The sequence below is a fragment of the Apium graveolens genome, chromosome 4, assembly GCF_009905375.1.
Source record: "Apium graveolens cultivar Ventura chromosome 4, ASM990537v1, whole genome shotgun sequence".
NCBI classification, from domain to species: Eukaryota; Viridiplantae; Streptophyta; class Magnoliopsida; order Apiales; family Apiaceae; genus Apium; species Apium graveolens.
In genome coordinates, this window is record NC_133650.1 from 52,863,063 (window position 1) to 52,935,151 (window position 72,089).

Here is a 72,089-nt window from a genome sequence, read left to right on the forward strand (position 1 = left end):
AGAAACGACCATTTCAAGTAACGGCGTTTCACGAACGAAACTTTTTCCCTCGCCTTACTTTGAAACATAGGTTAAAGACCAAAAAGGGTTAATTAATGTATGAAACATTTATGGTAAGTGTGTTAGGCAGTTGGTAAGACACTCGCAAAGGAATCGCTTTAAAACTCGTAAAGGTTAAATTATTAAAACTAGTGGAGCCGAGGGTACCCGAGTGACTTAAGCGAATCGGTGAGCGCAAAACAAGCGTTAGAGTCTAAGTTAGTTAAAGTATAGATTTACCAGTGACTTTGGTTTAATTCCAACTTACTTGTTGTTTATAGGTTACCACACTCGTCCCGAGCCATTCGTAACCCCAGTCGCTCAGGCAAGTATTCTATCCGTTATACTGTTGTTGTGATGAATATATGTATTTGCATTATCTTGCGATAGATGCATGTTGGATAATTAGCAAATGATGCGATATATTGTAGCATGTGATATAGTATGTATGCATACCTGTTTCATATTCTTGGAATATATATCTGTTGGTTCAGTTGATAATACCTATGCTAGAGGATAGCGGTAACTTGTGTATACCCTTAGTATAGGGACCCAAAGGTGAACATATTTCTAAACCGGGAGTCGATGTTCCCGAGTATATTATATATATATATATTTATATATATATATATGGATATAGTTTTTTTAAAAACTATGGATCGAATAAGGTTTATTCGATACCTATATTTTATTATTTGAATATTATTTGAATATTCATTCGAGGGCTTATGACTCAATTTATATTATTTATCTGAATATTATTTGAATATGTTTATGACTCAGTTTATATTATTTAATGAATATTATTTGAATATTCATTTGAGGATCTATGACTCCGATTATTTGCTGAAATATATTCTTTATTTTATTAAAGAATAAGGTACTTTCATATAAGTATATCTTTGGTTATTTAATACTCGTTTCAAGTATAAGTTTTAAAACTTCTACTTCAATTATTTTTATAAAAGATTATTCTTTATGGGAATATTATTTAAATAATAATATTCAGTCATTTTCTAAATATTCTGGGGACTGATTTACTTCATTAAATCAGCTTTACTCCAAACACTCTTTAAAGTGTTTTCGAGTCTTCAAAATGATTTTTAAAAGTTAGAGCGGATCCCAAAACTCATTTTTATATTTAAGATCTTCCTTTTAAAGGGGATTTAAATACTCGTTCAAAACCTGGGGAATCCGGCTCTGTGGTGTATTTTATATTCGCAACAAGGTTGCAGTTTTGGTAAATGAATTGATTACTTACCCAACGTTCGGGAAGTAAGTCCATCTATTGAGTCGGCATAAGCAACATGGGCGCAGTGGGCGTCCATGATAGTGTAAGTGGCTCAGTGGGAGTCCATCAAATGCATAAGTGGCTGAGTGGCAGTCCAGCATAAGGTCTTAATTACGACCAGGGTGATGACCAGTGGGGAATTCGTCCATCTACTAGTAGAAAAGGTTACTTATGGGTATATTTGCCTGATCAGCAAGATATCTGGTTTATGCCAAAGGTTTTCTTTTCCTTTCCAAAATTCATTGGATGTTTCAAACTCTGTTAATACTTTACATAACAGAGGTTCCAGGAAATGTTTAAGAGATATATATATGTGGATATATATATATCGGGACTAAATAAAGTATCTCATAACTTTTTCATTCAATAATATTTCAAAGATTGAATCTATTCAAATCTTGTCTTGTAGTCTCATCTATGTGATGAACTTTGAAACTAATTATAACTTGAACGGTGGTAGTTCAAGTAGTATTGGGAAAGATATAAGTATATTGGGGTATTTGGTAACCTCATCTTTTAAACTTATATCTAGTTAATAATTGTCTTATGTATGACAAAGATTTTCAGAAAAACGTTAAGACAAGGTTAGATATATGAGATCACCTTGCAACGATATTTTTTTTATACAGTTATACACTGGGACTTTGTGTATATTATGCATGGAAGAGGACTTCCAATATTTTGAAAAGTATATATGTATATATACTGAATATTTTGCGACTTCATCGCATTAAGATATCAAACTTGGTTCATTTCTTTTGACCAAGACTTTCATGAGTATTATGAGTAGGCTCATATATTGTAAATCATTATACATATTATTTTGGTGGGCTTGCTGCTCACCCTTGCTTTATTTCTTCATCACACAACAACAGTTAGGAAAGATGGCCAGACTCCAGCAGACCCAGCGCAAGCGCGTGGGAAGCGTCCCGCGTCTTCCCGTTGATGTTGTAGCTGCTATAGCTGCAGAGGTAGATCTATTGTAGATCAGACCATCTACTTTTGAGAATCAATTATGTATAATTATAACTTGTGGCAGATAATGGCAATTAACTGTAAATTTATCAAGTAATCATTTTGGGTTGTAATAACTTTTAAATTGTGGATTCAAAGACTTGTACTTATTTAAATTTCATCTCTGAGACTATAACGGGTTGTGGTGTGTGTTAGTGTGGGGTCACAGCATAAGGTTATTATTATTAATTAAGTGAAGTGATATTGTGGAAAGAAAGACCGTGACGACCCGGATCCTCGACCCCGGATCTGGGGGTGTTACAGAAAGGAAGCAAGAGACAAATCAGGATTGGGTAGTTCTAAAGAGAAGAGAGTAAACAATACTACCAATGATCCAACTTCCTTAAGTGAACCAGGAGTAGGAGCAACTTCTGAGAGATTGAATCAACTTGAATCTGTACAAATAGTTTACCACTCTATTTTGAAAGAAGATATCATGTTATACTTTATGACAGATGGGAGGGTATTCCAGATCAGGGAGAATGCTATTCCATTGAAGTATTTTGAAGAACTGGAACATGTTCTATTTCTACTTCAAGTGAAAAATAGATCAACAGATAGTGTTACAGGTTATTTAAAATCAAATATTCAAAGACAGAAGAAACTTTACTGTGTAAAGTCTGACAGCCCATACTGTCCTAAGTACAGATCTCACAGTGGAGATATTGTTGAAATGAACCCGAATATTGCAAAGATCATCACTACATTTTCTGGTATTAAGGGACTTGAATTCAATCTAGAGTCTGATAAAGCCTATATCATCAGACTAGATCAGGATATAAGGAAAGCTAAAATAAATGATCTCAGAGCTGCTATCTTTCAAATTGGTGAAGATACAGTTGAACTGGAAAATGCTAAAAGGAGGATGGTCAATGAACTTGAATATGCTGAGAGAACACTTTTGAAGAACTATCTCAGAATAACTCCTGACATCAAAGAGATCATTCACTGAAGCCAAGTCAAAGATCTACAACTACTTAAATTCTGAAGGATATACAGACTGAAGCTGTTATCAAACTTTAAGGATGGTTAAGCTACAAGGACTATAAGTTGTAGTTATCTAGTCAAATTCTCATGCATTTGTACTTAATGTTTTTGACATCATCAAATATCTGTTAAACTTGTATATTATGCTAATTTACAAGTTGGGGGAGATTTTTAGATATATTTGTGATGTCATGTCTAATAATGATTTGTGTTTAGTTTTCAGATCTTAACTAACAGGAAAAATCAGGACTTACCTGGAAATCAGTACTTATACTGAAGTCAGGAGTTAAGATATCAGGACTTAAGTTATCAGAACTTAAGATATCAGGAGATATTTATCAGGAGATAATATCAGGACTTAAGGAGACGTTCAGATAAGGAATGCGGGTGATTGAAAGGAAAGAAGATCAAGACAAACATAAGAAGAGATATGCATGAAGAAGAATTCTATGAAGACTAGAATACTTGGAAGAAAAGATAACTGATTAATATATATTAGGAAGCAGAATCATATTCGATATCAATTAGAACTTATCTTATAACTATATAGTATATAAACACAGACATAGGGTTTATACTATATGTGTTATCTTAATCGAGATTATTATTCATTGTAACCCTAACAGCTCTCGTGATAATTTGTTCATCACTGAGAGAGAACAGTTCTTTGTAACAGAGTTTATTGTGTTGAATAAAATCTGTGTTCTGTTACTTGAGTTCTTATATTCGATTTGATTGTAGTAAACACTGTATTCAGCCCCCTTCTACAGTGTGTGTGACCTCATAGGTACCTTCACTCTACTTGGAAGCAACTTAATGGACACACTTTCAACCACAGAATTCAAAAGAGTGATTAGCTTGATGAAGGATAATGATACTATTACAAGGGCTTGTAAGGCTGTATTATGTGTATGGGTGAGATAAAGGGATGAAAGAAATGCATGAGAAAAGGCTGAAAAGGAAGAAAAAGATAGAAAATATGTAAAAGAACTTGCAAGACTTGAACAAAGATCAAATGAGCTCAAGGCAAAGGGGATGAGAAGACTTTCTAAGGATGGACACTTTTTAAATATAAAGGTTGGCGGGTTTTCAAGATTTATAGCTGGTTTTCCAAATGGTTATTCATCAGATGAGTGGCTCAAGCTTGTGGAAGCTTTAGGAGGTACTGAAATTATAGTATAACTTCAAGTGCTAGTAAATCTTAAGGACCTTTTTAGAAAGGAGCCAGTCTATGAGGATTTCATATAATGAATGTACCTATCAAACTCATGTAATCAATTAATGTATAAAAGTTTTACTTGTATCTCTGTCACTTTTTATGTAATCTTTATTATTTCATTATAACTTGAGGTTAGTCTTGTTACCAGGCATGAATTTGTGATAAACAATCTTCTCACAAATTGGGGGAGATTGTTGTGCAAGACATGCCTGTATCATAACAAGACCAAGTCAAATTGACATCCCTTAGAATTAGTTGTATATAATCTAAATTTGTATTTTGTATTTTATTACTTGAGTCTGTAAAAATGTCAAAGATTAGACTAGAGTATTTTTCTATAAACAGTCTCAAGCCTAAGAATAAACTGTGGAAGAAGATCAAGAAGATCATGCCTCAGAGAAATTGTAAAGAAACTTGGAGTTGAATAAATCTGTTTTAGGAACAATGTTCTAAGTCAAGATATCTATAAGTCACAGATCAAGTCATATAGAGAAGTCATTCGAGAACTCCTGAATGACTTATCGAGAAGTCCAAGATGCTTAGAGAGAAGTCTCAGAGATATCGACAAGCCAAATGAAGACATGAAGATTAGAGATATCGACAAGTAAAATTATCATTAGAGATCTCAGAGATATCCACAAGTTAAAATGTATATAGAGATCTTTGAGATATCGACAAGTCAAAAATGAAGATATGAAGATTGGAGATATCGTAAAGTCAATTTTCTCATTAGAGATCTAAGAGATATCGACAAGTCAAAATGCTTATAGAGATTACAGAGAAATCGACAAGTCATTTCTACATGCGGAAATTTGGAGACCTCGACAAGCCAAGTTCACTTATAGAGAACTCAAAGACCTCGACAAGTCAAAGACACTTATAGAGAACTCAGAGATCTTGATAAGTCATTATACTTATCGAGATGTCAGTTCTCTATATTAACTCTTAACGATGAAGCTGAGTTCTTTACTTACGAAGAACCCAGGATTTGTAGCAAAACACTAGCTTGATTTTAATACAAAATTAAGTGAGTTTTGAAATATTGTGTGCACTGTTTTATTCCCGTTAACATAATATTACTGCATTTCTAATCTTCTTTATTAACCAAGCAACAAACATTCAAAAAGCCATAAAAATATCTAAAACACATTAACCCCCCCTTGTGTTGTATTCATTACCTAATACTAATGAATGCAGAAAGCCCAATTCCGAGAAAAGAAGTTTGAGCCAGTTGACTATAAGAAGATATACATTGAATTGCTCAAACAGAAGGAAAAGGCTTTCCTAACTCAAGAAAATGACTGGGAAGTAGATGGGAAAGATGAAGATGAAGAACCAAGATATGTCAACCTAGCCCTAATGGCCAAATCAGATGAAACAGAAGTCAGTTCTTCAAGCAATCAGGGAATCACTACTAATTTAGCACACCTTTTTAAAGATGAGTGTAATGATGTTATAAATGACATGTCATCAGAATTATATTATTTACGTGTTACACTTAAATCACTCACTAAAGAAAACACAAGAATTAAAGATAACAATCTATTTTTAAGTGAGAGAAATGTTGTGTTTGAAACTTAATTTATTGAGTTTGAGAAACTAAAGATAGAGTGTAAGATTGCAAAAGATAAATTGACTGAATCTTTGAAGAAAGAGGAAATTTTGAGAAGGTAGCTTGAACAAGAGCAAGAGGTAATCAAAGCTTGGAAGTCATCAAGAGATGTACATACCTAGATTGCTAAGGTTTAAGGAATAGAGTCTTTTTATGAAGAAGCCTGGAAAAAGAGCAAGGAGAAACTAGATCCTGAGTTGGTAGAAGGTGTATCAACGGATGTGGAGTCGACGGATGATGAAGCTTATCCGTCTACAATAAAAAAAGATTATCCGTCGAAAGACAAGGAACTACATCCGTTGATTGAAAGAAAACCAATTAGAAAATCCAAGCTAGCTAAACTCAATGAGAAATATGGATCAGTGTCCAAACACTTTGTTACTGGGGAATTAAGTCAGGCCAAGCAGAACAAAAGAGTAAATGTGGGGTATCTGTAAATGAAGCAATTGAGTGACAGATTAGAGAAAATTGAGGTCAGGGCAGATTCTAAAAGGAAGAACAACAAGAATGGGAAAGTAGGAATTAAAAAACATAACAACTACACACCTGACAAATATGCACCAAGAAAAATATGTGTTAAGTGTGGTAGTGTTAACCATTTTTTTGTTAATTGCAAATCGGCTATGCCTGTACCCATGTCTACACCTCCCTCATTTCCCAACATGTCCACATTGCAAATGAATGTCATGCCTATTATTCTTGCACATAATTTGAATGCACAATTTTCTAATATGCCATTTGCCCAAAATCCTTATTATGCTGCATTCAATATGCCATAAATGCCATTTAACATGCCTTACTGGAATAACATGTTTGCATATTCTATGCCATATCATGTTGATCAAACTGTACATAATAATTCTAGAATTGATTATGGGATTCATAGTCAATCCCCTAAGACTAAGGTTGATTGCCAGTCACCTAAGTCTGATAGTGGAAATCCTACGAAACCTAAGAAAAAGGCTAATAAGGCAGAACTCAAGAAAACTTGGGTACCAAAATCAACTTGATTTGATTTTGATATGTGCAGGGAAACAGAAAGAATCTTTGGTATCTAGATAGTGGTTTCTCAAGGCACATGACTGGAGATTCTACCATGCTCACTGAATTTAAAGGGAGAGATGGCCCAAGTATCACTTTTGAAGATGATAACAAAGGGTATACTATGAGATATGGCTTGATTTCTAAACAGTCATCATTGAAGAAGTTGCCTTCGTTGATGGACTCAAGCACAATCTACTGAGTGTTAGTCAGCTATGTGACAAAGGCAACTCAGTAACATTTAATTCAGAAGCATTTGTTGTTACAAACAAGAAGAACAACAATGTGGTTCTCACTGGAGTGAGAAAAGGTAATATGTAACTAGCCGACTTTAACTCATCAAATTCAGAATCTGTCACTTGTTTTTCAACAAAGAAATTCAAGATGAAAGTTGGTTATGGCATAAGAAGATGTTTCATCTGAACTTCAAGACTATGAATAAATTAGTCAGGAAAGACCTAGTCAGAGGCATTCCTCCAATTGAGTTCTCAAAAGATGGACCGTGTGATGCTTGTCAGAAAGGAAAATAAATCAAGGCATCATTCAAAAAGAAGCTTGAAACTACAATTGTAGAACCAATGCAGCTATTACACATGGACTTATTTGGACCAGTCAATGTGTTGTCAATCTCAAAGTTCAATTGGACATATTTCATTAAATCTGAAGATGAAGGTAGTGAAATCATTATCAATCATATAAGGCAAGTCAACAATCATCCTAGTCTCAAGGTTAGAAGAATCATAAGTGACAACGGAATTGAGTTCAAGAATTCTGTAATGAGGTTGCTTTGTGAATAAAATGGAATCATGCATGAGTTTTCAATAGCAAGGACTCCACAACAAAATGGAGTGGTGAAAAGGAAGAATAAATCTCTTATTGTAGCTGCAAGAACTATGTTGGAGGAATCAAAGTTACCAACTTATTTCAGGGCAGAAGTTGTAAATACTGCATGCTACACTTAGAATATCTCTTTGGTCAATCAACAAAAATGCATGACTCCTTATCAACTGTTCAAGAACAGGAAGCCAACACTGAACTTTCTTCATGTCTTTGGCTACAAATGCTATATTCTAAGGAATCAAATTATTATGGAATCTGTACATGTTATGTTTGATGATAAGAAGATTGAAGGACTGCGAGATGAAGGTTTCCATGAAAGCCTCAAGTTTGACAATGTTGATATGAACTGTGATGATAGTAATGGTGAAAGTGATCAAGAAATAATTTTTTAGGAAAATGTAGAAAAGTCAGCAACAAATGAAGCACATATTTCTACATCCGTCGAAAGACAAGGTGCATCATCCTTTGAGAGACAAACTACATCTCCATCGAAAGGCAAAACTCAACATCCATTGAACCATCAATAGGAGTTGAAAGTCAGTATAGATCACACATAGAAAGGACCCCAACTTCAAGTCAAAGATCCACAAACTCAGGGAGAGTTTCTTATAATCAAAACTTAGTCACACATCAAGACAACTTTGAGGCCTCTTCATCTAGAGCTAATCTACCATAAAAAAGAAATGGACTAGAGATCACCCATTTGAACTAAGTATTGGTGATGCATCTTCAAGAGTGCAAACAAGGAAAACAAGTCAAGAAGAATGTCTATATAGCAGCTTCCTATCTCAGAAAGAGCTAAAGAAGGTAGAAGAAGCTTTGTTGGATCCTGATTGGACTTTAGCCATACAGGAAGAGCTAAACCAATTTAAAAAGAATAAAGTATGGAATCTGGTATCCAAACCTAAAGGCAAGAATTCTATTGACACCAAATGGGTATTTAGAAACAAGAGGGATGAAAATGGCATAGTCGTAAGGAATAAAGCTAGATTGGTTGCCAAGAGCTACTGTCAACAAGAAGGAATAGATTTTGATAAGACTTTTTCTCCTGTTGCAAGACTTGAAGCCATCAAAATCTTTCTAGCCTATGTAGCCCATGCCAAATTCAAAGTCTATCAAATTGATGTCAAAAGTGCATTTTTGAATGGAGATTTGGAGTAGGAAGTCTATGTAAGTCAGCCTCCTGGTTTTGAAGACCCCAACTTTCCATACTACGTCTACTATCTTTTGAAAGCACTCTATGGATTGAAGAAAACACCTAGAGCCCGGTATGATACTTTGTCAACGTCCCTTTTATATAATCATTTCACAAGAAGTACTGTTGACAAAACTCTTTTCTTTAAAAATGTTAATGGCTCTAGTATATTTGTTCAGATTTATGTAGATGATATTATATTTAGCTCTACAGATGAAAAACTTTGTAAAAAGTTTTCCAAACTGATGCAAAGTAAATATAAAATGAGCATGATGGGAGAACTAACTTATTTTCTTGGTTTACAAGTTAAGCTAGTTAGTGATGGGATATTCATTAGTCAAACCAACTATATTCCTGATCTTTTAAAGAAGTTTGACTTAATGGATTGCACATCTGCAAAACCTCCCATGGCCACTGCTACTATGCTTGAATTGAACACTAATGAGAAGTCTGTGGACATTTCAAGTTATAGAGGCATGGTTGGCTCACTTTTGTATTTAACATCCGGTAAGACAGATATAATATTTGCTACTTGTTTTTATGCTAGATTTCAGGTTGATCCTTGAGAATCCCATTTAGTAGCTACTAAGAGAATTTTCAGATATCTAAGGAACAGCAAAACTTGATATTTGGTATTCTAGAGATTCTGGTTTTGATCTAATTGGTTATTTAGATGCAGATTATGCAGGTTGTAAAATAGACAGGAAAAGCACAACTGGCACATGTCAGTTTCTAGGAAACAAGCTTGTGTCCCGGTTTAATAAGAAAAAAAAACTCAGTTTCTACTTCTACAGCTGAAGCTGAATATATTATTGCTTGTAGCTGTTGTGCACATATTTTGTGGATGAAGAATCAGTTGTTAGATTATGGTCTACATATGGACAAGATCCCAATTTTCTATGACAACAGAAATGCCATTGCCATCACAAAAAATCGTGTGCAACACTCAAGGACAAAGCACATAGACATGAAGTACCACTTAATCAGAGAACATGTTATGAATGGTATAGTGGAAATCATTCTGTTCCAAGTGAGCAGCAACTTGCATACATCTTTACCAAGCCACTTGATGAGTCCACCTTAACTAGGTTGGTAAGGGAGTTAGGTATTCTTAATTATTCCTAAAGTTATTTTGATGTCTAAGCAATTTGTAATGCATCGAGAAATAAGTTTGACTTTATTAAAGATACAAATCATGATTTGCAAGTTATCAGATCCTGACATTGGAATCAGGATTTGCAAGTGGTCAGACCCTGACACCAAAATCAGGATTTGTTATAGGTAGATACTGATAGCATTTATCAAATAAGGATTATCCGTTTAAAGTCAAAATATTTTTGGGTACTTTATCTTTCAACGGATAAAGGCACATTATGTATCCGTTGAGTTGATTCAATCTTAACCGTTAATTCCAAACCGTTAATTACAGCGTGTATGTATCTGTCGATGGATCAATTTTGGAATTTCTACAGTCTGCTTTATTTTTAAACGGTTATTTTTGGCAAATTTCATTGGATACTTTATTTTATTTTTTAATTATTTATTCATCTTTTTCAGAGTTAGTATAAAAGACCAATTCATTTCTGTATTTCACTTTTATTTCTCCCTGAATCGCTTAAAAACTTCTACTTTCTTCTTCTCCATAAACCCCCTTTCTCCATAACTGCTTTCCAATCACAACAATGGCACCCGTAGTCAATATTATATCTCAGTCTGGATTTGTCTATGAGAATAACAACTTCGTGGCACTGGTGGAAAAGAAAATTGCTTCTTCTAAGGACTATCACAAGATGATGGACTTCATTCACAACTGCAAACTAAGCTATGCTATGCTTAAGTCTCCAGTAATCTATTGTAAAGTTTTGGAGCAAATCTAGACCACAGCGGTGTACAACTCCAAAGACAAAACCATGTCTTTTTCTTTGAAAGGTAATGATTACTGTATTATTATGATGAAATACAAGCATGCTTTCATTTGCCTAAAAACAACACTAATGTTCTACACACAAACATAGATGTGAGCACCATGCTTAGTTCTATGGGTCATTCTCTCATTCCCACCAAGTTAGGTCAGGTTAGGAGATTGGGCCTTAGAAAAGAATAGAGCTTTCTTTGTGATTTTTTTATCAAAGTATTTTATGGCAAAATTAGCAATTTTGATACAGTTACTTATTCCATGGTTAACATGCTATACATGCTTTTGAATGACAAGTACTTTAAGTTTAGTAACTCTATCATGATGGAATTAGGGTATAAATTAGGAGATATTAAGAAAAGGTCAAAGAACACATATTATGCTAGATTCTTTATGATGCTGGCTAACTTTGTTTCTGAGAACCTTGTAATTGAGAACCCAAACAACAAGCTTGATTGTTGGGTCCAAGAAAAGAGAGTACTTGCAGATCTGAGCAGGAACAACCTCAATAATGAAGTGCCTCATAACAATCTTCCACTCTTTGAGGCACATTAGATAACTGAGGTAACAACTTCTGCTCCAATCTCTTCTACACCCATTACTTCTTCAACTTCGACTGTGGCAATGGAATCTGTGATAGTGACCAAATAGATGCCTACCCAAACCACAAAACCAAAATCTAAATCCAAGTCTAAGAAGCCAACCTCTGTTGTCTCTCAAAAAAATTTAATTGTAACAACTACTACTTCACTTGGGGGGACTACTTAGGTTAGTCAGATGGGTGAGGGAATGGGTGAACATCAAATAAGCCCCAAGGATAAGGAGGGTGAGGTATGTGTGACCCAAACTAGCCACACTACAGTCTCTCAACAGACTAGTTGCATCCTCTCAAAAGGATATAACTATTGAAACAAGCTCTCAACCAAGAGCACAGGCCAAAAGGGGAAGGGACACAGGCAAAACCCAAACTTATATCAGAAAGAAGAAATTAAAACCAACGGGGAAGTCTGTTATGCAAGACATGCCCGTATCATAACAAGACTAAGTCAAATTGACAGCCCCAAGAATTAGTTGTCATAATCTAAATTTGTATTTTGTATTGTATTACTTGAGTCTGTAAAACTGTCAAAGATTAGACTGAAATATTTTTCTATAAGCAGTCTCAAGCCTAAGAATAAACTCTGGAAGAAGATCATGCCTCAGAGAAATTATGAAGAAGATCGGAGTTAAATAAATCCGTTTTAGGAAAAATGTATTAAATTAAGATATCTACAAGTCACAGATCAAGTCATATAGAGAAGTCATTCGACCACTCCAGAAGACTTATCAGAAGTTCAAAATGCTTATAGAGAAGTCTCAGAGATATCGACAAGCCAAATGAAGATATGAAGATTGGAGATATCGACAAGTAAAATTATCATTATAGATCTCAGAGATGTTACGACCGTCATTTTATGTAATATTATCTGTGGATTTTGTGTGATATTAAAGCCGTAAGTGAATATACTTAATGGTTGTACCTTGTGTGAATGAAAAATTTCTGCATTTTAAATTTGCTTTATGTAGTATATGATTTTTCAAAGCAAGAGTTTATTTATTTCCCTTATTTTTGATTTAAAAGGAATATTCTAAACCTTGGAGAAATTTTCTTTTAAAAGTTATTTTGTTCACAAATTTCAAAAGTGATTTTATAAAATTTCTAAAAATCCAAGTTATTTTATGGTATAAATTTTATAATTTTTGAACGTGTATTTTATTTTATAAAAATGAATCTTTACAAATTTTATTTGTTATAATTATCAAATTACATAAGAGACATTGCATGCAAATCACCCTTCTACTCTCTCAAATGGCAAATGAGACTTTTCCAACCCCACTAACTCTTTTGTTAATTACCAAATTACTACATTAGCCTTGCATGCAAAATGGCCTAACTTTAGCTAAAGGACATTTTTTGTAAGTTCTCATTTTCACTCATTATTTTGTCAACCAAAAAGCATAAAACAAAAATCAAAGTGGGAGAAGTCATTCCACTCATTCCACACTCCAACACACCATAATTTTTCTCTCATCCCCCTCCCACCATTGCTCTCGGCCGAAGCATCAATACCCCACCCCCTTCCATTTTTCATTTCATTCTTTATCTTCCCAAGTGTAAATCTTCTACCTACATTCATCTTATAGACTTTCCAAGAGTTTTGTGACTTGGAAGTTGAAGTTCCATGGATGCATGTGTAGTTCTTATATGATCTCCAAAGAGAAACTCTAGATTCTTGTGAATTCAAGAGCTCTCTATGAGATATATTATATATATGTGCTAACTAAGTGTTTTATGGAGATATCATACTTTAAAATCCTTTGCATGCTACTTAAATTTCATTATATATTTATGTTTAGCCATGCATGTTAATTTTAAGACATTAAAATGAAGATCAACCATGTTTTGCATGCTACTCTTTTTGAAATCATGTTGTTATGTCTAAAAATCTATAAATTCGAAATATGTGTGCTTAAAATACATTATTTCCATGATAAATTTCTTATTAATAGTTAAAAGAAGTTATATTTCATGTTTATTAAGGATGAGTAATAGGTGCAAGCTGAATTTGTAAGCATTTAAACTTTATGCCTAGCCGAAATCTTGTTATGTGTTTTTCATGAGTTGCATGTTATATTTTTTAGTTGCATGTTGTTAATTCTTGGGCATGGATGATCTCCCCTTCTGTTGAGGCACTATTTTAGGACATTAAGACACTAGGTTTTCTTTGGAAAGAGTTGGGTGCTTGGTTATTAAGTGGGAGTTAAGGTGGAAAGGGATTAGTTGGTGTTTGCATTTTTCAAGATTTGATGCACTAGTTTATGGGGAAGTTTTGAATGAGCATTTGTTGTGCACTTTGAGGCCCAAACCACCAGAAGCTAGAACTAGGATTATATAAAAGGTTTTAGGTGTTTTTTGGAGGTTTATAAGGCGTTTGGTTAGGTGCACAAGTGAAATCACAAAATCTGTCCAGCAGGGGACAATTTTGTTGCAACTTAGAAATAGAAAGTTTTGACCATGTCATGGGTAGGCCCTCATTAGGCCCTATTGGGCCTTAGTTAGAGGGAGTGTCATAGGATTTTTTCCAGCCATAGTTCATAAGATATGAGTTAGAACCATGTGTCACAAGTTAGTTCAAGTCAGGGCATTTTTTGCCCAGAAAAACAGGGGAACCATGGACTTTAAGCTTAGGCCCAAGGAGGCCCAGTCTAGGCCCTTGAGCCACATCAAGTTTGGAAAATGCCTTATGGTCAGAAGAGTCTAGTGTAGAAGTTTTGGAGGTAAACTTGTAGTTTAAGAGTGTCTAATGCACTCAAGAAACCATAGATGTAATTCTGAAATTTACTCCACTAAGCACTTTCACTTAACACATAGGTTTAGAACACTTAGGAGTGAGATCTAGGTTGACTACTATGGTTGCAAGATAGCATAAAGCTATTAGAATTAAAGGCCCAAGTGAGGGTCAATAGGTTTTGGATAGTTAAGTAAAGGCACATTGAGCAAGAAAGCCAAAATTTGGGAACTTTGTCTAGTTTAGCGACCAAGTGACTTAAGTTGGGGATCGAGATCATCCAAGCTTAGTGTTGCATTTTGGTGTGTGTGATATTATTTGGTATTAAAATATGATATGTGAGTATATGTGGCTATGTGTATAATTATATTTATAAGGTGAATATAAATTGCATGCATATAGGCCTAAGTGCCATTTGTGTTATAAATAGGTTGAGTTGGTGAGAGTATAATATAATGAGGTTATTATTAATTGTGTAGGATCTCGAGACGAGGGTAAACTTTCCATAAAGGTCGAGTGAAGCTTCCAGTTGCTCCTACCAGCCAGACCAGACCAGCCTTTCTCAAGGCAAGTGATTCAACCTGTCTTCGTATTCACTGCAAATGTGTAACAATTAGTTCATATATATATTGATGCGATTATCCTGAGTCATTTTGATATACTTGAAACAAGCGATTCTTAAGTCTATCTTTGAATTATATAGAAATGCCTTAAACCCTCAAGTACGTATTGCAAGTAGATCAGAGCTCTTATCACGTTAGTATATTAAAGTAATTGCAATGCCAAGATAAAATAAAGAGTTGTTATAATATTTGATTGATCCTCCTGATTAACATGCTAATGATTCCTAAAGTATTGATATCTCACCCTGATGCTTGAACCCCTATAGAAACTTTACCTTGATACCTAAAAGCCATATATTCATCAAAGTTGTCCATAATTGATTGATACCCCTCTTTCTTACCCTAAAGTTTGACAATCCTGATATACCTTGAGCTAAAGATCATTTCTTCATACCCTGACACCCTTAGTATTCATGAAGCTTATCTTCTTGATGTTCTAGCACTTGTACCTCGTCGAAAACCATTGCTTTAAGCCTAGTTTGGCATTACTCTTTCATAATATCCAATAGCCTTGCTAAATTTCCTTGTCCAAGTTCTTGTATATGGAAACCTTTCAGTTACCCTAATAGAGTAAAGTCTAGTGGATCATGGCCTTGAGATTTTGTGACATATTTCTAGTGTTTCAAGTTGATCTATAATCCCTTGATAAAAATGTTTACTACTTAACAGATTTTGTTATAAATTGGCATCGGTTTTTGAAATGATTAAAATGTGGATTTTCAGTCCCAAAGGGGGATAAATGTTTTCTTGAATAGTGGATCTGGACTGAGACGCGAGTCCTTTCCACACTTATATTGTAGGCTTAAAAGTTGCCTAGGGATCCCATTAATGTTTTAGAACCCAGCGAGGTTTGGGATTACTTCGCGGCTGATCATCGGCTGTAATTCGTAGCGTCATAAAATGATTTTGATTAAGATATGATTTTGAAAATGTTTTGATACAAGCAAATGATGCCATCACCCAAAGTTTTATCTCTTGTTATTATTGGTTATGTCTTTACATTATCATTCTTTAATATATATCTCGATTTATGTTTTGTATCGTATTGTCTAGCACTTGTTGAGCATTTGGCTCACTCCTTGCTTTACCCTGATATTACAGCTAGCAGCTATGGTTAGATTCAAGCAGAGAGCATGTAAGACCTGTGACGCTGATGCGTATGTCCGAGCTCAGGTAGAATAAGAGATAGTTTTGTGTGAGTACTCGATATTGAAATCTGTTGTAATAGATGGTAGTGTTGGGCTGTTCCAAACCCTAAACTGTAAGATCTTAGATTCAGTTATGTTTACTTTCTTCTAAATATTATAATAGTTATATTTATTTTGTTTTTTAAGTTGGGGGTGTGACAGGTTTTGGTATCAGAGCTACGGTTTAGAGTCCCTGGATAGCCCAAATAGGTTATAGGATATATGTATAGGTTATAGATAATATGCGAGAGAGTAGTTTAAGTAAATTTATTATTAATACTCCTCTTATTGGTTTGTCAGCAAAGGATGCATTCCTCGACACCCTCTGGGTCGGACGACACTATTGCTTTCTCCGTGTATGCTGAGTTGAGGCGCGAGTTTGACATGCTTCAAGGCAAGTATGACCGACTGATAGACCGAATGAAGAATGTGTACCCGGACAGCCGAAACTATGAAGGGAAGCCCAAGGAGCAGATGACTGCGAGACTTGAGACTTTGATTCAGTATGTCAATACTAAGCTTGAGGAGATGCCATCGCACCGAGACCGCACCAGCCAGTATATCATCCAGATGGTGGCAGATGAGCTCCAGAGTATTGTGAAGACGCTTCGAGAGGAGAAGACTACCAAGCCCCGTTCTGATGGAGTGGAGCCTTAGTTCTTTCCATTATTTACCTTTTCATGTTGTTGTACTATCAGACTTCGTAGAATTCCCAGTTGTTTCCCTTAAATAAGCATGTTGTTCCTAGAATCAGACTTTGTCCTAATCCTATGTATTGTGACCTTTAAATTTCAAATATTATGCACTATCATTCCATTTGCTCTCCACTGTTATTTTACGCCTTCATATGTATCACCATATCTGTTTAATTTGAAACTTGACCTCATATGTAAATAAGAATGCAATGCGATACCCTCGAATTATTTCATCATTCATATATGTTTTGGACATAACTCTTATTTCAGGATCATGCCTCCCAAAAAGAAGAACCCAACAACCACATCTACCACAAACCTAAATATTCTTCGAGTACTAGATACTTTACAACAGCAAACCAATGTTATAGCTCAACAACAACTAACTCTTCAACAACGAATTGAAAACCAAGATAACCGTGAACCACACCAACCACCCGAGCCACCAGTACCACCTCGACAAATTGTCACTTTCAAGGCTTTTCAGAATGTGAATCCACCTGCATTTCATGATACCACTGATCCAGTAATAGCTAACACATGGATTAAGGAAATGGAAAGAGCTTTTGAGTTGGTACAGTTAGGAGACGATCAGAAGACGCCATATGCTACTTACTTCTTGAAGGGCGAAGTCATCTATTGGTGGGAATCAGTAAAATCTATGGAAGCAACTCAGCAAGTTTCTTGGGAGAGATTTAAGAAGTTATTTCTGGAAAAGTATTACCCTAAGTACATGCAGAATCAGATGGAGCTTAAATTTCTTGAGTTGAAGCAAGGGAACATGACTGTACTGGAGTATGAGAAGAAGTTCACTGAGTTATGAAGGTTTGTGACAAAGTATACCAGCACTGAGGAGGAAAAAGCGAAGAAATTTCAGCAAGGATTGGAGCCTTGGATCAGAGATAGAGTGGCTATGTTTGAGCTTGAAACCTATGCGGGAGTAGTACATAAAGCTGCTCTGATTGAGAATAATAGGATGCAGTCAAGGAAGGAAAGGGATAACAAGAAAAGAAAGGTTTCATATTATGGAGAGAAGTCTGAAGCCGCAAATTCACAAGATCGGAATGTTAAGAGGATTGGATTTCATAAGGGTGGAAATTTTCACAAGAAGGGAAATTTGGGCAAAAGATAAGAATCGAAGGGGAACGACCAGACAAGCCAAGGGCAAGTTGGAGAAACCAGGTTCCAGAGACCGGAATGCAAGCACTGTGGAAGAAGGCACCCCGGAGTGTGTAATAAGCTGAGCATGACATGCTATAGGTGTAACCAGAAGGGACATTTGGCAAATGAGTGCAAGATGCCGAAGCCAGGAGTTACATGTTACAAGTATGGAAAGACTGGACACATAGCTAGGGAGTGCAAGGCAACTGGACCAGTCAAAGCTCTAATGAATGTGGCAAGTACCAGTGCAAGCGTTTCAACCGAGGTATTGGCATTACCTCCACCACCTACAACAACTCCGCAAGCAACAGCAAGGACATTCGATCTGAAAATGAAGGACGCTGTTCAGAACTCTGAGGTAATAGCATGTACACTTTTACTAAATAATGTCAAAGCTAAAGTATTGATTGATTCGGGAGCAACGAGATCTTTCATATCAGAAACTTTTGTTGATAAACTTCAATGTGATAAATTGATTATGAGCGAGGTAGTAAATGTGGTAATTGCGAACCAAGAGAAGATTCCTGTGAATCAATTCTGTCCGAAGTGTGAGATTGATATTTCGGGGTATAAGTTTTCAGCCGACTTGATACTCTTCAAGTTGGGAGAGTTTGATATAATTTTAGGTATGGATTGGTTAGGGAAGAATAATGCCCAGATTAATTGTAAGACCAAGAAAGTGTATTTAAAGATGAAGAGTGGAGAGAAGGTAGTATTTAAGGGGCAGATGCAAGAGCAACTATTTCTTACAATCGTCCAGGCTAAGAAGCTACTTAGAAAAGGTTGTGAGTCGTTCCTAGCTTATGTAGTGGATTCAAAAAAGGGCAACCCCAACATAGAAGATATCCCCGTAGTAACAAGTTCCCAGATGTGTTTCCAGACGAACTACCAGGCTTACCACCAGATCGACAAATCGAGTTCGAGATCAACCTTGCTCCGGGCACAAAACCAGTTTCAAAGGCCCCATATAGGATGTCACCAACAGAAATGAAAGAGTTGGCGAGCCAGCTACAAGAATTGTTGGATAAGGGAGTGATACGGCCAAGTACGTCGCCATGGGGAACACCTGTTCTGTTTGTAAAGAAGAAAGATGGAAGTATGCGGCTATGTATAGATTATCGGGAGTTGAAAAAGATAACGATTAAGAACCGCTACCCGCTACCAAGAATAGATGACCTATTTGATCAGCTGAAGGGAGCAAAATGCTTTTCAAAGATTGACCTGAGATCAGGATACCATCAATTAAAGATCAAGGAAGAAGATATTCCCAAGACAACATTCAGGACCAGATACGGACATTATGAATTCTTAGTAATGCCGTTTGGATTGACTAATGCCTCGGCCACATTTATGAATCTGATGAATCGGGTATTTAAAAAGTATTTGGACAAGTTCGTAGTGGTATTTATTGATGACATCCTTATTTATTCTAAGTCGGAAGAAGAACATAAACAGCACCTCTGGATAATATTGGAGATACTTCGGCAAGAGAAGTTGTATGCCAAATTTTCCAAATGTGAGTTTTGGTTAAAGGAAGTTCAATTCTTGGGACACGTCATTGGAGATGAAGGAGTTAAAGTGGATCCTGCAAAGATTGAGGCAATTATGAGTTGGGAGAGGCCAAAGACACCTACGGAAGTGTGAAGTTTTCTAGGATTGGCAGGGTACTATAGAAGGTTTGTCAAGGATTTTTCGAAAATCACCACGCCATTGACCAAGTTAACCAGGAAGAATCAGAAGTTCGAATGGAGTGCAGAGTGTGAGGATAGCTTTCAAGAGTTGAAACAGAGATTGGTAACAGCTCCGGTGTTAGTACTACCAGATGACCAAGGAAACTTTGTGATATTCAGTGATGCTTCACATAAAGGATTGGGCTGTGTGTTAATGCAACACAGTAAGGTGATCGCGTATGCGTGAAGACAGTTGAAACCGCATGAGTTGAAGTACCCGACGCATGACTTGGAGCTAGCCGCCATAGTGTTCGCACTTAAGATTTGAAGACATTACCTCTACGGAGAGAAGTGTGAAATCTACACAGATCACAAGAGTTTAAAGTACATTTTCACTCAGTAGGAGCTCAATATGAGGAAAAGGAGATGGTTGGAATTGATCAAGGACTACGATTGCTCGATAAATTACCATCCTGGAAAGGCGAATGTTGTGGCCGATGCACTAAGCAGAAAGGAGAGATTGAATATGATGGCAACACCAAAGGAATTGTCTGAAGAGATTAAGAAATTCGGATTAGAACTTTGTAATTATGGAATGGTTGAAGAAGTTTGTCGTGCAATGACTTTTCAGCCAACACTAGTGGAAAAGATAAGGAAATGTCAGGAAGAAGTAATGGAGAAAGAAAAGAGTCAGCTAACTGGAGAAGTGATTGGCACTCAAAGGGATGGACAAGGTATACTAAGGTTTTCCTCAAGAATTTGGATTCCTCATATACCTGAATTGAAGAATGAGATCCTGCTAGAAGCCCATAATTCAAGATTTTCAATCCACCCGGGAAGCACCAAGATGTATCGGGACTTAAAGCAGAACTTTTGGTGGCCAAATATGAAGCGAGATGTGGCGGAATGGGTTGCGAAGTGTTATACTTATCAGAAAGTGAAAGCAGAACATCAACGACAAAGCGGATTAATTCAGCCCCTAAAGATTCCAAAATGGAAATGGGAAAATATTTCTATGGACTTTATAGTGGGACTACCGTGAATGAAATCCGGACATGACACTATATGGGTTGTAGTTGATCGCCTTACGAAGTCGGCGCATTTCCTTCTAATTAATGAGAAGTCGTCATTGGACAAATTAGTTCATCTGTACGTGCGCAAAATCATACTAAGGCATGGAGTACTCGTATCGATAGTTTCAGACAGAGATCCCCGATTTAACTCGAGATTCTGGAAGCAATTTCAAGAAAGTCTTGGCACAAAGTTGAACATGAGTACGGCGTACCACCCGCAGACCGATGGTCAGAGCGAAAGGACAATTCAAACAATCGAAGACATGTTGCGCAGTTGTGCAATCAATTTTACAGGAAGTTGGGATGACCACTTGCCATTGATTGAATTCTCTTACAACAATAGTTATCACTCCAGTATTGGCATGCCACCATACGAAGCTTTGTACGGACGAAAATGTAGATCACCGACAAGTTGGGATGAGGTAGGAGAAGGAAGGATTCTAGGCTCGGAATTGGTACAACAGTTGCATGAGAGAGTCAATTTAATTCAGAAAAGGTTGCTTGCTGCTCAAGATATACAAAGGAAGTATGCGGATCCAGCGCGTAAGGATATTCGATTCCAAGTTCACGAAGCCGTTTTGTTGAAGGTGTCACCAAGAAAAGGGTTGTCTAGATTTGGCAAGAAAGGGAAGTTAGCACCTAGATATATAGGTCCTTTTGAGATGTTGAGTCAAGTGGGGAAGGTGGCCTACGAGTTAGCCTTACCACCTCAATATCAGCATGTGCATAATGTGTTCCATGTGTCATTGCTTAAGAAGTACAATCCTGACGCCATCCATGTGATAGAATATGAACCTGTAGAAATTCAGGCAAACCTGTCATTTATGGAGCAACCTGTCAAATTACTCGACTGGCAAGTAAAGAGTCTTAAGAATAAGTCGGTAAAGTTAGTGAAAGTACTTTGGAGGAACCCCAAGGTCGAAGAATCAACTTGGGACTTAGAGTCTGATATGCGTTCCTGGTATCCTCATTTGTTCTCTTAGATTCTGGGGACAGAATCCCTTAAGGGTGAGAGGATGTTACGACCGGAATTTTATGTAATATTATCTATGGATTTTGTGTGATATTAAAGTCGTAAGTGAATATACTTAATGGTTGTACCTTGTGTGAATGAAAAATTTCTGCATTTTAAATTTGCTTTATGTAGTATATGATTTTTCAAAGCAAGAGTTTATTTATTTCCCTTATTTTTGATTTATAAGGAATATTCTAAACCTAGGAGAAATTTTCTTTTAAAAGTTATTTTGTTCACAAATTTCAAAAGTGATTTTATAAAATTTCTAAAAATCCAAGTTATTTTATGGTATAAATTTTATAATTTTTGAACGTGTATTTTATTTTATAAAAATGAATCTTTATAAATTTTATTTGTTATAATTATCAAATTACATAAGAGACCTTGCATGCAAATCACCCTTCTATTCTCTCAAAGGGCAAATAAGACTTTTCCAACCCCACTAACTCCTTTCTTAATTACAAAATTACTACATTAGCTTTGCATGCAAAATGGCCTAACTTTAGCTAAAGGACATTTTTGTAAGTTCTCAGTTCCACTCATTATTTTGTCAACTAAAAAGCATAAAACAAAAATCAAAGTGGGAGAAGTCATTCCACTCATTCCACACTCCAACACACCATAATTTTTCTCTCCTCCCCCTCCCACCATTGCTCTCGGCCGAAGCATCAATTCCCCACCCCCCTTCCATTTTTCATTTCATTCTTCATCTTCCCAAGTTTAAATCTTCTACCTACATTCATCTTATATACTTTCCAAGAGTTTTGTGACTTGGAAGTTGAAGTTCCATGGATGCATATGTAGTTCTTATGTGATCTCCAAAGAGAAACTCTTGATTCTTGTGAATTCAAGAGCTCTCTATGAGATATTTTATATATATGTGCTAACTAAGTGTTTTATGGAGATATCATGCTTTAAAATCCTTTGCATGCTACTGAAATTTCATTATATATTTATGTTTATCCATGCATGATAGTTTTAAGACATTAAAATGATGATCAACCATGTTTTGCATGCTACTTTTTTTGAAATCATGTTGTTATGTCTAAAAATCTATAAATTCGAAATATGGGTGCTTAAAATAGATTGTTTCTATGATAAATTTCTTATTAATAGTTAAAATAAGTTATATTTCATGATTATTAAGGATGAGTTATAGGTGCAAGCCGAATTTGTAAGCATTTAAACTTTATTCCTAGCCGAAATCTTGTTATGTGTTTTTCATGAGTTGCATGTTATATTTTTTAGTTGCATGTTTTTAATTCTTGGGCATGGATGATCTTCCCTTCTGTTGAGGCACTATTTTAGGACATTAAGACACTAGGTTTACTTTGGAAAGAGTTGGGTGCTTGGTTATTAAGTGGGAGTTAAGGTGGAAAGGGATTAGTTGGTGTTTGTATTTTTCTAGATTTGATGCACTAGATTATGGGGAAGTTTTGAATGAGCATTTGTTGTGCACTTTGAGGCCCAAAATACCAGAAGCCAGCACTAGGAGTATATAAAAGGTTTTAGGTATTTGTTGGAGGTTTATAAGTCGTTTGCTTAGGTGCACAAGTGAAATCACAAAATCTGTCCAGTAGGGGACAGTTTTGTTGCAACTTAGAAATAGGAAGTTTTGACCATGTCATAGGTAGGCCCTCATTCGGCCCTGTTGGGCCTTAGTTAGAAGGAGTGTCAGAGGAGTTTTTTCAGCCATATTTCATAATATATGAGTTAGAACCATGTTCACAAGTTAGTTCAAGTCAGGGCATTTTCTGCCCAGAAAAACAGGGGAACCATGAACTTTAAGCTTAGGCCCAAGGAGACCCAAGCTAGGCCCTTGAGCCACATCAAGTTTGGGAGATGCCTTATGGTCAGAAGAGTCTAGTGTAGAAGTTTTGGAGGTAAACTTGTAGTTTAAGAGTGTCTAATTAACTCAAGAAACCATAGATGTCATTCTGAAATTTACTCCAGTAAGCACTTTCACTTATCACATAGTTTTAGAACACTTAGGTGTGAGATCTAGGTTGACCACTATGGTTGCAAGATATTATAAAGCCATTAGAATTAAAGGCCTAAGTGAGGGTCAATAGGTTTTGGATAGTTAAGTAAAGGCACATTGAGCAAGAAAGCCAAAATTTGGGAACTTTGTCTAGTTTAGCGACCAAGTGACTTAAGTTGGGGATCGAGATCATCCAAGCCTAGTGTTGTATTTTGGTGTGTATGATATTATTTGGTATTAAAATATGATATGTGAGTATATGTGACTATGTGTACAATTATATTTATAAGGTGAATATAAATTGCGTGCATATAGGCCTAAGTGCCATTTGTGTTGTAAATAGGTTGAGTTGGTGAGAGTATAATATAATGAGGTTATTATTAATTGTGTAGGATCTCGAGACGAGGGTAAACTTGCCATAAAGGTCGATTGAAGCTTCCAGTTGCTCCTACCAGCCAGACCAGACCAGCCTTTCTCAAGGCAAGTGATTCAACCTGTCTTCGTATTCACTGCAAATGTGTAACAATTAGTTCATATATATATTGATGCGATTATCCTGAGTCATTTTGATATACTTGAAACAAGCGATTCTTAAGTCTATCTTTGAATTATATAGAAATGCCTTGAACCCTCAAGTACGTATTGCAAGTAGATCAGAGGTATTATCACGTTAGTGTATTAAAGTAATTGGAATGCCATGATAAAATAAAGAGTTGTTATAATATTTGATTGATCCTCCTGATTAACATGCTAATGATTCCTAAAGTATTGATATCTCACCCTGATGCTTGAACCCCTATAGAAACTTTACCTTGATACCTAAAAGACAGATATTTATCAAAGTTGTCCATAATTGATTGATACCCCTCTTTCTTACCCTAAAGTTTGACAATCCTGATATACCTTGAGCTAAAGATCATTTCTTCATACCCCAACACCCATAGTATTCATGAAGCTTATCTTCTTGATGTTCTAGCACTTGTACCTCGTCGAAAACCATTGCTTTAAGCCTAGTTTGGCATGACTCTTTCATAATATCCAATAGCCTTGCTAAATTTCCTTGTCTAAGTTCTTGTATATGGAAACCTTTCAGTTACCCTAATAGAGTAAAGTCTAGTGGATCATGGCCTTGAGATTTTGTGACATATTTCCAGTGTTTCAAGTTGATCTATAATCCCTTGATAAAAATGTTTACTACTTAAGAGATTTTGTTATAAATCGGCATCAGTTTTTGAAATGATTAAAATGTGGATTTTCAGTCACAAAGGGGGATAAATGTTTTCTTGAATAGTGGATCTGGACTGAGACGCGAGTCCTTTCCACACTTATATTGTAGGCTTAAAAGTTGCCTAGGGATCCCATTAATGTTTTAGAACACAGCGAGGTTCGGGATTACTTCGCGGCTGATCACCGGCTGTAATTCGTAACGTCATAAAATGATTTTGATTAAGATATGATTTTGAAAATGTTTTGATACAAGCAAAAGATGCCATCACCCAAAGTTTTATCTCTTGTTATTATTGGTTATGTCTTCACATTGTCATTCTTTAATATATATCTTGATTTATGTTTTGTATCATATTGTCTAGCACTTGTTGAGCATTTGGCTCACTCCTTGCTTTACCCTGATATTACAGCTAGCAGCTATGGTTAGATTCAAGCAGACAGCACGTAAGACCTGTGACGCTGATGCGTATGTCCGAGCTCAGGTAGAATATGAGATAGTTTTGTGTGAGGACTCGATATTGAAATCAGTTGTAATAGATGGTAGTGTTGGGCTATTCCAAACCCTAAACTGTAAGATCTTGGATTCAGTTATGTTTACTTTCTTCTAAATATTGTAATAGTTATATTTATTTTGTTTGTTAAGTTGGGGGTGTGACAAGAGATATCTACAGTCAAAATGTATATAGATCTCTAAGATATCGACAAGTCATTTCTGCATTAGAGAACTCAGAGATATCGACAAGTCAAAAATGAAGATATGAATATTGGAGATATCGACAAGTCAATTTTCTAATTAGAGATCTCAGAGATATCGACAAGTCAAAATGCTTATAGAGATCTCAGATATATCGACAAGTCATTTCTACATGCAAAAATTTGGACACCTCGACAAGCCAAGTTCACTTATAGAGAACTCAGAGACCTCGACAAGTCAAAGAAACTTATAGAGAACTCAGAGATCTCGATAAGCCATTATACTTATCGAGACGTCAGTTCTCTATAGAACAAACTGGAGATCTCGATATGAATCTCAAGTACAGAATGCAGAAAGTTAAATATCCAAGATTATCAATCAACAAATGATCTAATCACTTAGATTGAAAAGTCTACAAAAGCATCTTGAATAGTTAAGATCAAAGGCCAAGATTAACTAACAAAGGAAAGTCACCGATCTACAAGTTGCAAGGATTCGCTAATCCAGAAATGGAAAGCTTTAGAGATAACTTAAAGTAGGGTTTAGTGCATTCTATTGCATGCTGAGTAAACCTGTGTTTACTAATCAATAAACTAAACACTGGTCCTTTGCTTTTAAGTTGTATCAAATAGATCTAGTTTTTCTATTAACTTTCAAGGAAGAAGCTGAGTTCTTTACTTACAAAGAACCCAAGATTTTTAGCAAAACACTAGCTTGATTTTAATACAGAATTAAGTGAGTTTTGAAATATTGTGTGCACTATTTAATTCCAGTTAACACAATATTACTACATTTCTAATCTGCTTTGTTAACCAAGCAACAAACATTCAAAAAGCCTTAAAAATATCTAAAACAGATTCACTCCCCTCCAGTGTTGTATTCATTACCTAACAAGTAGTATCAAAGCAAAATTTGAAAGAAACAAATTAAAGATCTTAGAAGAATGAATACACTGAAGATTAGCAATATCAAAATACCACCCTTTGACAGAACCAACTATACTTTATGGAAAAAGAAGATGTTGCTGTTTATAAAGACGACCAACCCATTATATGTTGAGATTCAAAAGAATGGTCCTTTCACTCTCATGGAAAGAGTTAAGGAATCTACAGATGGAGACATGGTCATCCCAGCTCATTATGCCCCTAAAGATCCCTCAAAGTACACTGAACCTGAAAAGGAGAAAGTCTCTCTGGATAGTGGTTTGCAACTAATTCTAATAGAGTCACTTGATAATATAATGTTGTTAGGAATATATTGTGTACTTGATGATAACTTGAACAAAACACTTAGTAGATTTTATTTAAGTAAAATTGTAGCTTTCAATGGAGAATAAAGAATTTGACAGTCACATGCGTTGGTTGTATGCAAATGGAATGTGGCAGCTTAATTCAGGTTTTAGAGAACAAAGAAGCATTTCCACTTTCATGCTAAACTGAAGATATTCAAAGATGCTGGAAAGAGAAGTGTAGCAGCATGAAATTAGACTAGAAATAATTTGTCTTATTATCTTATCTTTTTATCATGTAACTTGGTGATATATAAACCAAGGGTACCAAGTTTAATAATATCCAAGTTATTAAGCATTTACTAGAGAAATAGATAAGGCAAAATCTGTAAAAAAATTCTCTGTTCTTGTTGTTCAACTTGTAAGCAGCTGTGTACAATTTTGTAACATAGAGTTCTCTACTTAATATATTTCTATGGTGGAAAATTTCAATCCACCAAAAAGTTTTTAAGTACTTGTATTTAAATACTTTGTGTTTTGATTTCGACACTACTTTCATTCCGCACCATTACTAAATCAAACACAGTTAATTATTTGTAGAAGAATTGTTCTTGAAATGTAAAACTAGCCAGAATTACATTCAACCCCTCTTCTGTAATTCTTTATTAGATTGTTAGGGAAAAACAATTGGTATCAGAGCAAGCTCTTGAAGAACAAAGAGTTTAAAGATGACAACAACTAACAAGATGAGCAGAATAGATGTTGGAGTAAAGATTCCATTTCTTGACAAAGATAACTATGACCATTGGAAGGTGAAGATGCACCTGCATCTCCTATCTCAAGATGAAGCATATGTGGACTGCATTGAGAAAGGTCCACATGTCCTTATGAGAGCTGCTACAGGAAATGAACCATCTGTCCCAAAGCCTAGAGTAGAATGGTCTGATCCTGATATTGAACAAGTTCATAAGGATAAAAAAGCCATGAACATTTTGTTTATTGGTGTTGATGGTGACATGTTTGACAACATCATAAACTGCACAACTGCTAAGGATGTCTTTGACGCAATTCAAGTTATATGTGATGGAACTGAGCATGTAAGGGAAAATAAAATGCAACTCTTGATTCAGCAATATGAGCACTTCCACAGTGAAGAAAATGAATCACTCACCGACATTTTCAGTAGATTTCAAAAATTACTGAATGCTCTAAAACTGCAAGGAAGGATCTATCAAACAAAAGATTCAAACCTCAAATTCCTTAGATCTCTACCAAGGGAATGGAAGCCTATGACAGTCTCAATAAGAAATTCACAAGATTACAAGGAATTCACCTTGGATAGACTGTATGGGATTCTAAAGACTTATGAGATTGAAATAGAGGAAGATGAGAAGGCGGAGAAAGGAAGAAAGAAGGGAGGATCCATTGCATTAGTTGCTGAAGATTAGAGATATCGACAAGTAAAATTATCATTAGAGATCTCAGAGATATCTACAAGTTAAAATGTATATAGAGATCTTTGAGATATCGACAAGTCAAAAATAAAGATATGAAGATTGGAGATATCGTAAAGTCAATTTTCTCATTAGAGATCTAAGAGATATCGACAAGTCAAAATGCTTATAGAGATTACAGAGATATCGACAAGTCATTTCTACATGCGGAAATTTGGAGACTTCGACAAGCCAAGTTCACTTATAGAGAACTCAAAGACATCGACAAGTCAAAGACACTTATAGAGAACTCAGAGATCTTGATAAACCATTATACTTATCGAGATGTCAGTTCTCTATATTAACTCTTACGGAAGAAGCTGAGTTCTTTACTTACAAAGAATCCAGGATTAGTAGAAAAATACTAGCTTGATTTTAATACAAAATTAAGTGGGTTTTCAAATATTGTGTGCACTGTTTTATTCCAGTTAACATAATATTACTGCATTTCTAATCTTCTTTATTAACCAAGCAACAAACATTCAAAAAGCCGTAAAAATATCTAAAACACATTAACCCCCCCCCCCCTTGTGTTGTATTCATTACCTAATACTAATGAATGCAGAAAGCCCAATTCCGAGAAAAGAAGTTTGAGTCAGTTGACTATAAAAAGATATACATTGAATTGCTCAAACAGAAGGAAAGGGCTTTCCTGACTCAAGAAAATGACTGGAAAGCATATGGGAAAGATGAAGATGAAGAACCAAGATATGTCAACCTAGCCCTAATGGCCAAATCAGATGAAACAGAAGTCAGTTCTTCAAGCAATCAGGGAATCACTACTAATTTAGCACACCTTTTTAAAGATGAGTGTAATGATGCTATAAATGACATGTCAACAGAATTATATTATTTACGTGTTACACTTAAATAACTCACTAAAGAAAACACAAGAATTAAAGATAAAAATCTGATTTTAAGTGAGAGAAATGTTGTGTTAAAAAACTCAATTTATTGAGTTTAAGAAATTGAAGATAGAATGTAAGATTGCAAAAGATCAATTGACTGAATCTTTGAAGAAAGAGGAAATTTTGAGAAGGTAGATTGAACAAGAGCATGAGGTAATCAAAGCTTGGAAGTCATCAAGAGATGTACATACCCAGATTGCTAAGGTTCAAGGACTAGAGTCATTCTGTGAAGAAGCCTAGAAAAAGAGCAAGGAGAAGCTGGATCCTGAGTTGGTAGAAGGTGTATCAACGGATGTGGAGTCGACGGATGATGAAGCTTATCCGTCTACAATAAAAAAGGATTATCCGTCGAAAGACAAGGAACTACATCCGTTGATTGAAAGAAAACCAATTAGAAAATCCAAGCTAGCTAAACTTAATGAGAAATATGGATCAGTGTCCAAAAACTTTGTTACAGGGGAATCAAGTCAGGCCAAGCAGAACAAAAGAGTAAATGTGGGGTATCTGTAAATGAAGTAGTTGAGTAACAGATTAGAGAAAATTGAGGTCAGGGCAGATTCTAAAAGGAAGAACAACAGGATTGGGAAAGTAGGAATTAAAAAACATAACAACTACACACCTGAAAAATATGTACCAAGAAAAATATGTGTTAAATGTGGTAGTGTTAACCATTTTTTTGTTAATTGCAAATCGGCTATGCCTGTACCCATGTCTGCACCTCCCTCATTCCCCAACATGTCCACATTGCAAATGAATGTCAACTTACCAAGGAGTGGTAAGTGATGTTGTTGGAGAAAATGAATGAAGTTATGAAATTGTGTACTGATTATCGGGGGTTTAACAAAACAACGAATAAGAATAAGTGACCCCTATAAAGAGTTGATTACTTACGAGACCTAATTCAAGAAGTATGTTATGTCTCGGGGATTAACTTAAGATCCGACCTGAGAACATATCAGAAATTATGAATAAAATGAGTAATGAGCATTACAAGCTCTGGTGATATTATGTGAAATAACACGTGTATCAATTGTCTATAAGGAATTAAGGAACATGTTGTATAAAGAGTACTTAGATAAGCGAATTGTATTTATTAATAACATCTTCAGCTATTCAGAGAATAAGGGAGTCTGTGTGGAATGCCCAAGGATTTTCCCCAAAAGGTTAGAAAAAAAGCAGCTATACGTTGAGTTTTCAAGTATGAAATTTTGACCGAGGTTAATAAAAGATTCTGATTAATCCATTGACAACTACCTAAACAAAGCCGTTTGGTAACAGATGCCTTGTGTAGAGAAAGGATTGGATGTGATTAAGACCCCTGGGGAATTAATAAAAGAATTGGAAAGAGTGGAATATGAAGTTCAAATACATAAAGGTGATAAGAAGTGAATATATGATATTACCTTTCATCCTTAATTGATGGAAAAGAGTAAGAATTGTTTAAATGTTTAGATACTAAGTTGAAAATGAGCACCGCCTATCATCCTTAAAAAAGGGTCAAAGTGAGGAAGCGATTTAGGAAATATAAGGTATGTTGAGAGGTTGAATTTTTTAAGGAAAACCAGGATGATTATTTATCATCAATGTCAGCTTTAGAATGCCACTCTACCAAGCCTTATGTGGACGCAAGTGTAGGTCCCCACTTTATTGAGATAAAGAGGGAGAAAGGAAGTTGTCAAATCCTAAGTTAATTCACATACCAAGGGCGTAGTGATATTGATTGAAGCAGCTCGGAGTAGACAAAGGAAGAAGGCGGAATTGTATTGAGAGAGAGTATGAATATAGAAATAGGATCAGTAGTGTTAGCCAAAGTTTCATCTTGAAAGAGATTGGATAAGTCTGAGTAGAAGGGACAAGTTAAGTCCTAAATTTAGTGAACCATTCGAGGTATTGATAAATATAGATAAAGTTGTTCATGAATTGATGTTACCGTCATAACAGTGTGTACATATAATGTGTTTTTCCTGTCAATGTTAAAGCGATAAATATTTGATTTGAATTAAGTGATTGATTAAGAGCCAATGGGCTCTTGTCCAAGTTTATTCTGCATATAGTAATCGATCCAAATTCTTAATCATTAAAGGCGAGTCCTTGGAAATGAGGGTATATCTATAGTAAGTACGTTTGAAATCCTCGAGTAAAAGAGTCTACTTGGGAATTAAAGTCAGATATGCTTGACAAATATCCTCACTTATTCATTTAGATCAGATTCTGAGGACATAATCTTTTTAAGGGGGAAGGATATAATGACTCGTGAATTTTTTTTGAATTATTTAAATATATAATTGTGGAAGTATTAAATAAATAAAGTTCGTGTTGTGTTTCTATTCTGGATCGAATTAGTAAATATTGTATCGGGATGGTTGAGTTGGTTGTGATTATTGAATTGTATCGGTAATTGGGAATTTTAGAATGGATTGGTGAATTATTGTAGTTGTTATTGTTGTGAACTTTGTGGATATGACGTCGATTAATGTTTCAACGGGTAGTCCGATAAACAAAGGATATGCTGCCCGATTTCCTGGAAATCAACTATGGAAATACGGGAGCGTATCCGGTAATTATTGGGACATCAAGTGAATATATATACTTATACTTTATACGAACTTGATTGTATGTTATGATAAATGTTCTGTCCAAAACTCAGTAACCCTATTTTCGTAAAATGACGAGTATACGTATTTTGTGAAAATGAACACTGAACCGATTTCGAGAACGTGAACCCTAATTGTTGTCTATGGTATTATAATATGAATAATTACAAGTCAGAATATGCTATCGTATGGGTAGGTTATAGTGAGGATATGTCAAGCATAACTGGGTGTCTAACATATAGTATTTCGACCCTATAGATTCTAGTCGGGAGACCGAAAGTGGACGTTGGACTAAAGATAACCTAGTGGTCGGTCAATGAGCTCAGTAGAGTTTCAACAGAAAAACCTGAGTGTCGAAGTCGAATCCAATGTGATCTAGTGGTTGGATGTTAAAGCCTGAGCGGCAGAGTCGGCTCAGAGTTGATCAGTAATAGTTGTAAAGCCCTGTAAGGCAAGTACTTCTAAACCTTTTTCGAAATATAATGCAAACATTTCTAAATTCTCTCATGACATTCTATTAAGTATTCAAAATAGCTCTGTTTTATACTGTAAGTACTTTGAATCCTTCAGCCTTGAACCTGAGCCACATCATTTGATCTTTGAGCCGTAAGCCTTATTCTTTGTGAACCATTTCTTGTTGGTTTACCAGACACTAAACTACACAAATACGATACTACTTCATAAATATATACCCATCATATACCAAACACTGGAACAGAATTGTTCGAACATACATAAACTTCTATACTCAACCATACCTTGTGACATCAAAGAACTAAACCTTATAAAATCATTGTTCCTCTAATACCCGATTCTCCTACAGGCTGAAGGCCATTTCTTTTATACACTTTGGCACACCCTCGTGGTACCCATCAATTTTCACCATGCTCTTATACCAATATTTTATTGCTGTTAATTATGATCTTGTTTTATTGAGTTATATTGTTTATCATATTGAACTGCTTTAGAATTGGATAGTTTTCCTAATGTGGACCAGATTCGTGGTCAGACCAGATTCGTGGTCGAATTAGGCCAATGTGTGCCTTGGATCCAGTTCGTAGAGCAGAGATGTGTGCCTTGCTCGGGGTTAGTGCGTGACTGATCAGCAGCCTAACCTTGGTTTTAAAATTTAAAAATGAATATCCAATTCTAATGACTAATTAACAAGAAACTTGATTCCTCTAAATCATCACGTTTGATCATTTTTTAACCTCAGTTATTGTTATTGTGACTTGCTAAGCTAGTTAGCTCACTCTTGCGTATATTTTTATGTATTCTACATTTAAAAAGGATACGATTGATAGCGAGGTTTCCCACTTCAATGTACGAGCTAGGATTCCAGATTGAGTTGGATCGGGCTAACAGAAGCTTATTATGGTAGTGGGATAATAAGATTGTAAAAATAATTTCATTATCAGTTGTAAGTTAAATTTGTTGGGATTTGGTATGTTGTAATAAAAGTTAAGGTTGTGGCTTATTTTCATACTTTAACCTGTTGCGAGTCGTGGTTATGTAAAGCAGGGTCATTACCAATAATATTTCATATACAGGTTTATATATTGTGTATATGTTATGGACCCCAAACTTCTAACCCGGGTTTGGAGGGCGCCACACATAGTTTGCTAATATGCCATTTGCTCAGAATCCTTACTATGCTTGCCATTTAGCATGCCATACTGGAACAACATGTTTGCACAGAATATGCCTTTCCATGTTAATCAGCCTCTGCATGATAATTCTGCAATGATGAATGGTTTTAAGGACTCTACTCAATTTACTAAGGATGAACTTCAAATGTCTAAGTCAAATGAGGACAAGCCTAAGAAACCTAGGAAAAAGGCTAACAAAACAGGACCCAGGGAAACTTGGGTACCAAAATCAACTTAATTTGATTTTATTATGTGCAGGGAAATAAAAAGAATCTTGTGTATTTGCATAGTGGGTGCTCAAGGCACATGACTGGAGATTCTACCCTGCTCACTGAGTTCAAGGAGAGAGCTGGCTCAAGTATCACTTTTGAAGATGACAGCTAGGGTTATACTGTGGGATATGGCTTGATTTCAAAGGATAATATCATCATTAAAGAAGTTTCCCTAGTGGATGGACTCAAGCACAATTTGTTGAGTATCAGCCAGCTTTGTGACAAGGGCAACTCAGTAACATTTAATTATGAAGCCTGTGTTGTGACCAACAAGGGAAGCAACAAAGTGGTTCTCACTGGAGTGAGAAAAAGGAATGTGTACTTAGCTGATTTTAACTCATCAAATGTGAATCTGTCACTTGTCTATTTAGCAAGGCAAGTCAAGATGAAAGATGGCTATGGCACAAGAAGCTGTCCAACCTTAACTTCAAGAATATGAATGAGCTAGTCAATAAAGATCTGGTAAGAGGTATTCCTCAAGTGGAATTCTCAAAGGATGGACTGTGTGATGCATGTCATAAAGGAAAGCAAATCAAGGCATCATTGGGAAAGAAGCTTGATGCAAAAATTGTAGAACCTTTGCAACTAGCACATGGATTTATTTGGACCAGTCAATATATTGTCCATCTCAAGGAAAAGGTACTGCCTAGTAATTGTGGATGATTTCTCAAAGTTTTCTTGGATATACTTTCTAAAATACAAAGATGAAGCTAGTGAAATCATCATCAATCACATAAAACATGTCAACAATCATCCTGATTTCAAAGTAAGAAGAATCAGGAGTGGCAATGGAACTGAGTTCAAGAATTCTGTGATGAGATCATTTTGCGAAGAGAATGGAATCATGCATGAATTCTCAGCAGCAAGAACCCCACAACAAAATGGTGTGGTGGAAAGGAAAAACAGATATCTTATTGAAGCTGCAAGGATAATGCTAGAAGAATCAAAGTTACCAACATATTTTTGGGCTGAAGCTGTAACTATTGCGTGCTACACTCAAAATATTTCCTTGGTTAATCAAGCAAAATGCATGACACCCTACCAATTGTTCAAGAATAAGAAGCCAACACTAAACTTTTTTCATGTCTTTGGCTGTAAATTCTATATCTTAAGGAATCAAACTAATCAGTATGGGAAGTTTGATGCCAAAGCAGATGCAGGCATTTTTCTTGGATATGCAGTTGGAAAGGCATATACAGTCTATAATCTCAGAATCAACATTATTATGGAATCTGTACATGTTGTGTTTGATGATAAAAAGATTGAAGGACTGCAAGATGGAGATTTCCATGAAAGCCTCAAATTTGATAATGTTGAGATGATTTATGATGATAGTGATGATGAAGGTGATCAAGAACCAATGTCTAAAGACAATGTAGAAAAATCTACAACTAATAAAGCACACAATTCAACATCCATCAACAGACCAAGGGCAATATATTGAAAGACAATCTGCATCATCCGTCGAAAGGCAAAACTCAACATTCGTTGAACCATCAATTGAAATTAAGGGCCGGTACATATCACAATCAGAAAGGACCCCAACTACAAGTCAAAGATCCAAAAACTCGGGGGGAGTTTCTTCTAATCAAAACTCTGTCACACATCAAGACAACAATGAGGCCTCTTCATCTAGAGCTAATCTACCTCTACAGAGAAAATGGACTAGAGATCATCCATTTGAACTGATCATTGGTGATGCATCTTCAAGAGTGAAAATAAGAAAAGAAACTCAAGATGAATATCTATATATCAGCTTTCTATCTCAGGAAGAGCCTAAAAAGGTAGAGGAAGCTCTGTTGGATCCTGATTGGATTTTAGCTATGCAGGATGAGCTAAACCAATTTGAACGGAATAAAGTATGGAAGCTGGTACCCAAGCATAAAGAAAAGAATCCTATTAACACTAAGTGGGTATTCAGAAATAAGATGGATGAAAATGGCATAGTAGTCAGGAACAAAGCTAGATTGGTTGCTAAGGGCTACTGTCAACTAGAAGGAATTGATTTTGATGAAACCTTTGCTCCTATAGCAAGACTTGAAGCCATCAGAATCTTCTTATCCTATGCAGACCATGCCAATTTCAGGGTCTATCAAATGGATGTGATAAGTGCTTTTCTAAATGGAGACTTGGAAGAGGATGTCTATGTTAGTCAGCCTCCTGGTTTTGAAGACCCAAATTTTCCAAAATATGTCTACTACCTCTTGAAAGCAATTTACGGATAGAAGCAAGCACCTAGAGCCTGGTATGATACTTTGTCAAAGTTTCTCTTAGAAAATCACTTCACAAGAGGTACTGTTGACAAAACTCTATTCTTTAGAAATGTTAATGGCTCTAGTATACTTGTTCAAATTTATGTAGATGATATTTTATTTGGTTCTACAAATGAAAAACTTTGTAAAAAAATTTCCAAACTAATGCAAAGTAAATATGAAATGAGCATGATGGGAGAACTAACTTACTTTCTTGGTTTACAAGTTAAGCAAGTTAGTGATGGAATATTCATTAGTCAAACCAAATACATTTATGATCTTTTGAAGAAGTTTAACTTAATGGATTGCACATCTGCAATAACTCCCATGGCCACTGCAACTAAACTTGAATTAAACACTACTGAAAATCCTGCGGATATTTCAGGTTATAGAGGCATGGTTGGATCTCTTTTATATTTAACTGCCAGTAGGCCAGATATAATGTTTGCTACATATCTTTGTGCTAGATTTCAGGCTGATCCTAGAGAATCTCATTTAATTGTTATTAAGATGATTTTCAGATATCTCAAAGGAACACCAAACTTGGCATTTGGTATCCTAGAGATTTTGGTTTTGATCTAAGTAGCTAGTTAGATGCAGATTATGCAGGTTGTAAAATTGATAGAAAGAGTACAATAGGAACTTGTCAATTTCTAGGAAATAAGCCAGTAAAAAGCAAAATTCAGTTTCTACTTCTACAGCTGAAGCTGAATATATTGCAGCTGGTAGTTGTTTTGCTCAGATTTTATGGATGAAAAATCAACTGTTGGACTATGGTCTATAGGTGAATAGGATTTCTATTTTCTGTGATAACATAAGTGCTTTTTCAATTTCTGAAAATCAAGTACCACTTTCAAGGACCAAGCACATTGACATGAAGTACCACTTCATTAGAGAGCATGTTATGAATGGTACTGTGGAACTTCATTTTGTATCAAATGAGAAGCAGCTTGCAGATATTTTTACCCAGCCACTTGATGAATCCACCTTCACTAGGTTGGTAAGTGAGTTAGGTATGCTTAATTACGCTTAATCTATATTGATGTCTAAGCAAATTGCAATGCAGCCAGAGTAAAAGTTGATATTTCCTGTCAAAGATAAAATTTTGGCTAAGTCAGAATTTATATCTCAACGGATGTTCATTATCCGTTGAAAATGAACATCCGTTGAATTTTATTATCCGTAGAAATATCAATTATTACTCTGGGTACTTTTATCATTATCCGTCGAATTGCACTCAATCTTAGCCGTTATTTTTAAGCTTCATTCGTCGAATTTACTTACAGCCTGTATGTATATTTCAACGGACAATATTAGAATTTTGACAGTTTTCTTTATTTTTGAAACGGCTATTTTGAGCTAATTTGATTGGTTACTACATTTACTTTTAAATTTTTGACAGTTTATTTCTGAGTAAGTATAAAAGCTAATTTTATTTCTATTTTTCACTTTTATCACTCTCAAGCAATTTCTCTAACTCTCTTCTTCCCAAAGCAAATACTCTCTTTCTACAACTAACTCCAATCACAGAAATGGCACTCGTAGTCAAAATCATATCCTTAACTAGGTTTATCTGTGAAAAGAACAACTTTGTGGCTCTGGTAAACAAGCAAATTCCGGCTTCTGAAGATTATCACAAGATGATGAACTTCATACTGAACTGCAAATTGAGTTATGCCATGCTTGAATCTCCAACCATCTACTGTGAAGTTGTCAAGGAAATTTGTACTATAGCAGTGTTCAACTCTAAGGACAAAACTATTACCTTCACTCTCAAAGGTAATGAACTCTGTATTAACTATGATGCTATTGAGAAATATTTTAAATTTCCTGAAAATAACACACTTGCCTCACATACAGACACTGATGTCAATAATATGATAGTTTCTATGGGCTATGCTCTTGATGCCACTAAATTAGGTGATGTTAGGAGATTGGACCTTAGAAAAGAATGGAGTTTTCTGTGTGATTCAATTATCAAAGTGTTTTCTGAAAAATTAGAAATTTTGATGTTGTATCCTACTCACTTGTTTACATGCTTTACATGCTTCTTAGTGATAAGTACTTCAATGTCAGCACTTCTGTTATGTATGATTTAGGGAGTAAATTAGGGGATATTAAGAAGAGGTCTAAGAATATTTATTATGCTAGATTCTTAATGATGATAGCTAAGTTTGTTTCCGAGACCCTCTCAATTGAGAACCCAACAAACAAGTTAGCTTGTTGGGTCCAAGAGAGAAGAGTTATTGCTGATCTAAACAGGACAAATCACCACAAGGATGTTCTCGTTGTGTACATGCCAATGATGGAACAACCTCAGGTAAGTGAGGTAAATATTTATGTCCCTACTTCTTCCCAACCTATTACTTCTTTGCAATCAAATATGGCTATGGCACCTGTGACAGTGACCAAACAGGTGCCTACCCAAGCCATCAAACCAACAGTTTCCAAATCCAAGTCAAAGAAAGCCCCCTCTAGTTTCTTTCAAAAGAAACTAGTTGTAAAATCTATAAAAGCCAATAGGGGAGTGTGAAGGGAAGTGAAACTGGTGAGGGACATGGTGAATATCAAAGGAGCCCTAAGAATAAGGTTGGAGAGGTGAGTGCATCCCAGCCTAGCCACACTAGAGTTTCCCAACAAACTGTAGTGCATCCCAGCCTAACCCTAAGAATAAGCTCATTTCTAGTTGTATCCTCCCAAAAGGATGTGACTAATGAAAAAAGCTCTCAGCCAAGAGCACAGGCCAAGAGGGTTAGGGACATAAGCTCACCCCAAACTTATGTCAGAAAGAAGAAATCAAAAACCATTGGGGATACACAGGGTGCACACACTGTGCCTACTGCAGTCAAAGACTCAGTTCATGCACCTTCTCAAAATCAGATTGATGTGGCTCTAATAAATGTGGAGTCACGGCCAAAATCTTTAGGTATAAAAGCACCTCACACTCAAAACTCACTCACAAATTCTATGGATGTGGACATTATATACACATCAATTCCCGATTCTCCATCTTTAACTCGCATGGAGAAGCCAAAATCTAAAGCAAGTGAGCATCATCTTTTAGATGATTTTTTTGCTCACTTGCCATTCCTTTCAGATTCTACTGAGAATACTGTGCAAAATCTCAAATGAATCTCCACAGATTCTACAGTAGTCTCTACTCCAAACTTTGTCATCTCTACTATCTCGATGGATATTGTTCATCTGTCTACCAGTGACTGTATCTCAACGGATGTGCTTCACAGCAGTCATCCGTTGAAACTTTCAACTACTATTTCGATGGATGTTTCTCATTCGTTGAATATCACTGCACCACTTCAAATTTCAGCTACAGTTACAAGAGCAGATGATCAAGTGGTTGTATAGTCACTCTTAGGATTGTGGGAAGGGAGTGAGCAGTGTGAGAGCCTGAGTTGCTCTCAGACAAAATGAGAGGAAATGATTGAAACTCTGCAAGCTATTTCTTCCAGCTTGGAAAAAGTTAGTGAGTGGAGTCCCACCTCAGTAGGTGAAGGTAAGGGTGGGAAGCAAAAGGGAGCCCTTGATGCAAGAAAAGAGAGATCATGAGAGAAAAGCAGGTATAGAAGAATGGGAAGAGCCCATTGTAAGTGAGTTAATGGATGTCAATGAGGATGAAAAGAAATAGCTATTTCAGCAAGAATATCAAGCTGTCTTAGACTTTGTCTCTTATGAAGCTGAGGCATTTACTCACCCTATTTCAGCTTATCAAGTTTTGGCTGAACAGGACAATGTGGCTGCTGAAAGAATGCTCAACTTGGTGCACACTACTTCCTCTATGCAAAGGGCCAAGGATGCCATAACAGCCATGCCACCCACAGCTAGTGATGATGTTGATTATGAAACTGGTGGTTCTGGGGATATATTTGGGGATGAAGATGATGATGAAGGAGAGTTCATGGATATAGGGGAGATGCAGGCCCTAACTCAAGGTCAAACATTCCATCTTGGGTGTTTTCCAAAGCATGGGATGAGCACTATTTGAAATCCACTCTTTCTCACATCATTCAACAAACTCAGACAACCCTTCAAACTACTACAAATGCCAACATCAAGAGACTTCTACAAGCACATCTGAACTCTCTCCAACTACATCAAATTCAATCTCTCAAACAAAATCTAGATGTCATTGAGCTGAAGATAGAAATTGATCAAGTCTAGAGGGATGTTATTGAGAGATTAGAGGCTAAGTATCCTTACACAACCATACTACAAATCAATAGACAACTTAGGAAAAATTTTGGTCTAGCCAGCAAGGTGGACTCCTTAGACAAAAGGCTCAAAACCCTAGAAACATCAATTACTGAAATCCATCTACATTAAGCCCAAAAAAATCTGCTACTTTAGAAACTGGTGGCTGCACAAACTTTAACCTCCACTAAACTTGATGCTAACAAAATGGGGAGAAAGACTCAATTGTTTCAGTTAGCCAGGGGGAGTCAACAAGTGAGGGGGAGAAAGGGGTTAAATATACAAGTTAGCAAGGTGATTGTTCCAGCAATTACTTTAACTAAGCCACCAGGCTTGGACAACATTGATCTGATCAAGATAGCAGCTACTAAGTTGGAATCAAATGTGAAATTTAAAAAGCTTGATGTTGCAGTAGTTGAGCAAGAGCTGGATGTAAAATGGAAGAAGCTTGATGAAAATATCAAGAAGAAATTTGGTCCAATTGAGAAGCAAGAAAAGGTCTTTTCTCACTTCTGCCAATTGAGATAAATTTCAGCTAATGAAATGAGCCTGGGGAACATGGAAAGGGTCAACCCTCATTAATCAAGTCTCCAAAGGCCAGTGTGATCTTTCAACCAAAAAGGAATTATCCAAAGAATTCAGACAAAAATCCATTGGACCTATCTTATGAAACCCCTAGGCCAGATGAGAAGCTGCTGCTTGCAAGGTCTATTACCTTATCCAAGGATCCCAGACACACAGTGTCAAAGAACAGAATTGCTAAGATCTACATAAATGGTAAACTAATCTGTGTAGTGGCTGGACATCCACAGTTTGCAGAGGCTAAGAAAGAAGAAAAGGTGAGGCTTAAACAACAACAAAATCAAGCTGCTTTAGAAGCCAAGAACCTAGCCAAGAAGCCTGCAACCATAGAAGTTACATTGCCTGCTGTGACAGCTGAAATTCTGGATGAAGGAAAGAAGGAAGAACCATAGCAGAAAAAGAGTAAGTTTAGATACAAAATCCATGTAAAGCGGAAGATAGATTCAAAGAAGATAAGGAAGAGTTCATGTCAACCCAATCTACAACTTCAAGTCAATCAACCATACCTACTGTGAGAGAGGTTGAATTCAAGGTTGATCCTAACATCACTTTTATGGTGAACCTATTATTCCTAAAAGATGAACCTATAGATTGGGATAGCTTGCCTCTTCCTGATCTAAATCTTCGAATATTTTCCAAATAAAGGAAGACAAAGGAAAGAGTAGTAAAAAACAGTCAAGCCTGCCAAGCTTCAATCCAAGTAAGTGGCCAAACCCAATCCTAATGTCAACAAGGGAGATCAACTCTACATATGTGACATCAAAGAATTTTCAGACATAAACCTCTATCTGGATGAGATAGACAAAGTCAGATATATTGATTCCTACAAGCACCTTCCAGAGAGACTAGTCTTCAGGTACAAGGGTGGTAAAGAGATTACATGGCCACTTCATAGAATTCTCAATGAAGGTTATTCCACTTTGGTGACCATCTTCTCTGCAATCAAGAAAAACTTTGTATTTAATATAGTTGCCAAGAAAATGTCACTAAACAAGATTGAGGAGATAAGGAATAGCTGGAGAGGACCAAATGCACTCCCAAGAGTATTGACAATTCCTTTCACTGGAGATAGGGTGCATTTGAGGCCATACTGGATTATGGAGTTCAAGGATGAAAAATACATTATAAGATTCTTTGGATTGGAAGACTTGCTAAAGATTGCAAGCAATGAAACTCTCAAGGAGATGCAAGAAAAGCTAGATCTAACAAATGAGGATGAATCAGAATTTTTCAAACAACTTCAATATCAGATTGAAGAGAATGATGTGAAGTTGGGAAAGAAGTCAAGGGCATCAAGGAAATGATCTAAATTTGCTCAGTCTAGAGGAGCACCTTAAAAATGATCTGTAAGACACTCTATAAATCTTTCATTTTGAAGAATTCTCAATAAACTGCAGCACTTGTAAATTTTAATCTACTTTATTTCATTCTGTATTCATAGAGTATTTTGTTATCATCAAGTTTCTTTTAATTTATGGCTACAATTCTAGTAGACATAAATTGGGGGAGATTGTTAGGAATATGTTATGTACTTGATGATAACTTGAACAAAACACTTAGTAGATTTTATTTAAGTAAAATTGTAGCTTTCAATGGATGATCAATTCGACATCTTTTGAAAGAGTAGCTTATGTAACAATAAAATTTGTAACACATTTCTGCATACTTAAGTAACTTAGTAAACTAGATGTTGTAAAAGGTTTAAGTCATGTTGACTACTAGACTGATATGCAAGATAGGATGGTTAATTAGAGGCCTTGTAATCTTATATAAATGAAATGGAGTCAAATGTTAAGAAGACAGTCTCAACGGATGATTCACAAAGTTTCAACAAATGATCAACATAAGTCTCGACAGATAATCAACATGAGTTTCAATGGATTATCAATCTGAGTTTCAACGAATGATCAGATTCAAAAGAGCAGTTGATAGTGACTTGACAGTCACATGTGTTGGTTGTATTGAAATGGAATGTGGCATCTTAATTCAGGTTTTAGAGAACAAAGAAGCATTTCCACTTTCATGCTAAACTGAAGATATTCAAAGATGCTGGAAAGAGAAGTGTAGCAGCATGAAATTAGACTATAAATAATTTGTCTTATTATCTTGTCTTTTTATCATGTAACTTGGTGATATATAAACCAAGGGTAGCAAGTTGAATAGTATCCAAGTTAGTAAGCATTTACTAGAGAAATTGATAAGGCAAAATCTGTAAAGAATTTCTCTGTTCTTGTTGTTCAACTTATAAGCAGCTGTGTGCAATTTTGTAATACAGAGTTCTTTACTTAATATATATCTTTGGTGGAAAAGTTCAATCTGCCAGAGAGTTTTTAAGTACTTGTATTTAAATACTTTGTGTTTTAATTTCTACACTACTTTCATTCCGCACTATTGCTAAATCAAACACAGTTATTTATTTATAGAAGACTTGTTCTTGAAATCTAAAAAGTAGCCAGAATTACATTCAACCCCCCCTTCTGTAATTCTTTGTTAGATTGTTAGGGAATAACAGTTGTACAATAATATTATCAACTGTGACACAACCAAACAGATCTGGGACAAAAATAAAAATTCTATGTGAGGGAATAAAGGAAGTTAGGTCAAATCAAAGGAGGATTTTGGTATCTCGATATGAGGGTTTTATGGCTAAACCAAAGGAGAGTATAACTGATGTCTTTTAAAGATTGAATAAGATGATAAATGACTAACAGCTTCATGACAAATACTATGATGCTGAGGAGGTTAACTTGAAATTTTTGCTCACCCTTCTAGACCATCTAGAACAGAAAATCTCAGCTATTAGAGGAGGGAGAGACTTGAGCAGAATGACATTAGAGATTTTATATGGTATTTTAAAAACCTATGAACTGGAAATGATTCAAAGAAAATCTTTAAGAGCTGGACAAGGGCACATTATTGATGGATTAAGTTCTCTAGTTGTTACTCTAGTAGCTTTCCTGACTTCTCCATTCTGAATTCATTCATTTCTTCTATCTTGGTGGATATTGCTCATCCGTCGAGTAGTGATTGTAACTTGATAGATGTGCCAAATAGCAGTCATCCGTCGACTTGCCAAACTACTATTCTGATGGATGTTCCTCATCCGTCAGTACTCTCTGAAACTTGAATGACTTCTCGATAAGCTATTCTAGAGTTGTTGAATGACTTCTATATAATATTAAATCCGTGACTTGTAGAGATCTTGACTTAGGGTATTTTTCTCCAAACAGATATATAGCAAAATGGCTCATTTCATCATGATTGAAGCACATGATCTTTGACCTGTCAACAAATCCTATTTTGTAGCCATTTTTGCTGCCAGAGTTATACTGTGCCTTTGCCTTCCAGCTAATGTCCTTGTTGGATGTCTATCCCCTGTTTTTGAAGACCTTTGGCTTATTTACCCTAATGTTAAAGAATGTCCATTCTAAGTAAGTCGTGGACTGATCTAACTTATCCAGTTCATCCAAGGTATAGAATTCATCCTCTTTAAGTTCAAGAATAACTTGCTTCTGTGGTTCCTTGTTATTTTGCTCATTGCTTGAAACAACTGGAGTCTGGATTTCTTGTTCATTATCAGATGACTGGCTGGGATCGTTGATGCTGCACGTAACTTCATGTCTCCCCACTTTGTATCATCAACTTCAGTAGGCTTCTTCACTCCGAGAGTCGCATATAACCCTCGTGGAATTAATAGATCTTTCACCGTGCTTTACCACAAGGTAAAATTATTTCTTCCAATAAACAATTAAATCTCAAATCCCCCAACCTTCTCCATCATGAACCTTGGCTCTTGATACCACTTGCTAGGAGAATACACACAAATATATAACTAAACCAACAATGCAAAATATACACACAATATATGACGTGGAAAAACCCACGTCCCAAGTTGTATTATTAATCCAAACAATTATCAATAATACAATCAATCTCTCCAACCGGTATTCACTCAAGCGATAATTAAGTCAAATAATAGTCAAGCATACATCAAAACAGTAACATGACTATGTGTATATAGCCATCACAAACTTGACCACCAAACATAATAACCAAATCCAATTATAATAATAATTGTCTACCCAATACCCATACTATTATTACCCAACTCAATTATTATAATAATTGTCTAACCATACCATTATTACCCAATCCAATTATGTTTTCTATTACCAATCCCATACTACCTATTGGGTTTAACCCCAACACCTGGTATAGTTCTTATACCAAATAATCAACAATTAAGTAAATCAATTTATCCTAACTCATAAATATATTATTATAATTATTTAAAATAAATATATCCAACATCTAATCATCTCTAGAATACTTTTGGGCTTTTAATAACTTTTACCGGCCGTCTCTCGGTCTAAAATATATCATAACAGGCTATTCTCTTAGCGCAATCCTTTTAAATCCGGTATTATTGTCATACCAAAATCATCAAAAATCGTTTGCAATATATCTTTACTTTATAAAATACGTTAAATCAATCTCATGCATATATCGCATTTATTCAAAAACAACAAAACACAATAGTTCTTAAAAAGGTAGGGTTTTTAAACTTTCCTGGGGTCCGAGATACGTTCTGCGACTTCCACTCATTCCGGGTTTTTCTAATCAACAGTTATCATAACTTTGATTAGTATTCTAAACCTCATTGACTACTTATAGTACTAATTAGTATAACATTTTACAACTTTTGTTATTTGGCCGACTCAAGATAAATCTTAATCCTTGGTCGTAATGGATGATCAAAGTGGTCTCCTGGAGTTGACTTTCCTGAAAGTTACTATTACGCGCCTCACACTCTAATATTTTTATTAAATTGAATTATTTTTATTTAAATATGAAACCACCTCAAGGAGCTTCTTGAGTATTTATAATATTTATAGAAAAAGTTTCAGTTTGAAAAAATGAATTTAATTAGGTGTAAAACATTTTAAAATTTTGGTCAACTATAGAGTTTTAATATTTGCACCTCGTTCACTAAAACGTTGGTTTCTCGCAATCTGTTAACTCATTTGATGCACCGTATTTCCATGAAAAATCTATAGAACATTTAGAACAAATGGCTCAAAATTATTTTTCTGGGTAGAGGGATGAAAATCCTGAAGTAACAGTTTTATCATTTATGCGGTGGCTATGCAGTGGTCATTTTTTTGGTGTTCTCACTTTGCACGACCTCGGCTCTGATATTTTATAAATTTGAAAAATCAATATATTAAGATCAAATTTTAAATAGTGATTATAAATTGTATTGTTCATCTACTGGCCAACTTTCATAATTTTAAATAATGTTGAAGGGCCTGAAGTATACTCTCAAAGTGAATATAAGGTATCCGCTTTGGTTTTTCGACTACGTTCGCTAAAATGCACTTATCTCCAAAAACGTAAATCTTCTCGACACGATATTTATATGGTTACAAAATTAAAACTAATATCGTTAAAATAAATATCATTGGTGTTCAAAAATACTTATTTCAAAGTTCAAAAATATGCTTTAAAGCAGTACTAAATGCAAACAAATATTATAACGGCTATATGCGTGATGATTTCTGAATTTAACTATGTTAAATCCATTAATCAACAACTCAATCATCAAATCCACCAAGTTTCTTTCAAGGTTAGTTTATTAACTCTAGTAAAATATCAAAATATCATCAGCATCACTCAAAACAATTAACCACCAAGATTTGACCATCCAAATTCCATTTTTTAAGAATCATGTTATACTTAAACAATCTTGTAACTATGCTTAAAACATAATGAAATACAAAGGATGGACGGCTTTTATAACTTTCTTGAATTCTTAGACATACTAACAAGAACTTGTAAGCCTTAAGGGAGCCTTTAACTATGCTTATCTTTCTTAAACTTGTAAAAGAAATCAAGAAACTAGTTAGAAATTTTTGGAGTTACTATTTACCCTCATCTTCAAACATTTTGAAAAATTTGGAAATTCATGGATGAGCTTGAAATTTTTTACGTACCTTATCATATGATATGAATGAGCTATGGTAAAAAATTTGTGATATTTGAAGCTCTTTAACTTGAGGTTTGAATTTTTCTTTCCTTGGTATTCTTGAATGGCTAAATGGAATAAAATGGAATGGGAGAATCTTTTCTTTCTTGTAAATCATTTGTGTGATAAATTGGATGTGTATATGTGTTTGTATATAGATATAGTATCAGATTTTTGGATGATTTTCAAGCTTTAATTGTGTGACTTTACAAGCTATAACCATATTTTACACTATTCACTTACTATTCCATGTAGTATTCTACTAACTAGCAAAGCTTAACCTTTGTACTTCCCATTTGGCTTCCTAATTGTATTGGTTAATTTCAAAGGTTCTAGTTGCATGGTGTGCATGTATTTACACTTGCCAACATATGTATAATACTTAATTCCTTTTTAGTAAGCTCGATTAATTCTCGTAAACGCTTCATAGTATAAATTCTTTTATCGTAAATACTTACGATTTCTAGTACTCATATGTGGTTATAATTCATAAAAATCCAGTTCTCATAATTCTCTTGGATGTAGTGTAATTATCGTATTGCTTGATAGCTCGTGAAATATGGTTTTTTTGAAATAAGAGTTTTTCTTTAGAAATTAATCTTCGAAAATTAACAACTTTTACATACATTAATTTTAATGTAAAGTGTTAGTCCCTTAACAATGTAGCAAGAATTACAGAAGGGGGGTTGAATGGAATTCTTGAACCTTTTTCTTGAAATAAAAATGTTCAACTCGATTATTGATATATTTGTTTTGATTAGCATAATACGGAATATAAACTTAAATGAATCAAAACACAAGTAATTAAAAAAACAAGAGTCTTTAAAAACTTTCTGGTGGATTTAAACAATTCCACCAGAGATATATATAATATATCGAGAGGACTCTGTGTGCAGAAATGCTCACAGCTGCTTACAAAATAGAACTGCTGAGAATACAGGAAATGCTAAAGATTATGCTTACAAAGATTTCTCAGTTTTTGAGTTTCTCTCAGTTATCTTGGTTAATTTTTCTATTTTCTACTCTCTTGGTTTATATAATACCAAGATTACAAAGTCAAAAAGATTGAACAAATATAAAATCTAACAGTCTTATCTTTGCTGCTTTTCGTCCTCTATTACCCAGTTAATGGGCTTCCACAATGTGTTTGTATACAACTCGACCGCTGTATATCAGCTTTCACTGTTCAACTGATGTTTGAATTCTTGATATGATCATCCGTCGACTTTCAGATCATCCGTCGATGACTTAATTGATCATCCGTCGACTGCTATATTAAACATCCATTGATAGTCATTTGATCATCCGTCGAAGGCTTTGTTAATCATCCATCGGTAGCTATTTTGGCACTTGACTTCATTTCACTTATACAGAATTACAAGACATTACTTATGTACAATTAATCAAACTATTCTGCATATCTAGTTAAAGTCAACATGACTTATATGCTACTACAGATTCTATACAAAGGTGCATACATAACTGTGCTACAAACTTATTATTACATAAGCTACTCACTCGATGGATAATAAGTTAATCATCCGTCGGGACTATAATGAGTTATCCGTCGGGACTATAATTCTTATCCGTCGAGTGCTACATTATTTCACTAAGTAAAATCTACTTAGATGTTTTGTTTAAGTGATCATCAGGTACACAACATATTCACAACAATCTCCCCCAATACTGGAATTATAGCCATAAATTCAGAGATACTTGATGATAACAAAACATCCTAAACATATATCTTTAAAGATAAGTAGATAAAACTGAAAGTGCTTCAATTAAACAAAATGTACAAGGTTTGGCTCACAGTCAGTTCAAGATGCTCCTCAAGCCTGAGCAGGTTTTTCTAGTTTCTTGAAGGTCTGGATCTTCTTCCAAGCTTTCTGTTATTTTCTTCAATTTGATTCTGGAGCTGCCTGTGGAATTCTAGTTCATCAGATTCTGAGAGATCTAGCATTTCTTGCATCTCCAAGAGAGTCTCATTGCTAGAGATACTCAATTGGTTTTCTAGTCTGAAGAATCTTCTCACACCCTTGTCATCCATGAATTCCATCAGCCAGTAAGGCCTTAGATGCACTCTTCTCCCTGTGTATGGGATGATAAGAGTCTTTGGGAGTGCATCTTTAGCTCTAACACTCCTCAGCTCTTCAATCTTCTTCAATACTAGTCTTCTTGCAGTTACATTGAACCCAAAGTTTTTCTTGAAGGATGAATAGACTATAATCAACACAGCTTGGCTTTCTTGAAGTATCCTGTGAAGAGGCCACTGAATCTCCCTTCCTCCTTTGTACTTGAACACCAACCATTCAGGTAGGTTTCTGTATGCATCAATTGCCCTTACTTCATCCAGTTCCTCTAGATAAAGGTTTAGATCTGAGAATTCTTTGATGTCACACAAGTACAAGTAGTCTCCCCTGTTTACCTTGGGTTGAGCTTTAACTACTAACTTGGATTTGAGAGGTGACAACTTCACTTTCTTGACTGCCCTTGATTTTGTCCTTTTTGGCTTGGTAGGGATTGGCAAGTTGAAGTCAGGAATTGGTAATTTATCCCACTCTATTGGCTCATCCTTTGGCACAATAGGCTCTCCATGAATGTTCCTGTAGGGGTCCACCACCCTTATGTCTTCAAATACCACAGAGGGCTTTAATGCTTGAGTTTTAGCTGGTGTGGATTCCTTAGGAAATTGATCTTCCAATTCCTTGTCAACAACATCCAGTTTCCTTTTAGTTCTTCTAGCCAATTCTTTCTTTCTTGGGGATTTCTTCTGTTCTTCAATCTTCTTCTTTGATTCAGCAGCTTCAGATGGTTGAGAAGGAATTTGTTGAGAAGAATTCACAGCCTGTAGCTTGGCCAAGATAGCAATCTATTCTTTCTTTTGTTTAGACTTCTTTGCATCTAGAGCAGCTTGCCTCTTTTCCTGCTTTAATCTGGCTTTTTCTTCTTTCTTTGCTTGACAGACTGTGGATGTCCAGCTACCACACAAATTTCCTTTCCATTTCTGAATATCTTAGCAATTCTCTTTTTTGAAGCTGAATCAGCTGGATGTTTATAGAAGACAATGGATCTTGACAGAAGCTTCTTTTCATCAGGCTTGGGTGTCTCATACACAGTGTCCAAGGGATTCTTCAAAGATGACTTTGGATAATTTGCCCTTGGTTTGAGAATTATTTCAGCCTTTTGTGATTTGATGCAGGAAGATTATCATTTCTCCAGATAGTTCATGCTCATCTCATTCACACTGATTGGCTTGACATGAGAGTGATGGATGGCTGACTTATCTGGCTCCTCAACTAGTTTAAACTTTCTCTGAATTTCCTCATCAATCTTTTCCCAGTTGATTAAACTCAACTTTCCTTTTTCAGCAACTTTCAAATTTACTGCTGCTGCTTCAATTAGATCTATACCATCTACAACTGGTGTCTTGGAGATAGTAATTGAAGGTACAATTACTTTGCTGATTTGTACTTGAAGTTTCTCCCCCTTACTTGATTCTCTCTCCCCCTTTTTGTTATCATCAAGTTGAGGAGTTAGGCCTTGTGCTTTAGCCAGTTGCATGAGAAGATTTGTCTGAGTCTGTTGATTTTGAAGAAGAATAGCCATTGAATCTTCAATAACTTGAACTCTGTTTTCCAGCTTGGCTAGCTTCTTTTCAGATTCTGATTCTCTCCTTAATCTTAGTAGTAGATCTTGTATGGTACCATATGGCATTACTGAATCCAGCTTCTCAGAGTTATAGGTCTTCAAGTTAGCTATATCTCTTTTCAATTCATCCACACTGAGATTCTGTCTTAAGTGATGGATCTTCATTAGATGTAGAGAGCCTAGGTGAGCTTGAAGAACAGCCTTGGTACCAGCATCTGAAGTTTCCTGAAGGGCATGTTGAATAGCTATTACTTGTTTGACCAAAGACACCTCAAATTGTCCTGGTGTAGATTCCTTTGCCCATGCCCATTCAGGTAAATTTAAAGCAGAACTTGGGCCTTCAGCTCCCCCTAAGTTCATGCTTCCATCCAAAAAACCAGAGTTATCATCATTAGAATTTACTCCAAATTCTTCAGATGGCTCTCCAGCTTGAGAAGGCATCCTGTTAACATCAGCTTTATCTCTTTGAAGAGATTCTGTGGTGTGCACCAAATTCAAAGTCTGCTCTGCCTCCACATTGCCCTGAGCAGCCAACAATTGATAGGCTGACACGGGATGAGTAAAAGTGTCAGCAACCAAGGAAATGTTATCAATTTCAGCTTTGTAATGTTGCTGAAATTGTCTTCCCTTTTCAGCATCATCCACAATCATTGACTCACTAGCAATGGCTGGATCCACCCTTATTTCTCCTGTACCTGCCTTTCTCTCATATTCTCTCTTTTGTTGTATCAGGGTCTCACCCTGGCTCCCCACCCTCACACCCTCACCTTCACCTACTAAGGTGGGACTCCTTTCACTCACTTTTGCCAATCCTGAATAAATGGATTGCTGAGATTCACTCTTTTCCTCTCCTTTTGCCTTGGAGCAACCCAGCCTCTCACTCAAAGCACTCTCCTCTCTCAGTCCTAAGAGTGATTATATTACCACTAAATCTTCTGCACTAGAAATAATTGAAGTTTGAAGTTGTGCAGAGACACTCGACGGATAAGTGATATCCATCGGGTGAGTGGTAAAGCTATCTGACGGATAACTGCTGTTAAGCTTATCCGTCGGGATACAATCACTACTCGGCGGATGAGCAATATCCATCGAGAGAGTAGAAATGAATGAGGTGGGAAGAGAAACTATTGTTGACTCTGTGTTTATTGAAGTTATTTGAGGCACCGATGTCACAATAGTATCTGAAAGAATTGGCAAGTGAGCCAACAAATCATCTAAAAGATGATGCTCACTTGCACTAGATTTTGGCTTCCCCAACAGAGTTAAAGAAGGGGAATCAGGAATTGAAGTGTTTATCATATCCACTTCCAGTGAGTTACTTGGTGAGTATGGTGTTTCAGTGGCTTCTATTATAAGAGATTTTGGCTGTGACTCCACATTTATTGAAGCCACATCAATCTGAATTTGAGAAGGTGCTGGGACTGTGTCTTTAGCACCAGTTTGCACTGTGTGTGTGCCCTGTGCATCCCCAGATGTTTTGGATTTCTTCTTTCTAGTGTAAGTTTGGGGTGAGCTTGTGTCCCTAACCCTTTTGGCCTGTTCTCTTGGATGAGAGCTTTGTTCAATAGCCACATCCTTTTGGGAGGATGCAGCTAGAAGTGAGCTTTTGTCCTTTTTAAGCACTGCAGTTTGTTGGGAAACTGCAGTGTGGCTAGGCTGGGATTCACTCAACTCTCCAACCTTATCCTTGGGGTTTAGATGTTCACCCCTTCCCTCACCTATCTGACCCTCCTTCACACTCCCCTCTTTGGCTTTGGTAGATTTTTTAACTGGTACCTTTTGAGAGATACCAGAGGGGGTTTTCTTTGATTTGGATTTGGAAATTACAGTTGTTTTGGCAGCTTTGGTAGGAAACTGTTTGGTCATTGTCACAGTTGCCATAGCTATGCCTGAAGTCAAAGAAATAGAGGAGATTGGAATAGTTGAGGGTATGGATGAACTTACCTCACTTACCTGAGGTGTCAGCATTACAGGGAAATAGAACATTGGCACATCCCTATGGTGGTTGGCTCTGTTCAAATCTGCAATGATCTTCTCTCTTGAACCCAACAAGCTAATTTGTTGTTTGGGTTCTCAAGTGCAATTTCTTGACAAAGATGGTTAGCTAATAGCATAAAAAATCTAGCATAATATATGTTCTTTCCCCTTTTGGCTAACTCACCTAGTTTAAAACCTAACTCATATATGACAAGGTCACTGAAATTGTAAAATTTGTCTGTAACTAGCATGTATAGCATGTTAAGCATGGAAATGTTCACAGAATCAAAATTACTGATTTTTCCAGAGAAAACTTTAGTTATAACATCACACATAAAACTCCATTCCTTCCTAAGACCTAATCTCCTAATATCACTTAGCTTATTAGTAGGAAGTGCATAATGCATGGAATTAAGCATATTGATCAAATCAGTGTCAGTGTGTGGTGAAGTTACATTATCATCAGGAAACTTGAAACATGCTTTTATCACATCACTATGGATACAGAATTCATTACCTTTGATGGTCAGAGTGATGGTTTTGTCAGTAAAGTTGTAAATTACAGAGGTCCACATCTCTTCTACAACTTCAAAAATGATTGTGGGTGATTCAAGCATGGCAAAACTTAACTTGCAGTTCTTCACGAAGTCCATCATCTTGTGATAGTCTTGTGATTGTTGAATGCCCTTGTTGACCAAAGCAGTGAAGTTGTTCTTCTCATAAATGAACCCAGTCTGAGACATAATCTTTACTACAGGTGCCATTGTTAGGGAAGGAAAGTTTGAAGAGAAGGAGGATTTTTGCTTGAGAGAGAATGAAATAAACACAGTTGAATTTGAGAATGATAAAAGAAAATGATTAGAATGAAATAAGCTTTTATACTTTGCTCAAAAACAACGGATAAAAATAATAAAGAGAAGTAAATTACCCAATAGAAATTGCCTAAAATTAGCCGTTTTTAAAAATAAACTGTAAAAATTCCACTCATTATCTGTCGTGTAATGCTTACAAACTGTAAGTATACTCGATTGATGATGTTCAGGGAATTAACGGTTGAGATTTAGACACTTCGACGGATAAGGATAAATTGTTATCCGTCGAGTTTTAAAAGATTCCAGAAAAATAATTGATTTTTATTTGCACATTGTATATCGACGGATGAATTAACTTGATGGATAATGGTCATCCGTCGAGATGCAAATTTTTGACTTAGCCAAAATTTCATCCATGACTAAAAATTAGTTAAATTTCTGGCTACTTTTCAACTTGCAAAATAACTCAGATAGATTCAAGAGTAATTAAGCATACCTAACTCACTTACCAACCTAGAAAAGGTGGATTCATCCAGTGGCTTGGTAAATATATCTGCAAGTTGCTTCTCACTTGGAACAAAATGTAACTCTACAGTACCATTCATTACATGTTCCCTTATGAAATGGTACTTGATATCTATGTGCTTTGTCCTTGAATGTTGCACTGGATTTTCAGTGATGGCAATTGCACTTGTGTTATCACAGAAAATAGGAATCCTCTCAACTTGCAAACCATAGTCTAGCAATTGATTTTTCATCCATAAAATCTGTGCACAGCAACTGCCAGCAGTAATATATTCAGCTTCAGCTGTAGAGGTAGAAGCTGAATTTTGCTTTTTACTCAACCAGGACACAAGCTTGTTTCCTAGAAATTGACAAGTTCCTGTTGTGCTTTTTCTGTCAATTCTGCAACCTGCATAGTCTGCATCTGAATAACCAGTTAGATCAAAACCAGAATCTCTAGGATACCAAATGCCAAGTTTTGGTGTTCCCTTAAGATATCTGAAAATTTTCTTAATAGCTATTAAGTGAGACTCTCTAGGTTCAGCCTGAAATCTAGCACATAAACATGTAGCAAACATTATATATGGCCTACTAGCTGTTAAGTACAGAAGTGAGCCAACCATGCCTCTATAGCTTGAAATATCCACAGACTTTTCAGTAGTGTTTAGTTCAAGCTTAGTTGCAGTGGCCATGAGAGTTTTTGTAGATGTGCAATCCATTAGATCAAACTTCTTTAAAAGATCAAAAATATATTTAGTTTGACTAATGAATATTCCATCACTAACTTGCTTAACTTGTAAACCAAGAAAGTAAGTTAGTTTTCCCTTCATACTCATTTCATACTTAATTTGCATCAGTTTGGCAAACTTTTTACAAAATTTCTCATCTGTAGAGCCAAAGATAATATCATCTACATAAATTTGAACAAGTATGTTAGAGCCATTAACATTTCTGAAAAATAAAGTTTTATCTAAAGTACCTCTTGTGAAGTGATTTTCCAAAAGGAACTTTGATAAAGTGTCATACCAGGCTCTAGGTGCTTGCTTCAGTCCATAAAGTGCTTTCAGTAGATAATAGACATACTCTGGAAAATTTGGATCTTCAAAGCCAGGAGGTTGACTAACATACACTTCTTCATCTAAATCTCCATTCAGAAAGGCACTTTTGACATCCATTTGATAGACCTTGAAATTGGCATGGGCTGCATAGGCTAAAAAGATTCTGATGGCTTCAAGTCTTGCAACAGGAGCAAATGTTTCATCAAAATCTATTCCTTCTTGATGGAAATAGCCTTTAACAACCAATCTGGCTTTATTCCTTACTACTATGCCATTTTCATCCATCTTGTTTCTGAATACCCATTTGATGTCTATTGGATTCTTTCCTTTAGGATTGGGTACCAGCTTCCATACTTTATTCCTTTCAAATTGGTTTAGCTCCTCCTGCATAGCTAAAATCCAATCAGAATCTAACAAGGCTTCTTCTACCTTCTTTGGTTCTTCCTTTGACAGAAAGCTGTTGTATAGACATTCTTCTTGAGTTGCTCTCCTAGTTTGAACTCTAGAAGAAACATCACCAATAATCAGTTCAAAGGGGTGATCTTTTGTCCATTTCCTTGGTTGAGGTAGATTAGCTCTAGATGAAGAGACCTCAATGTTGTCTTGATGTGTGATTGAGTTATGATTGCTAGAAACTCCCCCTGAGTTTGTGGATCTATGATTTGAGAAAGGGGTACTTTCTATGGGTGATCTGCCTTGACTTCCTGCTTCCTTTGATAACCCGACGGATGGTGAATCTTGAGTACCGACGGATGAGGTAGGTTGTCTACCGACGGATAACACAGATTACCTTCCGATGGATGAAGCATTTTGCAACTCGACGGATGTTGAGTTTTGTGCTTCATTGGTGGTATATTTGTCTATATTATCCTTAGATACTGTTTCTTGATCACTCTCATCATAACTTTCATCACTAACCATCTCAACATTGTCAAATTTGAGACTCTCATGGTAATCTCCATCTTTCAGTCCTTCAATCTTTTTATCATCAAACACAACATGTATAGATTCCACAACAATGTTGGTTCTTAGATTGTAGACTCTATATGCTTTACCAACAGCATATCCAACAAAAATTCCGTCATCTGCTTTGGCATCAAACTTCCCATTTTGATCAGTTTGATTTCTCAGAATATAGCATTTACAGCCAAAGACATGAAGAAAGTTTAGAGTTGGCTTCTTTTTCTTGAACAATTGATAAGGTGTCATGCATCTTGCTTGATTAATCAGAGAGATGTTCTGAGTGTAGCATGCAGTGTTTACAGCTTCAGCCCAGAAATATGTTGGTAATTTTGATTCTTCAAGCATTGTCCTTGCAGCTTCAATAAGAGATCTATTATTTCTTTCCATTACTCCATTCTGTTGTGGAGTCCTTGCTGCTGAAAACTCATGCAAGATCCCATTTTCCTCACAAAATGCTCTCATGACATAGTTCTTGAACTCAGTTCCATTTTCACTCCTGATTCTTCTAACTTTGAAATCAGGATGATTGTTAACTTGCCTTATATGATTGATGATGATTTCACTAGCCTCATCTTTAGACTTTAGGAAATATGTCCAAGAGAACTTTGAGAAATCATCTACAATTACTAGGCAAAATCTTTTCTTTGAAATTGACAATACATTGACTGGTCCAAACAAATCCATGTGAAGGAGTTGCAGAGGCTCTTCAATTGCTGAATCAAGTTTCTTCCTGAATGATGCTTTGATCTGCTTCCCTTTTTTGCAGGCATAACACAGTCCATCCTTTGTAAACTCCACTAGAAGAATGCCTCTAACTAGCTCTTTCTTTACCAGCTCATTCATGGTCTTGAAGTTTAAATGGGATAGCTCCTTGTGCCATAGCCACTTTCATCTTGACTTGCTTTACTGAGAAGACAAGTTACAGATTCTGCTTTAGTTGAGTTGAAGTCAGCTAGATACACCTTTCCTCTTCTCACACCAGTGAGAACCACTTTGTTGTTTTGATTGTTAGTCACAACACAGGTTTTTTTGTTGAAGGTTATTGAGTTGCCTTTGTCACAAAGATGGACGATAATCAATAGATTGTGTTTGAGACCATCCACTAAGGAAACCTCTTCAATGATGACATTGTCCTTTGAAATCAAGCCATATCCCACAGTATAACCTTTATTGTCATCTCCAAAAGTGATACTTGGGCCAGCTCTCTCCTTAAACTCTGTGAGCAGGGTAGAATCACCAGTCATGTGTCTTGAACAACCATTATCCAAGTACCAAAGATTCTTTTTGTTTCCCTGCACACATCAAAATCAAATCAAGTTGATTTTGGTACCTAAGTTTCCTTGGGTCCTGCCTTGTTAGCTTTCTTCTTCTGTTTCTTAGGCCTTATCTCATTTGACTTAGGAATTTCAGATTCTTCCTTAGTCAATTGGGTTGTACCTTTGAAACCACTAAATGCAACAGAATTATCATGCATGTTATGGCTAACAGGAAATGGCATGCTTGGTGCAAACAAGTTATTCCAGTAAGGCATGCTAAATGGCATTTGAGGCATATTGTATGCAGCATAATATGGATTAGGTGCAAATGGCATATTAGCAAACTTTGCATTCATGTTCTGTGTAGGCATAGCATTAACAGGCATGGGAAGCACGGTATTCATGTTAGGAAATTGAGGCTGAACAGACATGGGAGTAAGCATGGCAGATTTGCAATTAACAGACAAATGATTTACACTACCACACTTGACACAGATTTTTCTAGGAGCATATTTATCAGGTGTGTAGTTATTGTGTTTGTTAATCCCTACTTTACCATTCCTATTGTTTTTCTTTTTAGTCTCTGTTTTTACCTCTATCTTCTCAAGTCTGTCACTTAACTGTTTGACTGTCATGTGACCAACATTAGCCTTTTTCCCTTTCTTAGCTTGACTTGACTCTCCTGAAACAAAGTTCTTGGAAACAGACCCATACTTTTCATTTAGCTTGATTAATTTGGCTTTGCTAATGGGTTTGCTTACAGCCGACGGATGAGGATTTTTATCATTTGACGGATAACACTTTTTGTTATCCGACGGATAGTCCTCATCATCCGTCGAGTCTACATCTGTCAGCAATCCATCTACCAAAATAAGTTCTAGTTTCTCCTTATTCTTTTTCCAGGCTTCATCACAAAAAGACTCAATTCCTTGAACCTTGGTGATTTGAGCATGAACATCCCTAGATGTTTTCCATGCTTTAATCACCTCTTGTTCACGCTCGAGCTGCTTCTTCAAAATTTCTTCCTTTTTCAAGGACTCTGTTAATTCCTCCTTGGCAATCTTACACTCAATTTTTAGTTTCTCAAACTCAACAAACTGAGACTCAAGCACATTGTTCCTCTCACTTAAAAACAAATTATTTTCTTTGATTTTAGCATTTTCTTTAGTGAGAGACTTAAGTGTAACACGCAAATGATACAATTCTGTAGACATGTCATTTATGGCATCATTACACTCAGCTTTAGATAAATGTGCAAGGTTTGTAGTGATTAGCTGATTGCTTGAGGAACTTGTCTCTGTTTCATCAGACTTGGCCATTAGGGCTAGATTGACATAGCTGACATCTTCATCTTCATCCAAACCATCAGTTGCCCAGTCATTCTCTTGTGTAATAAAAGCCCTTTCCTTTTGTGTGAGTAGATCAAAGTATTTTTGCTTGTAATCTACAGACTCAAACCTTTTCTTACTGGAATCTGACTTTCTACACTCATTTGCAAAATGCCCTGCCAAGCCACATTTGAAACATTTGAATTTTGACTTATCTACCATGTTTCTATTTGGCTTGGCTGCTCCAAAGTTCTTTTTGAACTTGAGCTTGGCAAATCTTCTTGAAAGGAATGCTAGGTGCTCATCAATGTCCTCCATGTCATCTTGGCTCAATGATTCTTCACTTTCTGCAGCTAGCCCCTTACCCTTGCTTTCACAGACCTTTGAAGTTGATTCCACAGCTTCCATCTTCACTTCTTTCTCCTTTTCCAGATCAGCAACTAGTGCAATGGATCCTCCTTTCTTCTTTCCTCTCTCCATTCTTTCATCCTGCTCTATCTCAAGCTCATAGGTTTTCAGAATGCCATACAGTCTCTCTAAAGTAAACTCCTTATAATCTTGTGAGTTTCTCAATGAGACTGTCATTGGTTTCAATTCCTTTGGAAGAGATCTGAGAAATTTCATATTGGAGTCTTTAGTCTGATAGACTCTTCCATGCAACTTAAGAGCATTTAGTAGTTTTTGGAATCTACTAAAAATGTCAGTGAGTGACTCACTTTCTTCATTGTGAAAATGCTCATATTGCTGAATCAGGAGCTGCATTTTATTTTCTCTTACTTGCTCAGTACCATCACAGATTATCTGTATTGTGTCCCAAACTTCCTTGGCAGTCTTGCAGTTGATGATGTTATCAAACATGTCTGCATCAACACCATTGAACAGAATGTTCATGGCCTTTTTATCTTTCCTGACTTGTTCAATGTCAGGATCAGACCATTCATGCCTTGGCTTTGGAACAGATGGCTCATTTCCTGTTGCAGCTCTCATTGGAACATGAGGGCCTCTTTCTATGCAGTCCACATAGCCCTCATCTTGAGAAAGCATATGAAGATGCATCTTTACCTTCCAAAAGTCTTTGGCCAACAAGCTGTTTCTCAAGAAAGATTTGTTCGGGCTCAATATGGAAGAAGACGGAGATTTAAGAGATCATCTGAATCGTTTTCATGGCTTAATCAACTAGCTGAATAATTTGGATAAAAAATTGAAGGATGAGGATAAAGTTGTTCTACTACTAGTGTCTCTACCGAAGAAGTATAATACTGTGATGACTTCTTTATTGGTTGGGAAAACGAAGTTAGATTTGGATGAGACTATTGTTGTTCTTTTGGAGGCCGAAAGATTGATGAGACAAGAATCAAGTGACATATCTGATGGAAGTGCATTCATGGTTTGTGCACGTGACAAGGAGGGAGTAGTGTTTTTCTTGTAGAAGCTGATGAAGATGTTCTTTTGGTTCAAGAAGGGAAGGGATCAAAAGAAGAATGGGTGCTTAACTCGGGATGTTCTCATCACATATGTGGTAGGGGGAGTGGTTCTTGTCCTACAAAAAGTGTGAGGGAAAGATGGTAACTTTATCGAACGGTAAAACGGTAAAAGTTGCTGGCATTGGTGAAGTAACAATGCAATGCCACAATGGTCGTGTTCAGAATTTAACTCAAGTAAGATACATGACGGAGTTAAATTGAAATCTAATTTTGTTGGGTAAATTAGTTGATTTGGGATATACTGTTATGATGTAGAACTGCATGTTAAAAGTCACTAAAGGAGATTTAGAGATACTCAAAGGTTGAAAAGATAATAGGAAATATTTTGTACTAGAAGGAGGGGTTATTATTCGAGGGGAGGTATTGGCGGATCAACGTCTATGGCTTGATGGTGACCCTTAATTCGGTTGTGCATGAAACCATATTGGGTTGAAGGGGAGGATTGTCGGGGTTAAACTTAATAGGTAGTATGGGCTTGGTGATAGAAAACATAATTGGATTGGGTAATAATGGTATGGGTAGACAATTATTATCATAATTGAGTTGGGTAATAATTGTATGGGTATTGGGTAGAAAATTATTATTATTATTATGGGATTAGGTTATTAGGTTTGGTGGTCAAGTTTGTGATGGTTATATATATATAGTCATGTTATTGTTTTGATGTACGCTTGAGTATTGTTTGACTTAAGTATCGCTTGAGTGAATACCGTTTGGAGAGATTGATTGTATTTTTGATAATTGTTTGGATTAATAATACAAGTTGGGATATGGGTTTTTCTGCATCATATATTGTATGTGTATTTTGCATTGTTGGTTTGGTTATATATTTGTGTGTATTCTCCCTAACACCAGGTATGTAAATGAATAAAGCTGGCGAGTAGCGTACTACGATATATTTTAGACCGAGAGATGGTCGGTAAAGATGGATAAAATCCTAGATGTATTCTAGAGTCAATTATATTTATTTATACTAATACGAATATTTTCAAGGACTCTATGTTCCTTTACGATTTAATAAATAACACTAAGTTATTTTATCAAACATTTTCCAAAATCATAATTTCAAGAAACAAACCGTATTCTTTATAAATATTATTTAATCGATAAATATTATTTTGAATATTCATTTAAAAATGATTTATTCAGGATTTCTTATTTAATAGTTATTTCAACTATTAAATATTTTTAAAAGGTTTTATTTGATTTAAAAATCAAAAATTCTTATTTTATGATATCTTCTGACTTTCATAAAATCATTTAAATACTTTCAAATATTCAGAAAATATTATTTCAACGTATTTCAAATAATTTGACGATAATGTCAAAAGAAAGTCTACCTTAAACATTTATTTGTTAACAACAGTTAACCAACATTTATTATAATACTTTCACAAAAAATTTTAGAAGTATGTATATATATATATCAGACAGTACTTATCAACAAGCATTACGCTTGGGGAACTTAAATATAAGTTCCAAATATATAATATGATTTTAAAGGACAAGAAGAGGTAGACCCTAGTATCACGGGTACTAGGGCGACTATTGGTGTGCCACGTGTAAACATGTGAAGTATGTGAAAAGCCTGGATGTATGGGCCACATAAAATGCCCGAATACGGGATGGGTAACAACTAGATGTATGAGAGTCGTCTTCTACTAGTAGAGAAGAATATATATATATACATATATATATAATTAAAATTATATGACTGATCATCGTATATCGGGGGCTCCGGTGAATGGTCATCGTATATCGGGGGCTCCGGTGAATGGTCATCGTATATCGGGGGCTCCGGTGAATGGTCATGTTCTTCCATTTTGGAATTGTTATGCAATATTGAAACTAAAGTCAAGGTGCGTAGTTACCGAGAGTATTAGCAAGACATTTTGATATAAAAAAATCTTATACGATTTAAAAGAGAAAAGGTGTATACCATCGATATTTCATTCTTCGTATTATACAATAAAGTATGAAAGTTTTATTTTACTTTAACAATCATTTTCAAATATTTTATACCATTGTTGTGCGTTATTGATCACTCTTGCTTTCTTTTAAATGTCACAATACAACATATAACCAGTATCTCAGTGAGGATGTTAAACATATGCAATCGCGTGAAAAACACATAGGCTTTTCGTAAACTCTTGCAGCTTTGTCTCAGGTGGTCCAGAGCATTTAGATAGGTTCACATGTTATTAGTAATTACTATAAATTCATATAGAGGTTGTAAATAATAGTGTAAGGTCCTGTAAAGTACATATGATTTATAATAAGTGATGTTACTTGTTGTAAATCATTTCTAAGTCTATAACTTCTGTGTGAGAGATTGGGGGTCTGTGATATAAATTGTTGGATTATTGAAGTGAGATAGTTTTCAGATGATTGGATGATTCCGTTACGACCCAGATTCCTGACCCCAGATTTTGGGGCGTTACATAAATGGTATCAAAGCCATAAGTTATAGTGCTCAAAGATAAGGGTATTAAGAGTTACGCGTGGATGTCAAATTAGAGTAAGAGCTCATATAAAGTACATTATTGGACTACTGGATGTAGTACCAATGAGTAAGTTAGATTGAAATGTATACTTGAGGTATTATACTAAGACCAATGAAGTCATTAGAGATCATTAGAATGAGGAGAAGAGAATTTAGTATCTTATATGATTTGGAAAAAGATGTTGATATTGAACTCGGAGTAGAGTCTCCAAAGCATTTGAGGTAATGACGGTATTACCAACATCGTAGTTGATTTGGATAACACAAACCTTGTTACTCGTAGTTCTTTATAGGTTGCTTGTGAGGGGGCATCACATGTAAGAATGATGAAGTATCATTATAATTACATAGTTGAGGTTAATGAGTTACATGGACTAGTCGAATGTATCATTTTACATATGAGGATTTAAACACACTATAAACATTAAAGTCACTAGAGATAGTGTCCACTATACCATTGAGGATCTTTTTTCCCTTAAGATTTGAATGTAACATCAAAACATTATCGTACGACGAGCACACTACATAATATTATGAGTATGATTCATATTTTAGGCGATGATGGTTCAACCCAGAGGTCTAGGACATTGAGAATTGATGGCATGTTTATAATGGATTTGCATATAGTTACAACGAGCGATGCAACAGTCTCAGCACCTATAAAAAGAAAATATCGGTGAGTCTAAAGTGGAACTCTTCGGTAGAAATGTTATTAGAGTCCGTGTATGTATATATATTCGTAGACCTCTATATTTTTGGTAACATATTTTCACTTGCACCCACATGCCACTGAACTTATGGACTGCATTGAGATCCCTATGAGATCTCTTTGATTTATTTTCGGGGGAACATGCCACTTGTTATTCGTGATGGATGCATGTTGTAGGACCTTTTTGAATTAGCATATTCTTCCAGAATGATATGGAGTATAGCTTTCAAGGAACGAGCATACCAGATATATTTACGAAATCCTAAATTAAAAAATAACTTTGAAATGATTTTGAGAGACACACTAGTTGGTAGATGGAATTACGAAGACGAGGAAATGAGTTCCACCGAGGACGGGTAATGAAGAGATTTAAGAATAATCATCGATTTTTTTGGTATCCATTTACTATAAAGCTACTCTCTCCAGACTGTTCATCATTCGTGTTGCCTTGGATAGTTTATATCACACAACCCTTCTAAATTTCTACTTAGAACTTGTGAAATAACAAACCGGTGAATGTTTTTCTAAATCAGGACTCATCCAAAGTCTTTTGTTAGATCCATTAACTTCTATTCATAGGTTATGATTATCTTGTTCAACTCAGACCTATTTATACTTTCTTCAATTATTCAAGGGATATTTGATAACTATTTGCCTAATTAATTAACGAATATTCGTAATGAATATTGACATTGATTACACTCCTCAGTTGAGCTTGTAAATATTTGAAAAATTGTTAAGAACATGATGATCTAATAACCAGAGATTCCTTGTGAATTATTTTCTTCTATTTGAGATGAGATTTTACATCAAACTTTGAAATCATAGTAAGGATATCAATTTGATATTGGTATTCTGAATTCGATTCTATTAAAGAAATTGATTAATTATGTATAGAGAGGCACCTCTGGATGGATCGTTTAATTGATAAGAAATATTTTATGAGAGGCTATTGATTATTCCGATACCAAAAATATTCTATTCAGAGTTTATATTTGCCTTTTTCGGCGCAACTTAATAACTCGTTATTTCAAACTCGTTATCCATGGGGGTCACGAATTTCATTAGTAGCTACGAGATTAAGATTTTATACAAATAAACTTAATCTTGTTAGTTGCATATGTTCTCTTAAACGACTAGTTAGTTTCCCTAACTAATTCATATTTTAATTGATATGATGAAAATCTAGCTAATCATCCTAGCTAGTTTTCACATTCCAAGAAAATTAAGCTATCCATTTTTTGAGTCGGTTGTTAATGGTTCTTGAGATGAAATAATTATTATTTCAATAGTACCACTTCCAATCAAATACTTTTCTTTTAATTCAGAATGAATTTTATATGCAAATATATATGATGATGAAATTTTCAAAAAATAATTTAATTGCGACCTAAGTAGGTCACCCACTCAAACGAGAATTCATATCCAGTTTTATGACCCTTCATGTTATTTGAATGTTCTATTCTTTCATTTATATAACAAATATCCATTGGAAATCATAAAGTAATTGAACAATATATTTCCTTCTTATTTATCATAAGATAAAATTCCTTCTTTTATATATATATATATATATATTAGCGTTATGTTTGAGACCTTAATGGTTAACCTTTTAATTGAGGTAGCTATTCAAGATTTTGCTTTAATTATCTAAAAAGAAAAGTATTCATCCCATGTAAAAATCTTGAAGATATCATTCATATGATGTTATTATCTATCAGTCATTGATTTCAAGGTATATTCTCTATGGTATCATGATATAATATTTTAAAGACATGGAAGAATAATCATTATTGTATTCTTTCTATTACTTCATATATCTTTTGAGTATTGTGGCTACTTATATTTAGAGCTCGTTATTTCTTGGAACATCCAATGTTGGACACTTATTAAAATGTTCTAAATGACATTAATATCTTAAAAATCATTTTTTTAAAGGTTGATTATCTTAAGGAAAGTGGGAGGAACAGTTGAGAACCGTTGCTCTAAATTGAGATTGAAAACTCAGCGATATGATTGTGCAATTAGAGTATCATGCGAGTAATTGTTTAAAGTGGGAATACCATTGTTAGAATATATCAAAAAGATTTTAATATGATTATGGAAGGACAATAAGAGAGATACTGATGTGATTAGTGAAGGTACACTTCTATGAAATTTTGTCGGTATAAGTTTTTAATGGATTCGGGAATTGTGACGCCCCAAAATATGGGGTTAGGGATTTAGGAGGCCACGCTGTCTTGAATCCTGTTTAAACACTTATCTAGAACAACAATATAAATACTCACATATCTACGACCCCACACTTACCATTACACACATATAGGTTATTGTCTTCGAAATGAAAACATTACATTACTAGAGTCTTTAAATCCATAAAATCATCATTATTATAAACCAAAAGTAATTAAGTCTTGCCACGGGTGTAACCTCTATTTAAGGTTAGACCGGCGGACAAATAAATGCTTGTTCATAACTATCTTATATAAGTCATACTTGTATATGAGCCAAACAAAAAAAACTGAAAACTAATCCAGCTCATACGCTCTACCTGTGGAACTACCCCAAACAACCAACGGAAAAGCAGCCCGATTCCTACATGCTTCTGGGCTGTCAGCTTTCTGATCGGCATCTTGCTTAACTGTTGTGTTGTGACATTTTAAGAAAAAAAAAGTGTGAGCTATATTTCCCACCATAATAATCAACGGTGTGAAAAAACTGTTAAAGCAATTATAGAATTTTCGTATAATGATATATATTTAATCGAAAGTAGTTTTCCTGGTGATACACGCCTTTTTTTGAAATAATGTCCTTTATTGACTTATTTAGTCTGCGAATACCTTTCTAGTAAACCCAACACCTAGGCTTGGGTTACCGTATTACATATAAATTTCAATTTAAAGAATAGGACATCCACCGAAACCTCAACTATACGGTGATCAGTCGTATAACAAAATATTATCATTGTTCTCTACTAGTAGAAGAATGACTCTTATACATGCAGTTTTAACCCTTGCCGCATTCGGGCATATTATGTGTGGCCCATACATCCAGGCTTTCCACGTACTTCACAAGTTTAAATGTGGCACACAAGTAGTCGTTCCAGTGTACGGAGTACTAAGTCAACCCCTCCTAGTCCTTTAAGAGTCCTATCAAATATCTGGAACTCAAACTATATCGAAGTTCCCCAAGCGTTTTGCTTGTTGATAGGCACAATTCATCTCATATATGCATATATTTCCTTTCGAGAATTTTCGGAGGAAGTACTAAGATAATGTGAGTTGACCGTTGTCAACAAATAAATATTTAAGAGGGAGTTTCTTTTGACATCAATGTCAAATTATTTAAAATAGATTGAAATAATAATTTTCGAAGATTGGATGATACTAATATGATTTTCTGAAATTCAGTAAATATTTTAAAATAAGATTTATGAATTTTTAATCATATAAAATCATTTAATAAATATTTAGTAATTAATTAATAATTATTAAATATATAAATCTCAAATAGTTTTATTTTAAATCAATATTTGAAATAATAATCCTCAACTAATGTATGTTTAATAAAATAATTAAAATCTTTAATAAATAATAAATGTTTGAAGATAAATGATAAAATAATGGTCTAGAAATATTTTATCGTCTAAACGAATATTCAAATTAATATTCATCGGTTAAATAACCTATAAGTTGAGGAAATACGATATTTGGAAATCTTTTAATAAAAATTTGAGGTATTATATAAACCGCTAGGGCATCGAGTCCCTCGAAATATTTAATTTAATAAAGAAATAATTACAAATTTTATAATTTCAAATACCTCAAGAATACTTCCGGGTTTTCATTAACTTATATCGACCGACTTTAGGTCTTAATATACATTTCATATATATATATAATGCTATTCCCTAGCGTTATCAATTGAAATCCGGAAATATACTTATACATCAACTTCAACATATCTTATGACATTATTTTTCACAATTCGAAAAATATCGTAAACACAGCATCATGTATATATCTCAATTATTTATAAATAAACACAACATAATAGTTTTAAAAGATGGGTTTTGAAAACTTTCATGGGGTCTCGAGGTGGATGGCCCTGGCGAGTCGGTCCGGTAATCTATGAACAAGAACATTATTGTTCCTTTAGTTCTTATTCGTATTAGCGTCATTCGTTAAATACAAAACATCTTATAATCAAAAGACGCGATTCATTCTACTCTCGTCAATTTATTAAAGCGCGAATGGTCATTAATCTCAATTTAAATTTCCAATCCTTATCGTCCATTATACCTATTCATTTTATAAGTCGACTTCTCTCGCGATTCTTAGGGAATTCTACTCGCGCAATCTCGGCTCCGACATTTTTATAAAATAGAAAAATGAATATTTTCACTTAATTTTTTATGGTAGTTTAATTACTTTATTTTACAATCTCTGTAAAAATTTTATGAGTTTTGAATAATTTTAAGTCAATCATATATACTCTCAAAATTCATAGTTCGTAGTAGTTTTTGTCGTATAAATTGGGTTTACTAAAACTGACCTAACTTTTGAACCGTAAATCGAAATCAAGCGATTCAAGTGCCTAAACGATCCTTATGACAAGATATATAATTTAAAATCTTACCTTTCAAGAATACATAGTTTAAATACTCTGTAATTATGTATAAAACTAATCATCACAAATCGGGCATTATAACGACGTTAGGATTACGATCCATAATTTGTTTTAGCATTACTACACTACCAATCATCCAAAAATCAATAAACACATCAATTATCTAACTATTCATATCAAGAACTCAATTTTTTATGTTCATCAACCTCATCCTTAATAACCAATTCATCAACAACCATGAAACCAACATAACAACACTAAAACTATATCCTATATTCAAGATCCATGCTTTTCTTGAAAAGTTCATAACTAAATAAAGTTTGAAAGAAGGTTGTATACCTTTCTTGGGATATTAGAGGGCTCTACTTGGATAAATGACGCTTTCTATGCTCTTGGGTGTTTAAAGATCCTAAATCATTCCAAGAAATCAACAAAAACACTTCATCTTAATTTTTTATTTACTTAGGAAAAACTCAAGAGAATTGGATGAAAGATTCATCTTATCTTAGCTTAATAATATAAGAGCTTGGGAATTAATTGTATAATTTTTCCATGGCATGATATTGTATTTTTTATTTTGGTTTCTTTCTTTGTTTTTAAAGGCCGAATGGAAGCTTTGCAGGGGGGAGTTGTTCTTGGTTGGTTGCTTCTTGTATGAGTGTTGATTTATTTTTATTACTTTTAGATATGTATATGACTTGTAAGAATCAAGAAGCATGGCTCATTTTCTAAACCTACAAGCTAGGGTTGTACTTTTGCCCATCACTACTACTATTCACTTCAACTAGTTATTATGCTTCTTGGATGGGTTACTATTTAATCACCAATCCTTGCTTACATTTTGTACTAACTATTTTGCATGGTTTGCATGGCTTACATGGGAATTTGCATGGGTTTATTACGTTTATTCATTTACTTACGTATTCACTTGGTCGCTTCCTCGTAATCGTGATAAATCCTCGTAAGTGATTCATGGGGTAATTCTTTTCTATAAATCCTTATATTTTGTAATCTTGTACTTGGGTTTTATTCATAGGATTTTAAATTCGTGATCGTAATGTGATTATCAAATTCCTTGATAGCTCGTAAAATAAGGTCATTTTGAAATATTGGGATTCTTAGAGAACTCACGACTTTTACATGCACTCATTTGATACGTATAACCACAATATCAACTCAAAAACTTAATTTGCATACCCTAATATAGTGTGGGCTAAAATGTTTTTTTTTCTAGATTGTCAGGATTACTATTCATTCATCGTTTTATAAAGTCCCAAAAATTCGGGTTATTACAAGAATAACCAAGCATGTATGAATTTGAGGAAAAAAGTTTTCAAGAAGTAAATGTAAGATTAGTAACCACCTGATGTTAGAAATACCTAACGATAAAAATTATGACTTTGTGTAAATTATAATGATACGTCTAAGTGACTTAAGGACTGTGACATGAGGTATCCTAATTATGATTTAGAATAATCGCGACAAGGTTCCACTAAGAGGGATGAAGACTTTAACTTATGAGGAAAATTGAGAATTTTTATTACAATATTCATGCGAGTATACTTACACTGAGCATGAGGTAGAGGCTATAGTCAAAATTGATCAAGGGATAGGATTGAGATATTTATTATAAAGGAAATCCCAATGTGGTGGCCGACACTTTAAGTAAGAAATTATAGATTGGGGTGACAAATTTCAAGATAACTGATGAGAAGGATTGGAAGGATGAAGTTTGAATTTAAGATAACGAGAAAATGACTAGAGAAATAATTGAAAATATGACTCAAGCAGAATTGGCCGAAAAGCTAAGGTCGTGTCCATAGAGAATAATAAGAGGCAAAAACCTTTAACGGGAAGAAGTGAAGATGTCTATAAGCTTAAGGGTATATTATTAATGACCGAATATAAAAATGGATGTCATGGGTTGGGTAAGTAAGTACCCAACATGTGAGAAAATGAAAGAGGAAAAATAAAGATAAAATGGGAGATTACAGCCTGTAAAGAGCCCGAATGAAAATCAGAGTTTATTATAATGAATTTCTTTTTTTAAAAACGATTACGAAGGACCAAGTTGATTCATGATGTTATTTGGTTTTATTGATAGGTTAAATAAGTCCACTTAGTATTTTATAAACGAGAGATGTCCAATCGACGAATTTGTTATGAACATGGAAGAGATAATTTCGAGCAGCTTTTGTACTAAATAAAAACCCAAGATTTAATTCCGTGATTGGACTATTTTCCAAATTTTATGGACACTATCAAGAAGAAACACTACTTAAAGCACACAGATCAACAAATAGAAGTAGAAAATTTTCAGAACCATTGAAGATACGTAAACAGTAAAACTCCGTAGTTGACCGAATTTTTAAAATATTTTACACCTAATTAAATTAATGTTTTTAATCTGAATTTTTTTATAAATATTATAAATAATTAGAATTATCCTTGAGGTAGTTTATTTCTTAAATATCAATTTTCCAATTTATTAGAAATGTTGGAGTCTGAGGCGCGTAATAGTAACTTTCAAGAAAGTCAACTCCAAGAGACTGCTTTGACCATCCATTACGACCAAGGATTAAAAGTTGCTACGAGTCGGCCAAATAATGAAGGTTGTAAAGTGTTATACTAATTAGTAGTATAAGTAGTCGATGAGGTTGAGAGTACTAATCAGAGTTATGATATATGTTGATTATAAAATCCCGGAACGAGTGGAAATCGGAGAACGTATCTTGGACCCCAGGAAAGTTTACAAACCCTACCTTTCAAAGAATTGTTGTGTTGTGTTGTTTCTAAATAAAAGTGATATATGCATAAGATTGCTTTAAATTATTTTATGAAATAGAGATATATTGTGTACGATTGATGATGATTTTGGTATGCAATAATACCGGATTTAAAATGATAGTGCTAAGAGAATAGCATGTTATGATATATTTTAGACCGAGAGACGGTCGCTAAAATTTATTAAAAATACGAAAGTATTTTGAAGATGATTATATGTTGTATATGTTTATTTAAATAATAATAATAATAATATATAAATTGCTTTACTCAATTGTTGATGATTTGGTATAAGAACTATATCAGGTATGTACATGAATAACGCTAGCGAGTAGCGTACTATGATATATTTTAGATGGAGAGTCGGTCAGTAAATATTGATAAATACCCGGAGGTGATTATATTTATATATACTAATACGGATATTTTTAAGGACTCGATGTTCTCTTACGATATAATAAACATCACTAAGTTATTTTATCAAAGGTTTTACAAAAATATTATTTCACAAAACAAACCTTATTTGCTATAAATATTATGTTGAAAGAAACTATCCAAGTCAAAATCAGGATTTGCCGGGAATCAAGATCTGTCACTAATCAGGATTTGCATGCATTAAGGATTTGCATCAAGATGAAATCTCATCATGATATGGCTAGGTATCAGGATCACAGAATAAATTAGTATTAGCTAATTTATACAGTCCCAGTAATTGAGGAGTAGCTTAGTGTCAGTTCCTGATTTATAGGAACGAAGCTGTTAATTTAGATATCTATAGAAACAGGATAAATATTACTGTAACATATCTTTTAATTAATAGATATTAATAGAGCAGTTGTGTACTATATAAACACATAATAGGTTATCATTTATGGTGTGCATTACTCGAGTATTATTGTAACCTAGCATCTCTCAAGAACATCAGAATTTCTTGAGAGAGTTTTGTAACATTTTTTACCAGAATTAATAAACCATTGATTTTATTATTCTTATATCATGATATCGATTTGTGTAGATAATTGTATCCAACCCTCTTAAACAATTATCTTTTTAATGGGTAACACGTGGTACCATAACAGTCAAATTTAATTCTAATTAGAAAAGATCAAGATGTAAGGTAAAAATATGAAGATCCCAATCCTGAAGAAGGCTGATTACTCTACATGGAAAGTGAAGATGTTGATGTTGATGATAGCTATGTTGATATCATCAATGATGGACCACCCTATCATGAGAAGGTTGTTCCAATGTCAGCAACTATTCTTGAACACTACATAAGAAAGGAAAAATTAGAATGGTCAGATGTTGAAAATGTTGCATTGCTTAAATATGCAAAGGTCAATAATATTCTTCATAAAAGTTTGGACAATATTATGTCAAACAGAGTGATTTCTTGCAAGACTTCCAAAGC